This window comes from Gossypium raimondii, chromosome 11 (assembly GCF_025698545.1).
Source record: "Gossypium raimondii isolate GPD5lz chromosome 11, ASM2569854v1, whole genome shotgun sequence".
Taxonomy (NCBI): domain Eukaryota; kingdom Viridiplantae; phylum Streptophyta; class Magnoliopsida; order Malvales; family Malvaceae; genus Gossypium; species Gossypium raimondii.
The window spans coordinates 62281524-62351579 of NC_068575.1; the positions used below are offsets into that span (position 1 = coordinate 62281524).

Consider the following 70056-nt stretch of genomic DNA (forward strand, 5'->3'; position numbering starts at 1 on the left):
AGTAACGCCTCATGCTCGACTCCGGCCATGGTCTCGGGTAAGAGGTGTTACATACAAAATGTAAGTTAAATTGTATTAAAGTAAGGTATAGCTGAAGAAACTTGTATGTGTGTAAATATGTATTAATTGAATAAGTTTAAAATATTTTGTTATGATTCATTTACCTATTTATTTTTGTAGTGCTTATTAAGCCTTCACTGGCTTAACGTGTTTATTTTTAACGCGTAGTAACAATTAGACTTGAAGAGGTAGAGTCGGGTTAGGAGATTTCTCATCTAATCACATCCTCAAGAGCTTCAAGAGTAGGTATCATATTTTGAATTAAAATGGCATGTACATAGGTAAACTAAATGTGTTCCCATGTGTTAGGGACTAAAATACAAACTCTTGAAACTCTATCTATTTTGGTTTTACTTGAAGTATTTTAATTCTATATGAAATGAATTATTGAAACTATAAGTATGTTTGCAAATCTGGTTTGCTAATATGATGATTATGATTGATTTCAAGTAGTTTTAAGTAATTTTAATATATTTTGAATTGGTCTTAAGTGTTGAGAAGAATATATATATTGCAAGGGGTTTTAGTGAACTTTTAGACTGATTTTTGCCAAATTTTACCAAGGGTCTAGGTATTGATACCTAGGCTATGAAATACAAAATTTCCAAAATAGGATGTGATTTTGGTATCGTTTTTGTCATTGGTATCGATATTTTTTCCCTTATTTTGAGTAGAAATAGTGTTAAAATCATTTCCAAACATAATCTAACGTCCAATAATGATCCCACACGTTTATATTAATAGTTTTTGAGTTAAATAAGTTAAAATCCTATGTATAAATGCTTAAATTAAATAGTGTCTAGCCAAAACCATTTTGACACAAAATGTAATAGTCTTATACGAGTCTGTACGATCAGACCGGGTATATGGGTGTTACAAATAACATCGTTATCAATTTAGATACTAATTTTAAAAGAAATAACAGTTATAATTTTGAATTCCTAACATTATTTCTTCTATGTAAACATTGTTTAGTTGTTTTTTTCATTTTCTTGCACTCTAGAATTTTCACTTGTGAGTTTTAGTACTTTAGTTGAATAGTAAAATATAAATATTGAAAATTATAAAAGTTTGGGTGAGTATTTTCGTTATTAATTATTACTCAATTGAGTTAGTGTTTGATTAATTTATGACATTAAAATTAGTAAAAATTAGTTTTTTATATTTTTATATCCATCTTACAATTTATATTTGAGGTTCGTAGACTCTTTCTAACTATATTCTTTAAATTTCTTTTTTTTCATACCGTTTTTAATACTTAATTTTCATTAATTTATTTATGATATGGTTTATTGATCATGCATAAATTTATATTTGAGAACCTAAAAAATTATTTTATATATTAAATTAGATAAATAGTTGCATAATTAAATACAAATAATTTTTAAATATAATAATGAAAATAATTGTTGACTTTCTGGTTTAATCATGGCATGCTGTCCACATCTAATCACCACACCTTATGAAAAATTGTCATAGCTTCTGAATTTTTCAAAATTTAATTAATAAATGTCATGTCAATCTTAATTTTTATCATCATTTCATTATCGACTATAATTAAATTATCATATTATTTTTTTAAAAAATTAAATTTTCGCCATCACTAAATTATAAAAAATAAAATTTCAAAATTTTTCTTTAATTTTAATTAAAAATGGAATTGTTATGGTTACATGTGTAAAAGAATTAAATAAATTATGAATGTATTCGAATAAGGCCAAATTCCAGTCCATCGTTGTTCCTAAACATTGAATTATTGGCTCCAACCCTTCCATTTAATTACTTGCTTTTCCTGGTTTTTTTCATTAATGGTATTTGGTTTTTCTGAAAAAATTATTAATCAATTTTTAAAAGTTTTATATTTAAGCTAAAATATGAATATTCTCCTACTACGGTACATTTCTTGGTATATAGTAGGGTTGTAACTCGCAACACTAAAACTTACACACTTCGTAAAAATCACAAAAATATATACACCTCATCTATGAATGAATTATCAAATCCATCGTACAATGGTTCGACTTGTTAATTAATATGTAAGGGTTATCGTGTACGTTTTGATTATTTAATTTTAAAAATTATAAAATTATAAAATAATTACTAAATTATTTAGAAATATTAAAGTTATTGGAATATTAAAATCGTTATTAAATGATATTATTTTCTACAATTTAATTTCTTTTACAAAACAGTTTTGAACCTTATAAATTTACTACTCAAAATTTAAACAGTTTTTTTCACTAATTTCCGACACTAACTGTCGAATTGACTTATGATTGTTCTACTTTTTTATGGATACTAACAGTGTCGAATTGACTTAGGATTTTTCTACTTTTTTATGGGTACTAACTCACCAAATCAACTAGAGTTTTTTTAAAAAAAAAAAACTTAATAACCCGATAACTTAAACAAAAAAATTTTAAATAATTCAATAACATTTTATAATTTTTAAAATTACAAAGATGAATTTAACACTATTAATCGAATCCGTATAAATTTAGGAGAAAAAAAAAGTACGTGGTGGCCACGGCCATGAAAATCATACAGGATTCGTCGCAGTTGTATAAGAACCTCTAAAAACTCATGAAACTTAAAACTAGTGATCCAAATCTCTCGTCGAATTGAAGGCGTTCACATGCAGACAAACAATCACCATAACTATTTTAATTTCATCGTAATGCAGCAAGTCTTTGTTCTTTTCTTCGTTTACTTTCTTATAAATGTTTTTAAGATTATAATCTTGCATGATCGAAAGAAAAAAAGAAAAAAAGAAAAAAAAGTTGAAGGTTTAAGACCAGAACAACAATGGCGTTAGCCGCTACATACAAAGTGGTTCTCGGCTCAATAGCCTTTGCAATCTTCTGGGTATTAGCTGTTTTCCCTGCCGTCCCACTTCTACCAATCGGAAGAACCGCCGGGTCTTTACTCGGTGCCATGCTTATGGTTTTATTCAGAGTAATAACCCCAGATGAAGCTTATGCCGCCATTGATCTACCAATCTTGGGTCTTTTATTCGGCACCATGGTCGTTAGTATTTATCTCGAAAGAGCCGATATGTTTAAGTATTTAGGTAAATTGCTTTCATGGAAAAGTAAAGGAGCTAAGGATTTAATCTGTAGAATCTGTTTGGTTTCTGCGATTTCAAGTGCTTTTTCACTAATGATACTTCTTGTGTGATATTAACCGAGTTTGTATTGAAAATTGCAAGGCAACATAATTTGCCTCCTCACCCATTTTGTTAGCACTTGCTTCGAGTGCTAATATAGGTTCTTCGGCTACTCCGATTGGGAATCCACAGAATTTGGTGATTGCTGTTCAAAGTAAGATTTCTTTTGGGGATTTTCTTGTTGGGGTTTTGCCGGCAATGCTGGTTGGTGGGTCGGTGAATGCTTTGATACTTATAATTATGTATTGGAGATTGTTATCTGTTCATAAAGATGAAGAAGATGGGACTGGTGAAATAGTGGGTGAAGATGATGTGAGTTCACATCGGTTTTCGCCGGCCACAATGTCACATATTTCAGCTTCGAATTCAATGGATCATGTTCAGAGCTCTCCTAATAGCATTAATGGAAGTTTAGCAACTCACCTTGACAGCCTTAGGAACCGAGTCAACTCGGGCGATCAACTTGAAATCCAGAGGTCACCTTGTGGTTCGATTGATTCAAATGATATATCATCGCCGGCTCAATTTTCAGAGGAAAAAGAATCAAAAACAGAGCATTGGAAGAACAAGATGTGGAAATTATGTGTTTATTTAGTCACTATTGGGATGTTGGTTGCTTTGCTTATGGGTTTGAATATGTCATGGACAGCCATTACAGCATCATTGGCACTTGTTGTTCTTGATTTTAAGGATGCAAGGCCTTGCTTGGAAAAGGTTTCTGAATTAAGATTACAGAGTGGGATTTTAAGTTTTGATTTTTTTTTTTGAATGATTAAAAAAGGTTTGCTTGTTTTTTTGTATGAACAGGTATCGTATTCGCTTTTGCTTTTCTTCTGTGGAATGTTTATTACGGTGGAAGGGTTCAATAAAACTGGGATTCCAAGTACTCTTTGGAACTTTATGGAACCCCATGCCAATGTCGATCGTGTTTCCGGGATTGCGGTTTTAGCTGCCGTTATTCTTCTCCTCTCCAATGTGGCTTCCAACGTACCAACCGGTAAAATATATTAGAATGGAGAAATATTTGAAGTCTTGTTTATCCGAAATTTGATCGATCCTTTAATGGATCGATATTATCCTCAGGTCAAGTTAATTTCTTGTTTCTGATTTAAAGAGAATCCAAGTGATTGAGATTGTCTAAAGAGGCAGTAAGTTCACAGAGTAGAAACGTCTTGTCAGATTGGACCATGTATGGATTATGGTCATTTATTATAGGTGTTCTCGCTTTGTGAACTTATCGTCTCTTAAAACAACCTCAGGAACTCAAACTCTCCATAGAGTCATGAGATAAAACTTCGGCTTGACCTAGAAATAATACCGATCTGTTAAGAGGTTTATCGACTCTGAATGAACGACATCTCCCCTAAAACACACACACACAATTTCCCCTAAAAAAAACACATATATATATTATTAAATTTTTCAATTCGATTCAATTGAGTCGTACCAATTCTCAAAAAAAAAATTTTATTATTAAATTTATTGCCTACAAGATTACAGATTTTTATATAAATTTGGACAAATTTTGATGTTAGTCCTATATTTTGACAAATTTGAAATTTAATCCCTATACTTCAAAATAAAAACAATTCAATCCTCATACCTTTTTTATTTAATAATTTTAGACCAATCATTGTCTTCGTCAGTAATTTTAATTAAAATTTGCTAATATAACATGTTTACTTCTCGTCAATCATATTCATGTTACATGAAGACAATCAAATCATCATGTCAAATTGACAAATTTTGATAAAAAATACTTATAATTTTAATGATTGAACAAAAAATAGTATGACTTGATGTTTAAGCTTTAAACTACACTAAATCTTAAATTTTATAAACTACATCAACTAACAGCATATTTTATAAAATTTTGTCTAAGTAGAGTAACTAACAGTTTCTCTTGGCACAAATATATATGTATGTTCTTCAGTTCTGTTGCTTGGAGGGAGAGTGGCGGCATCAGCCGCGGCGATATCAGCAAGTGAAGAGAAGAAAGCATGGCTGATATTAGCATGGGTGAGCACGGTAGCCGGAAACCTGTCGTTGTTGGGATCGGCGGCGAACTTGATAGTATGTGAGCAAGCTCGTCGAGTACCACATCTTGGCTACACATTGTCTTTCTGGAATCACCTTAAATTTGGAGTTCCTTCTACGCTTATAGTCACTGCAATTGGTTTGACACTTATTAGATGATTATTACAACATAAACAGAATTAATTATAAATTGTTTAAAATATGTCATAAGCATCCGACCAAATCCTTAAAGCCTAGAAGACATATTCCCCAGGTAAGTACAGCACGATATGGATACTTTGGTTAGTTCAGAGAATTTTGGTTCAACAGACTCTAATATGATGCGATTTTCAATTCTTCTGAGCTCTGAGAGAACATTGGATGCTCCTGATCTCGTCGACGATTTTTACCTGAATTTATTGGAGTGGGGCAGCAGCAATGTACTAGCAATAGCACTCGGGAACACTGTGTATCTGTGGGATGCTTCAGATAGTTCTACTTCAGAACTTGTCACCGTTGATGACGAAAAGGGACCAGTAACAAGTGTGAATTGGGCTCCTGATGGTCGGCATATTGCCATTGGCTTGAACAATTCCGAAGTACTACCATGGGATTCGACTGCCAACCGACAGGTTCCATATTAAAGTCTTTGCCGAACATTTTGCAGCTTCTTCTTATTGTTCCTCCATTTTTAAATTTTTCCCTTTGTTGCTGCAGCTGCGTACTCTGAGAGGTTGTCACAGATCAAGAGTGGGTTCAATGGAATGGAACAATCACATTCCCACAACAGGAGGAATGGATGGTCAGATTGTTAACAACGATGTGAGAATTAGATCCCATGTTGTTGAAACTTACAGAGGCCACCAGCAAGAGGTTTGCGGGCTGAAATGGTCGGCTTCCAGGCAACAACTAGCCAGCGGAGGCAATGATAATGTTGTTCACATATGGGATAGGTCCATGGCATCTTCAAATTCACTAACTCAATGGCTACACAGGTTGGAGGAGCATACCTCAGCTGTCAAAGCCCTTGCCTGGTGCCCTTTCCAGAGCAACTTGCTGGCCACAGGTGGAGGTGGCGGCGATCGCACCATAAAATTTTGGAACACACATACTGGTGCATGCTTGAATTCAGTTGATACCGGCTCCCAGGTTTGCTCATTACTATGGAGCAAGAATGAGAGGGAGCTATTGAGTTCCCATGGGTTTACTCAGAATCAATTAACTCTTTGGAAATATCCATCGATGGTGAAGATGGCAGAGCTAACGGGTCATATATGTAGAGTACTTTACATGGCTCAAAGCCCTGGTGGGTGCACAGTGGCATCAGCAGCAGGGGATGAGACTCTAAGATTCTGGAATGTTTTTGGGGTTCCAGAAGTGGCTAAAACTGCTCCGAAAGTGAACCGTGAGCCATTCTCTCAGTTGAACCGTATCCGGTGATGAAGAAAAAGACTAGGAGTAGTGGCGGTGCCGTTGGATTCTTTGTTTTGTAAAGTTTTTCCTCTGATGGCATGTGTAGAGTAATGTTAGGGATAGTGGGATAAATTGTTCATCCCCGTCTACATTATATTTTCAGCTCCTTATTGAAATTGTTTCCTACTCTTGAATTTTTAATCTGCTCACATATTGAATTGGATAAATGAAAGAAATTCTTAGGTTAAATTCTACTATTATTATATGAGCTTTATGAAAATTATGAATTTTAGTCTCTATATATTTGGTTTATTCTAGTTTTTATAATTTTGGAATTGATCAATTTTGATAATAATATTACGGAGGCTTATGTACTAGATGTTAGATTGTATTTTAACCCTTATATTAAAAATAGACAAATTAATCTATCTACATTAGATCAAAGAACAAATTACCCTTTCTGTTAAAAAATTTATGTTACTTTTACTGTTAAAAGTTAACATGGTTGACAAAAACAACCCAATAGTAGTAAGTAGTATGTGATATGCCATGTATATAAAGACCAAGGGTCCGCTTGTTTGGTGGAAAATGTTTTTCGGAAAACATTTTCCGGATTTTCCGGCATTTGTTTGGTGGAAAATGAATTCCTAAAGGAAAACATTCTCCAAAACACGAGTAAATCAATTCCCAATTTCCGGAAAACGTCTTACCGATTTGGAATCCGTAAGACATTTTCCATTCCCTTCTCTTCACTCTCATCACAGTGGTTCTCCCTTCCTCTCTATCCATCAGCCTCCGCCGTTCCTCCTCATCTCTGTTCGTTGGCCTTGTCATCTCTGTCGGTCGACCATCGTCAAGTCTGTATTTTGAAGAAACCTTAAAAAATTAGCAGCCACAGGTATATCACTATCTTCTTTCTTATTTATGCTCATGCTGGTTCTCTTCTAATGGCAGATTTGTAATGCATGTTGGTTCACCTCTTCTCGTTAGGTTGCTAAAAAATTACAGCTTGAATCGTCACCGCTTCTCGCGATTCATCGAAGGTAGATTTCTACTCACATTCTTGTTTGCAAGCTCTAGGATTTAATTGTTAGGGGTTTCTGCATATTTGTATTAGTATTTTATTTTTTATTTTGTTCGATTGCTGAGGTTCGACAAATGAAGTAGGATTGAGATGTAAACTTGAGGAATTAAAAATTGGTAATTTTTTAGCTTCAACTGGCTTTAGTGTGTTAAATAAAGCATTTTATTTGATGAAACTAGATTTTGTTGATTAGTCAGGGATTTTGTTCATTTCAATCTTGGCTTGGATTTAAATTGGGGAATATTTTGAAAGGGCAGCATACATTACATACATACATACATTCACATATATGTTTTTCAGTTTTTTATTACAGTAATAACATGAGCCATGTATATACATGTATATACTGTTGGGAGTTGGGACATATGTTCCAAATATAATAGACATGTGATCTCAAACAAATATTTAGTTTTTCTTGTAATAAATTGTATTTCTCCGTGCATTCTCCTTCTATACATTTCATTTAATGGATTATTGGGTACTTTTTCTAATTATGGGTTTCACCCTGCTTGCTTCTCCTTATGGTTCTTGGTTGAATTACTTGCATTAATTGTAATCATTATTTCGTTTAGAATAGTTAATTGGATCATGAATTTATTATTTTAAATGTAGATATATTATGCCTCTCCTTGTTTTATTTTAAGAACAGTAAACCTCAAATGCATTAACCTGGTGTACAATCGGGAAATGAGAGTCCTTGCAACTCAACAAAGCTAGTTCAAGTTGTCGATGTACAATCTCAATGAGATTGATATTTAATTGATATATATTTTTAGTTTGTTGCTCAGCTGGAGGTATAGTAAAATAAATGGCAGTGTTCTTCTGCTCGAGTTTGGTTATTTTGCTGAAATTTATTTGTTGGGCTAATTTTTTTGAATTATGATTCTATCTTAAGTCATAATGTGTTAATGATATGGTTGTAAAAGGTTTTTCCACACATAAACCCTGATTATGTTTTAAGCTTTATCAATCTCTGATTCATGATTTTGATTCTGATTCTAATATGTTTGTTTTATTAAATTTGTGCCCAGAGATGGGCAAACAGCCTTGGTAGCAATTTTTGTTTTGATGCATGAGAGGTGATTTACATAAAGGAGTTACACAGTTTAGAAACTTATTTAAATAAAAGGTAAATTGAATTGGTGGTTCAATCATGATTTAACATTCATTTGGGTTTTACTGGAAAGTGCCTTAAGTAAACTATTATAGTGCTATTACGTAAATATCTAATTGATCTTAATTCTCTGTAGCTTTTGATTATTGAGTTAGTGAAGTTATTGTGTGATTCAGAGCATTGGGTATTGCTTAGAATTTCTAGTTGATTGTAAACATGTGCCACTTGCTACCCGTTATAAAGTCAGGATAAATTTTAGGATCACTAATCTATAAAGTTAGGATTGAAAATCATTTATTGCAATCTGTAAGACACTTATGAATATAACATAAAAAATTGATCCTCATATATGAGGGGAAGAGATGAATATATTTGTTGATGAATTTGTCTTGCTGCATGCAGTAATTCTGTAGCTAGGGAGCGAAAAGGTGCTCTAATAAGTTCTGTGATGGTTTATACATATAAATGCCAGTTAGTTGAAGATTGAAAAGTTACTTGGAAGAAAAAATGAACCTATCTGTTGGACGTTAGAGGTTAAACAATCGAAAAATTGACTATTCAATGTTTTGAAAAGAATCTAACCATGCCTCATGAATATCCATAAGCTCCAGTGACGTTGCATAGGGGTTATTTTTATTGATGAATATTTATCTGAAATGTTTTGTTGGATGTTTATCTAGTAGGAAAATATATTTATTGATGAATTTTAGACTATGAAATATGAAGAAAGATTAATTTTATGGAGGGACCAAAATTGAGTTATAAAATTTTGCAAACATTATAATATAATTTTATTATTGTACTATTTTTATAGCTTTCAATTTTTATAAATTAAAGAATAATTATTTTTTCTATTTGTGAGGGAGGCAAAAATACTTGACATCCTCTGTCGCCACATCTGTTTTTATGTATCTAACTTTTAATAAAAAATTTATACTTTACAATCAGTTCCATTGGGTTCCATTTTGATAGCAAAGTTTATATGCCCAAGAATATGCAATGTTTAATTAAAATATATTTTGATTACGTGATACCGAAAATAATTAAAATAATATATTTAAAACTAATACTGATATGATTAATATTTTAACGAACTAACCATTGAATTCATTAATATACTTGTACTTGTCATGCATGTAAAATTATAAATTGATCTAAAATATTGTATATATTAATATTTATTGAAGTATTGGTACAAAGAAAGTAGCTTATAATTTCTCAAAAATTATTAAAATTACAAAGAAAGTAGCTTAATTTCTCAAAAATTATTAATGCAATTATAATTAGCTTGATATGTATGTATGCACTTTAGTCATGGTAACTTTTAGTCATATATGTGATCTTATGAAAATCTTGCATCTTTTTGTAGTGATCAAATATTTATTTATAAATAAATCATTGCAATATATGTAAAATAATTTAAAATATAAATTTATTAATATGTATATAAATTTATTAATATATGTAAAAACAGCTTTTCCGGAAAATATTTTCAGGAAATCTGCCAAACAACAGGAAATATTTTACACAGATTCATCCAAACACCAGAAAAGTAAATCATTTTTCGAAAAATATTTTACTTGCAAACAAACGGAGCCTAATTTGGAAATGACTTTTATAAAGATTGGAATTTTGAAATTTAAAAAATATAACGACTAAAATTGACCAAATTTTAGAGAGGCTAAATCAATATTTTGCAAAATATAGGCACTTAATAATAAAATTTAACCAAAATATTATTAGTTGAGATTTATATGTATTAAAAATAACACCATTATCAATTTAGATACTAAATCTTATTTTAAAAGAAATAACAGTTATAATTTTGAATTCCTAACATTATTTCTTCTATGTAAACATTGTTTAGTTAATTTTTCATATTTCTTGCACTCTAGAATTTTCAGTTGTGGGTTTTAGTAATTTGGTTGAATAGTAAAATATAAATATCGAAAATTATAAAAATTTGGGTGATTATTTTTGTTATTATTTATTACTCAATTGAGTTAGTACTCGATTAATTCATGACACTAAAATCAGTGAAAAATTTAATTTTTATATTATTTATAACCATTTTATAATTCATATTTAGGGTTAGTCGATATATATCGTTTCCAAAATTATCACATTGTACCAAAATCTTTTAAATATTTGTTATATTAATGAAATGATTTTAAACATGAATTATGATTAATTGATACGTAAGAAGACAGCATTTTGCTTATAAATATTTGACGAGTTGTTAATTCATTTAACCAAATATAATATTTTGCAATTCTTTATTAATGGCGGTCCAATTCCAAAATAGAAAATGGAAATAAAAAAGAAAATAGTTTTAGAGTTTGTAAAAATATACACATTTTAGTAAATAAAAAATAACAAATTTTGATTTTAAATTTAATACTTAGTTTTTCATTAATTTATTTATGATATGGTATATTGAGGGCAAATGACCAAAAAAAGCCATTTCTTTTTAAATTACCGTAATGGGCTAATTAGCTAATTATTTACCGGAATGGTCCATTTTTCGCGAAATCGCGTCCACGTCAGCGCGATGTCAGGGTACGCGCCAGGAAATCGCGTCCACGTCAGCGCGATTTGCTTACGTGGCATTAACAGTTTATGTTTTTTAGCTCGGAAAACTTTGAAAGGCCATAACTTTTCGCTCGGTTGTCCGATTGAGACGATTTTTTTTATTTCGAATAAATTTTCGAGATCTACGCGCTGACAAACTGCCCGCACTTTTCATCAAAAAAGATCATTTTTTACCCCTAAATTTTGATTTTTTCGGTTCAAAATTGAATTTTGTACTTGATGTTATTGATGTAATATTGAAGAGTTGATTGATTCAAAAGATTCAAAAGATTCAAAATTGTTACTAACAAGATTTGAACCAAGGTACTAAGGGAAAAGAGCAAGCATCTTAACCAACTAAGCTAAACTAATTAATTAATATATTATAAAAATACTGTTATTATCTTAATTATATTACTTACGTTCTAACGATTTATCAGACCTATTCCATACATGTGTCAAATCAGAAGAAATAATACAACAATTCTGTAAAAAAAATCCGGTGTTTACTCCGAATAAATAAGAAAAATAATGATTTGAATGTTTCAAAATTCAATTTTGAACCGAAAAAATCGAAATTTAGGGGCAAAAAGGATCTTTTTTGACGAAACGTAGATCTCGAAAAGTTATTCGAAATAAAAAAAATCGTCTCAATCGGACAACCGAGCGAAAAGTTATGGCCTTTCAAAGTTTTCCAAGCTCAACAAATAAACTGTTCATGCCACGTCAGCAAATCGCGTCCTAGAGGGAGCTATTTGTGTCCACGTCAGTAAATCGCGCTGACGTGGACGCGATTTCGCGAAAAATGGACCATTCAGGTAAATAATTAGCTAATTGGCCCATTTTAGTAATTTAAAAAAAAAAGGCTTTTTTTGGTCATTTGCCTGTATATTGATCATGCATAAATTTATATTTGAGAACCTTAAAAAAATTAATTTATATATTAAATTAGATAAATAGTTGCATAATTAAATACAAATAATTTTTAAAATATAATAATGAAAACATAGTTGTTGACTTTCTGGATTAATTATAGCATGCTGTCCACGTCAAAACACCACACCTTATGAAAAAATTGTCATAGCTATTAGGGTCGGTTTCTCTGAATTTTCAAAATTTAATAAACAAATGTCAATTTTTATTATCATTTCATTATCGACTATAATTAAATACAATGATAACTATTATTACAAGTAAACGTAACATGTTTAGTCTAACAAATAGAAATACTTAAAACCATTTAATTATCAAATTATTATTTTATTAGAAAAATTAAATTTTCGCCAACACTAAATTATAGAAAAATAAAATTTCAAAAATTTTCGTTAATTTTAATTAAAAAAGGAATTATTATGATTGCATGTTTAAAAGAATTAAATAAATTATGAATGTTTTCGAATAAGGCCAAATATAGTAATAAGAATACCAAAACTGGTCGCTGTTTTGGTCCCAAGAGTTAGGTCTTGGCTGTATGGAAAATGTAAGATGGTCCCAGTCCATCGTTGTTCCTAAACATTGAATTATTGGCTCCAACCCTTCCTGGTTTTTTCATTAATGGTATTTGTCTTTTTTGAAAAATTTATTAATCAATTTTTAAAAGTTTTATATTTAATCTAAAATATTAATATTTTCCTACTACGGTACATTTGTTAGTATATGGTAGGGTTGTAACTTGCATCATCAAAACCTACACACTTCATAAAAACCACAAAAATATATACACCTCATCTATGCATGAATTATCAATTACATTATATAATGATTCGTTTATATTTTGATTATTTAATTTTAAAAATTATAAAATAATAAAATAACAATTTTCTTCATTTTGGAATTCTTCTACTCTTTGATGATCACTAGCCTATCGTATTTATTGTCACTTAAAGTTTCTTAACCAGATGTTTTTAAAAAAATAAATTTAATAACCTAATAACTTAAATAAAAAATTTTCAAATAATTCAATAAATTACACACACGGCCACGGCCATGAAAAATGAAATCATACAGGATTCGTCGCAGTTGTATAAGAACCTCTAAAAACTCGAGAAACTTAAAACTACTGACCCAAATCTCTCATCGAATTAAAGGCGTTCACATGCAAACAAACAATGACCATAACTATTTTAATTTAATTGTAAAGCGGCAAGTCTTTGTTCTTTTCTTCGTTTACTTTCTTATAAATGTTTTTAAGATTATAATCCTGCATGATCGAAAGAAAAAAAAAAGAAAAAAAAGTCGAAGGTTTAAGACCAGAACAACAATGGCGTTAGCCGCTACATACAAAGTGGTTCTCGGCTCAATAGCCTTTGCAATCTTCTGGGTATTAGCTGTTTTCCCTGCCGTCCCACTTCTACCAATCGGAAGAACCGCCGGGTCTTTACTCGGTGCCATGCTTATGGTTTTATTCAGAGTAATAACCCCAGATGAAGCTTATGCCGCCATTGATCTACCCATCTTGGGTCTTTTATTCGGCACCATGGTCGTTAGTATTTATCTCGAAAGAGCCGATATGTTTAAGTATTTAGGTAAATTGCTTTCATGGAAAAGTAAAGGAGCTAAGGATTTAATCTGTAGAATCTGTTTGGTTTCTGCGATTTCAAGTGCTTTTTTCACTAATGATACTTCTTGTGTGATATTAACCGAGTTTGTATTGAAAATTGCAAGGCAACATAATTTGCCTCCTCACCCATTTTTGTTAGCACTTGCTTCGAGTGCTAATATAGGTTCTTCGGCTACTCCGATTGGGAATCCACAGAATTTGGTGATTGCTGTTCAAAGTAAGATTTCTTTTGGGGATTTTCTTGTTGGGGTTTTGCCGGCAATGCTGGTTGGTGTGTCGGTGAATGCTTTGATACTTATAATTATGTATTGGAGATTGTTATCTGTTCATAAAGATGAAGAAGATGGGACTGGTGAAATCGTGGGTGAAGATGATGTGAGTTCACATCGGTTTTCGCCGGCCACAATGTCACATATTTCAGCTTCGAATTCAATGGATCATGTTCAGAGCTCTCCTAATAACATTAATGGAAGTTTAGCAACTCACCTTGACAGCCTTAGGAACCGAGTCAACTCGGGCGATCAACTTGAAATCCAGAGGTCACCTTGTGGTTCGATTGATTCAAATGATATATCATCGCCGGCTCAATTTTCAGAGGAAAAAGAATCAAAAACAGAGCATTGGAAGAACAAGATGTGGAAATTATGTGTTTATTTAGTCACTATTGGGATGTTGGTTGCTTTGCTTATGGGTTTGAATATGTCATGGACAGCCATTACAGCATCATTGGCACTTGTTGTTCTTGATTTTAAGGATGCAAGGCCTTGCTTGGAAAAGGTTTCTGAATTAAGATTGCAGAGTGGGATTTTAAGTTTTGATTTTTTTTTTTTTGAATGATTAAAAAAGGTTTGCTTGTTTTTTTGTATGAGCAGGTATCGTATTCGCTTTTGCTTTTCTTCTGTGGAATGTTTATTACGGTGGAAGGGTTCAATAAAACTGGGATTCCAAGTACTCTTTGGAACTTTATGGAACCCCATGCCAAGGTCGATCGTGTTTCCGGGATTGCAGTTTTAGCTGTCGTTATTCTTCTCCTCTCCAATGTGGCTTCCAACGTACCAACCGGTAAAATATATTCTAACTTTTTTTTAGAATGGAGAAATATTTGGAGTCTCGTTTATCCGGAATTTGATCGATTCCTTAATGGATTGATATTGTCCTCAGGTTAAGTTAAGGTCTTGTCTTTGATTTGAAGAGAGTTCAAGTGATTGAGATTGTCTGAAGAGACAATAGGTTCATAGAGTAGAAATGTCTTGTTAGATTGGAACTTGCGTGGTTTATGGTCACTTATCATAAGTATTCTTGTGAACTTATCATCTCTTGAAACAACCTCAAGAACTCAAACTTTCCATAGAGTCATGAGATAAAACTTCGGCTTGACCTAAGAATAATACCGACCTGTTAAGAGGTTCATCGACTCTGAATGAACGACATTTTCGAGGACTTCTTAGGAAAGAATCAATCTCCCCTAAAAAACACATATATATATATATATTATTAAATTTATTGCCTACAAGATTACAGATTTTTTATATAAATTTGGACAAATTTTGATGTTAGTCATATATTCAGACAAAATTTGAGATTTAATCCCTATACTTAAAAGTAAAAACAATTCAATCCTTGTACCTTTTTTTTTATTTAATAATTTTAGACCAATCATTGTATTCTCTAGTAATTTTAATCAAAATTTACTAACATAACATGTTTATTTCTCGTCAATCATATTCATATTACATGAAAGCAGTCAAATCATCATGTCAATCGACAAATTTTAATAAAAAATACTTATAATTTTAATGATTGATAAAATAGTAAGACTTAATGTTTAAGTTTTAAAGTACACACTAAATCTTAAATTTTATAAACTACATCAACTAACAGCATATTTTATAAAATGTTGTCAAAGTACAGTAACTAACAGCTAATATATATGTATGTTCTTTAGTTCTGTTGCTTGGAGGGAGAGTGGCGGCATCAGCCGCTGCGATATCAGCAAGTGAAGAGAAGAAAGCATGGTTGATATTAGCATGGGTGAGCACGGTAGCCGGAAACCTGTCGTTGTTGGGATCGGCGGCGAACTTGATAGTATGTGAGCAAGCTCGTCGAGCACCACATCTTGGCTACACATTGTCTTTCTGGAATCACCTTAAATTTGGAGTTCCTTCTACGCTTATAGTCACTGCAATTGGTTTGACACTTATTAGATGATTATTACAACATAAACAGAATTAATTATAAATTGGTTAAAATATGTCATAACATCTGTACTCTTTTGTAAATTTAAAATTTAGTCCTTGTACTTTATTTTTAGGAATTTAATTTAAAATTTAGGTATAACTCATAACACTGTTAAAATTATTTTATTAAATTCAAGTTATTACAATGTCATTTTTGAGTTATATTGCTGACAAATGATATTTTTAAAATTTTCAAAATGTCACACTAACTAATTTAATAAAAACTAAATTCGAAAATGAAAAATACAATGACTAAATTTTAAATTTATGAAAAGAAAACATATTTTAACCATTATAAATTAGATTTGGACACAACTTACTATGTAGATAGAATTTTTTTCTCATCAATTTTATAAAAGCAATACGTAAAAAATTAAATGTAGCTTTAGATGAAATGATAAAATTAAGATAATAAAGTTGTTGATTTTATATAAAATATAAAAAGATAAGAATATAATTAAAATAATAAATTATTAGTAATTTTACAATTGAATTGAAACTCAACTAAGGAAGAGACTAATTTGAGAATCCATGACATTCACTTAATCAAGAACGGTGAGGTTTTTTATTATTAAAAAAAATATTTTAGGATCTTAAACTCAAAGTTAATCCAATAATTTCAATATAAGTTTAATATTCAAATCTCAATATTTACTGTAACACCCCTTACCCGTATTCCTTACCGGAACAGAGTATGAGGTATTACTAAATTTTTAAAAAATTTCGACAGCATTCCTACTTATTTTTGCTTAAACCTCCTGCAAATTTAGAACACATTCCAATATACCAACCAATTTTATTTGTATAAACACACATATAGTTTAACTATTAATAAACACTACATTTAAAAGGGAATCATAACATATATTTACATGATGATCCCACATTACATAAATTGTCTATACATGCCATAAAATTTCGGAACACTAGTAGTAAAATACCCCAAATGTGAAGGATAGTGTAGATGATTGTCTGACTTCGTTCCAATTTCCGAGTTGTTGGAAGTCACTATAACCAAGAGAAAAATAAAATCGAGTAAGCATATAGCTTAGTAAGTAAACACATGATAAATAAGTAATTACTCCCATAACTACACCAAAATATAAACTTATTCATGAATAACTTTATTGTTTAGGCAATTTCCAGCAAGCTGTTTTTCTGCGTCATAGTCGCTAATTTATTTTTATCTGGAGCTACAGGGCTCCAAATTGAGTTCCGTAAATTTTCCCTGAAACTAGACTCATATACCATTTCACCATAAAAATTTCAGAATTTTTCACCCAGCCAATTAGTACAGTTTATTCATTAAACCTTCCCCTGTTTCACTGCCCAACGGTTCTGACCCTTACTCACTAAAATTCACTTAACTCTCTGTACAAAATTTTAAAATGGTTTCGCTTGTTTCTAATAAAATAGACTCAATAAGGATTCCAGGGATATAAATTTCATGCCATAATTATTTTTTTCAATTTTGGTAATTTTCCAAAGTTAGAACAGGGATCTCGAAATCAATCCAGCCCTGTTTCAGTAAAATTCAGATATCTCCAAAATACAACTCCTTTGCTTATTCTATTTCTTTCATATGAGAATAGATACATTCAACTTCAATTTCATATATTATTCAGCTTCTCATTCATTTTCCACCATTTATGGTGATTTTTCAAAGTTACCCAATTGCTGTTGTTCAACACAGTTTATAATTAAATCGTTCCTTTTATGCTTTTTGATATTTTCTCCCATCTCATACATGGGTCGATTTAGTATTCAACTCAATATTTACCCCATAAAATTTTCCACCATATGGCAATATTCATCTTCCACACTTTTCGTTGAACACTGAATGTTAGCCGTTATTGGTGGATCCCGACTTAGCACCACCAATCGAATCGGGAATCAAGACTTAGCAACCCCTGGGAATCAAAGACATAGCAACCCCTTTTATTTCAAAGATATGGTGGATATCGCACTTAGCACCACCAATGAATCGGGAATCAGCACTTAGCAACCCCTCGGGGGAATCAGCACATAGCAACCCCCTTTCATTTTAAAGATATGGTGGATATCGACTTAGCACCACCAATGAAATCGGGAATCAAGACTTAGCAACCCCTGGGAATCAAGACATAGCAACCCCTTTCACATTTCAAAGATATGGTGGATCACGCACATAGCACCACCCATAAATCGGGAATCAGCACACAGCAACCCTTTTATATACAACATACTCCGCTTATTCCGAGTGTTCAACCCATAACCCATATATTGCAACCCTTTATCACCTTTCCGATTTAACAACATTTTTAGGATATTGCCAAAATTTATTTTAATTCCAAATAAATCTCAACATATATCAAATAATATCAAAATAATACATTAAGTCACGTGTTTACTTACCTCGTGCAAAATATCGTAATTTTGCACTTTACTCCACTATCTTTTCTTTTCCCGCTTGATATACTCTTCACGTCTTTCTTGATCTATAATAGCAAATTTAACTCGTTTATTATTCACATTTATTAAAATAATCCACCACCCAACTTTTGAAAATTACAATTTTTCCCCAAACTTTTGCATAATTACACTTTTGTCCCCAAGCTCGAAATTAAACTTCATCACTTATTCTTAAGTTTTATAACATGCTGAACATTTTTCCCTTCTATGGCAACATCAAATTCCCACTCCAACACATACTTTTGAATATTAATTATTTTTACCGATTATGTCTATTTACCCGTTTTCGCTTAAAATTGCTTAGCAAAAGTTGTTTAACATAATCTCTAGCTTCATATTCCACCATAAAACAGCAAAATAAACACATTTCACCTATGGATATTTTTCCAAATATGAACCCTAACACGAATTAATGGTAGAATAAGCTAAACCAAGTTACGGACTCCAAAATACGAAGAATATTAAAACGGGCTTAGAATCACTTACTATGGAGCTTGAAAGCTTAAAAACCCTAAATATGGCTTCCCCCTTGCTGATTTCGTTCACCATGAAGAAGATGAGCATATTTTGCCATCTTTTTCCCATTTAATTCTATTTAATAACCAAATGACTAAAATGCCCCCATTTAAAAAAAAATCTATTTCACCCATTTCTTATGTCTATTTTTGTCCATCAACTAACTAATGGTCTAATTACCACATAAATACCTCCAATTTAAAATTTCATAACAATTAGACACCCCTAAGATGTAGAACTCAACTTTTGCACTATTTACAATTTAGTCCTTTTGACTAAATTGAGTGCCCAAACGTCGAAATTTTCGAACGAAATTTTTACGAAAATTTTCCGTGAAATTTTAGACCATAAAAATATAATAATAACCATATTTTCCCTCGTCGGATTTGTGGTCCCGAAACCACTATTCCGACTAGGCCCAGAATTGGGCTGTTACATTTACGATAATTTTAATTATCTATTAAATCTTTATTTGAAACTTTGATTTTGTTTGTGCATGTATAACCATGTGCATACACCTAGTAATAACTAACAAGAAATGAATCGATAAAAGCATAATGGAGGTCTCTATATTAAGAGTTGTATTGTATTTTATTCTTTCAACTCAAAAAATGAGCAAATTAGTCCCTATATATTAGATCAAATAGTAAATTAATTCTTGTGTTAAAAATTTCTTCCATTTCTACTGTTTAAAACTATGCCTTGTACAAATGGATGAAAATTTTAATTTGCTTTTGATTTAACATACAAAAATTAATTTACCTATTTTTTGAGTAGAGAAGACAAAATATAACCAAACTCTTAGTACATAGGTCGCTATTATTAACAGAATTTTATATTGTTTTCCTTTTAGCAGTATTTATTTATTTATTGGATGGTTAGAATCTTCATTCATTAAGGTCCATCCAAATAGTTTAATATCTCTATTAGTAAGTTTCCAATAAAATTATATTAAGTTTCCCAGTTGCTTATTAAAGTCCAAATCTGATCTGTGCCATGAATAATTGCACTCATGACGTGAGTAGAATACCCATTAAATTAGTGAAATGAGATTGTCACATTTCAAACCCTTATTAATTAAAACCATAAACAGAGGCGATTATGGAAATTTGCTATTTAGACCTTCTAAATCTTTTAAAATTTTAACCCTTAAAATTATAAAGATTTAATTTAATACTTTAAAATTATAAAATATAGACTATAAAAATTAAAATTTCATTCGCCCCTAAAAATTATTCGACTTCGCCTCGATCATAAACATGATTACAAAAATATAATACCATAAATATGGGTAAAAAATCATAAAAGTCCTTTATTAGGAGTTATATTATACTTTGCCCTTTTTCTAAAAAATATGTAAATCAGTTTTATACATTAGATCAAAAAGTAAACTGGTCATTTTCATTAAAATTTCATTCATTTTACAGTTAAAAGTTGACATAGCTACCAATAGAAATTGATGAAATTTTTAATTTATTTTTGATCCAACGATAAAAATTAATTTACATTTTAAAAAAAAAATAAAACAAAATATAATTCAACTCTTAATACATACACTATAATACTTTTATCCAAAATTTTCACATTTGAAACCCTCATACATGGCAGTTGTTAAACCTTCCCTTTCCACATTAATTGGCTTGCAACTTCGAAACCCTTACCAATCCTTGAGAAAATATTTTATTAATTAAATTTTAACAATCACTTAATCGGTAATAATTTTTGTATATTCAACTATGACAAATTACAAAATAACCCTCTTTCTTTTTTACAAAGTGTTTAATATTTATATATTAATTTCTTTAATCTAACCTATAGTAATTAATTTAACTGTTCTTTAAAAAAACAAAATAAAATAAAATCTAACTCTTAATACATGAGCCTCATGATATTTTTATATCAAATTTAAATTATTAATATATGTGAAATAGATATCATCTTTATATACAATTATTGAAAGTAATTTGTATTCCATACTAATATTATCAATTCATTAAAAAAATAACACAAAATCAACGAATAGCTGGATCTTATCCAGGATGGAAAGATGAGAGGCAGGCTAAATTGCTAAAATACATGTGGGATCATATTCTCATTTCTCAGTGTAAAAGCTGAATTCCAGTAAAGGGATTTATAGTTCATGTAGTTTCAATTCAACGGCTTTGTTTAAAGTTGATAAAACCCATCAAATTAAACCTTGCAGTTTCTTTGATTTGGAGATTTCTATGGTTTTTCTCTGATCTTTTTTTAGCTTAAAGATGGCTATGGCAGCTTATGTGAAACTGATTCTAGGTTCAGTTGCCTTTTCAATCTTCTGGGTATTAGCAGTTTTCCCCACTGTTCCATTATTACCTATTGGAAGAGCTGCCGGGTCTTTATTAGGAGGTATTTTAATGGTCATTTTTCAAATCTTAACCGTCGATCAAGCATATCAAGCCATTGATCTTTCAATCCTTGTTCTTCTCTTTGGAACAATGGTGGTAAGTGGATACCTCGAAAGAGCCGATGCGTTTAAGTATTTGGGTAAGTTATTAACATGGAAAAGCAAAGGTGCAAAGGATTTGATTTGTAGGATCTGTTTAATTTCAGCTATTTCAAGTGCTTTGTTCACTAATGATACATCTTGTATGGTATTAACTGAGTTTGTATTGAAAATTGCAAGGCAAAATAATCTCCCACCACAGCCATTTTTGCTTGCACTTGCTTCAAGTGCTAATATTGGATCCACTGCAACACCTATTGGTAACCCTCAAAATTTAGTGATAGCTACTCAAAGTGGGGTTTCTTTTGGTGAATTCTTAATTGGGATTCTCCCTGCTACTGTGTTGGGACTTGTATGTAATGCTTTGTTGCTCATTTTCATGTATGGTGACTTGTTATCTGTTAAGAAAGGTCAACAAGATTCAACTGTAGCATTTAATGGTGATGGTGTTGATCACCAATTTTCACCAGCTACAATGTCACATGTGGAAACCACAAATGTGGACTCAGTTCATCATCATGAAAGTCTTAGAAACCGAGTTAACTCGAAGCAAGCAATGGGCGCGGCCGAGGTTCCTTGGTCTTTAAATGGTGCTTATTGGGACCATAGGAACCAAAAACTATGGAAATCATGTGTTTATATTGTTGTTGTTGGAATGTTGGTGTCTTTGCTTATGGGCTTTAATATGTCAGGGACTGCCATTACTGCAGCCCTTGCTTTAATGATTCTTGATTTCAAAGATGCTGTCCCATGCTTGGAGAAGGTAAAGAAAACAACAGTATTGAGGTAAAAGTACCATGAAGGTCCTGTACTAGAAGTTAAATTGTATTTTAACTCATTTACTTGCAAATCTTTGTATATTAGATAAAAATGTAAACTAATCTTTCCTGTTATTCATTTCTACTATTTCTTGCTAAAAATTCCATCAATTTCTACTCTTAAAAACTGTTAATATGTAGAAACTAATTTGCCCATTTTTAAGTAGAGGGGGCAAAATACAATCTAACTCTTGATACAATAACCTCCATGGTACTTTTACTCAATATTGACACTTATTATTGTTCTTTGTGTTAATTGCTTGTTTGGGGTTTTAATTTCTTCGTTTTTTGTAAACAGGTATCCTACTCTCTTCTAATATTCTTCTGTGGGATGTTTGTGACAGTCCAAGGGTTTAATAAAACTGGAATCCCTAGTGCTTTATGGGAATTAATGGAACCTTATGCAAAGATTGATGAAATCAGTGGAATAGCAGTTCTTGCACTTGTTATTCTTGTACTGTCAAATTTGGTCTCAAATGTGCCTACTGGTATGTTGATTTTTTCTCTTTTATGTGCTCGGCCTTCTTTTAGGTAAAAGTATTATAGAGGCTTTTGTACTAGGAATTTATTGCATTTTGGCCCCTCTACTTAAAAAATGGGAGAAATTATTCCTTATCTATTAGACCAAAAAGCAAATTTGTCATTTCTATTACAATTTTTATCTATTTGTATTATTAAAAACCAGTATGCTTAACGAAATAACTAGACAGTGAAACATGACATGCCACGCTGACACAATGATCAGTTTTTAATAGTAGAAATGAATGAAATTTTTAACAGAAAAACCAATTTTCTCTTTGATCTAATAATATACATGGACTAATTTGCCTATTTTTTTAGTAGAGGGAACAAACATGATTCTTTTACCCCTTATTTAATGTGAGTTTTTGAGCATTAGAAATGTATCATATTTGGAACATATGGGAACTCTTTACTCATTAGCCTTTCAAGGATTTGTCTTTTGGTTCAAACCAAGGATCACTAACTCAAGCTACCTAGTCCAATCGGTGCTTGTGTTGTCAGTCATCGGCTCGAACTAAGAAAGGCATACTTGCGGGTGACAAACCCTTCAAGGAGCTCAAAGAAAACAATATGATGTGATGAACTTTTTGTTTGTTTCGAATCATTATTTGAAGCATGTTTCTCCTGTGTCAGTTCTGTTGCTTGGGGCAAGAATGGCGGCATCTGCAGCATTGATATCAACAGCCTACGAGAAGAAAGCATGGCTGATTTTGGCTTGGGTGAGCACAGTGGCTGGGAACCTGTCGTTGTTGGGATCGGCAGCCAACTTGATAGTGTGTGAACAAGCTAGCCGTGTTCCGGATCTGGGTTACACTCTAACCTTTTGGAACCATCTCAAATTTGGAGTCCCCTCCACCCTTTTAGTCACTGCCATTGGCTTGTTGCTCTTAAAATCATAGTACACAGCATTTAAAATTTGATCATTGAATTTGTTAAATATCACCTTACTAGGAGTGTTGTATGTATCAATTGAACTAAGTCCAAGTTTGGATATTAATATTCTTTATTTATATATATTTGTCATTGATATTCATGTCAAATGAACCTATCTCAATTTCATAAGAGTTACAATTGACAACATAATAGCTTGAAGAAACAATTGATCAATTGATGTCCAAAACCCCTAAAAAAATGTACAAAATCCATTGTTGCCTTCCATAGTGGCGATTGCTCCAGATGAAGTAAATCTCCATCATCTGCTCAAAATAAAGACATATATTACTTGGACTCGGGTGTAAGTTGGAGAAGTGAAAAGTTAGAGCAACTGATTACCTTTTGGATAACTTGAAGCTGGTTTAGAAGGAACTACAACTGGACCATCTATGGTAGAGTTAGGGACTACAGGGACAGCATCAGGCACCATCTCCTAGTATCACCGGATACGGTTCAAATGAGAGAATGGCTCACGGTTCACTTTCGGAGCAGTTTTAGCCACTTCTGGGACCCCAAAAACATTCCAGAATCTTAGTGTCTCATCCCCTGCAGCTGATGCCACGGTGCACCCATCAGGGCTTTGAGCCATGTAAAGTACTCTAGACGTGTGGCCAGTTAGCTCTGCCATCTTCACCATCGATGGATATTTCCAAAGAGTTAATTGGTTCTGAGTAAATCCATGAGAACTCAATAGCTCCCTCTCATTCTTGCTCCACAGCAATGAGCAAACCTGAGAGCCGGTGTCAACTGAATTCAAGCATGCACCAGTGTGTGTGTTCCAAAACTTGATGGTTCGATCTCCGCCACCTCCACCTGTGGCCAGCAAATTGCTCTGGAAAGGGCACCAGGTAAGGGCTTTGACAGCTGAGGTATGCTCCTCCAACCTGTGTAGCCATTGAGTTGGTGAATTTGAAGATGCCATGGACCTATCCCATATGTGAACAACATTATCATTGCCTCCACTGGCTAGTTGTTGCCCGGAAGCCGACCATTTCAGCCCACAAACCTCTTGCTGATGTCCTCTGTAAGTTTCGACAACATGGGATCTAATTCTCACATCGTTGTTAACAATCTGACCATCCATTCCTCCTGTCGTGAGGATGTGATTGTTCCATGCCATTGAACCCACTCTTGATCTATGACATTCTCTCAGAGTACGCAGCTGCAGCAACAAACAGAAAGATTAGTATCAGAGTAAACGTTGGAAGAACAAAACGGACAGGCTGCAAATAAGTCTACAAAACCTGTCGGTTGGAAGCTGAATCCCATAGTTGTACTTCAGAATTGTTTAAGCCGATGGCAATATGCCGACCATCAGGAGCCCAACTCACACTTGTTACTGGTCCATTTTCATCATCAACAGTGACAAGTTCTGAAGTAGAACTATCTGAAGCATCCCACAGATACACAGTGTTTCCGAGTGCTATAGCTAGTACATTGCTGCTGCCCCAATCCAATAAGTTCAGGTAAAAATCGTCAACGAGATCAGGAGCGTCCAATGTTCTCTCAGAGCTCTGAAGAATTGAAAATCGCATCATATTAGAGTCGGTTGAACCAGAATTTCTGAACTAACCAAAATATCCATATAGTGCTCTACTTACCTGGGGAATGTGTCTTCTCGGCTTTGCGGATTTGGTCGGATGAACTGAAGTGGTTGAGTGCTCGGAAGGGAAGAGTTCGACAGGTGCCGGTGGCTTGTTCTTGAAAGCCAAGATTCGGGTACGGTTCATGTTCAAAGTCTCAGCCAGCTGCTTCCTGTAGGCCTCCCTGGCAGGTGAACAGACTGTTTGGTTCTCTTTTATCTTCCTTCCATCGGTCAGCATGTAATGTGCATAATCAAAGTCCATTGCTGAACGGTTTGGTATGAATCTATCCATCTAAACAATAACAATAAAAGCACATTCAATTTCAATGTCTTTACAAACTCTAATTTATCAATTAATTCAAAGCTGTTCTTTTGTGATGAATCAAAAACAAAGAAACTCCAGATTTGCAATCATTAAAATTTAATAAAATAAGAAGAAATATTTACATTTTCTTTAGAATTCTTTCTGAAGAGAAGCTGTTCTTGAAGTGGGCATCTAGATTGACCCTTCAAGTTTGAAAAAGAATTCAAAGATCCTGCATCCATAATATCAAAGTATCCAAATATATATATAATAAAAGAGAAAGAAACAGAAAGCAATAAAACTATTTAAGATCCTGCAAAAAATAGTTAAGCAAAATCCAATATATATAATAATAACCCAGAACCTGCAAAATTCAATCTCAAAATTTCAAAGAAAAAACAATAAACAAAATCAAAATCAAATGGAAAATGTTATAGACAGAGAAAAAAAAAGATTAAAGAGATGCGATGCGAGAGGAGATGGAGACGTTGGGGCGAGAATTAATTGAAGATTAATGGAGGAATCGATGGAGTTTATATAGTGAACGCCGATAATAAGCAGAGGTCTTTGTATTTCGAGTACTTTTCTAATCTAGGTTTTCTTATGGAAGGCGCAACGGCTATTTCTTGAAATATTTAGGGTTTATTTTGGAAGGGAAACGGCTATTTTTTATCTTTTAAACAGGTATTTTTTTTTCTCAAATATAGTTTTTTTAAAATTTTGTTATTTTTTAAAATATTATGTTTTTTTCCTGGAATTTAGACCTCGACATCTTTAGAATATAATGAGTTGACACTATGTTAACTTCGATATCGACTAATGTTGATATTGGTCTTTTTTTTTCAAAAATTCTTATAGAAATTTTGTACTTGCACTGATACAAATTTAACTTGGATAGATTAGCCTTGACATCTTTGGGGCCGAAGCTAAAAATGAAAGTTTATAGGAAAATCATTACTAGAAATACAAATAAGATAACTCGTCTAAAATATAAGTGATAGGAGTTTACGAAAGGATGTGTTCAGTTTGTTGAAATCACATTAAATTATAATGTTATCGAGGTCATGGTATATAGACACTAATAAATTAACAATTTCTTAATCAATATATATGCAGAGGTTGAAGATGTTGACTATGGATACGAAATTTATGATTGTCTACTTATAGTAAGGCTTCCAAATTTATAATATCAAGTGTCTACTCATAGTAAGGCTTCCAAAGTGGAGATTTCCAAATTTTAATATTTTTCTATTCAAGAGTTGGTGATAACTAAAATGTAAGAGATGATGCCTTTAATTGAACTGAACCAATCTTATAGCCTACTACACCAATGGTAATAGACATTTAAAGGTTAGAATGATGTAATATTGTAATTCAAAAGTCACTTTAGCATGGTTTCTAATAAACACTTTTGGGACAAAAAATATTTTTAAGATAAAACCATTACTAAACAAGATACTTTTGAGTTTTTCAAAAATACTTTTGGGACAAAAAAAAGTTTTACAAAGACACTTTATGTTAACAAAAGCAAAAATTTTTAATTTTTACTTAAAAATGCTTTTTGACCCAAAAGCACTTTTGAGAAATAATGTTAAACTAAGTCGAATCTCACTTTTCCAGACCCCAACATTTTGGCGATGACTTCAAAGAAATGGAAGGATTTGAAGCCAAAGTCGAAGTTGGTGTTAAAGTGGATAAAGCTCCGAAATTCCTACAGATCAAGCACCATCTTTCATGCAAATTGAGGGCATAACTTTTGAAAATATGACCATCCATTCAATATACAATTGCAAACTCCGCCTGGGCCAAATATTTCCATTAAAAAGATGCTGTAGTTAGAGCCATCAAAGGGATTAAATCTACACGCCAACGTACGAGGTATCTTGAAACCTGCAAATGAAAAAATCTAGACAACATTTATGAAGAAGAAATAATGTTAGATAATTAAAAAATAAACGGTTTGTTGGAGATTGTGATCATTTAATAAGTTGTATAAATGGCGGTCCAAGAATTCGTCCATGATTCATCATCTATTCCAACCATTCAAAACCATGTATAAATTTACGGCAACATGCTTTCGGGGACTATACAGAGATAGCCATAAGATTTGCAGTACGGTGTGAAATTTATGCGTGCTGAGATTATTGAAGGCTGCTGAAAATGTTATTTTTGAAATAAGATTTAGTAACTAAATTGATATTATTTTTAACATATTTAATCTCAACTTCTAATATTTTCTTGGAATTAACCAATTCATTTTGTTAGCAGAATAAATTCAAGAGTAGGGAACAATTTCACTAAGAAGTTGAAAATATAATGTACATATAAACATGGGGATGAACAATTTTATCCCACAATCCCTAACTCTGCACACAAAACAAAGAACCCACCACCATGTTATCACCGGATACGGTTCAATTGAGAGAATGGCTCACGGTTCACTTTTGGAGCAGTTTTAGCCACTTCTGGGACCCCAAAAACATTCCAGAACCTTAGTGTCTCATCCCCTGCAGCTGATGCCACGGTGCACCCATCAGGGCTTTGAGCCATGTAAAGTACTCTAGACGTGTGGCCGGTTAGCTCTGCCATCTTCACCATCGATGGATATTTCCAAAGAGTTAATTGGTTCTGAGTAAATCCATGAGAACTCAATAGCTCCCTCTCATTCTTGCTCCACAGCAATGAGCAAACCTGAGAGCCGGTGTCAACTGAATTCAAGCATGCACCAGTGTGTGTGTTCCAAAACTTAATGGTTCGATCGCCGCCACCTCCACCTGTGGCCAGCAAATTGCTCTGGAAAGGGCACCAGGCAAGGGCTTTGACAGCTGAGGTATGCTCCTCCAACCTGTGTAGCCATTGAGTTGGTGAATTTGAAGATGCCATGGACCTATCCCATATGTGAACAACATTATCATTGCCTCCACTGGCTAGTTGTTGCCCGGAAGCCGACCATTTCAGCCCACAAACCTCTTGCTCATGCCCTCTGTAAGTTTCGACAATATGGGATCTAATTCTCACATCGTTGTTAACAATCTGACCATCCATTCCTCCTGTCGTGAGGATGTGATTGTTCCATGCCATTGAACCCACTCTTGATCTATGACATCCTCTCAGAGTACGCAGCTGGAGCAACCAAGGGGAAGGTTAGTGTCAGACTAAACGTTGAAAAAGGGATAGCTGCAAATAAGTCTATAACATCGAACCTGTCGGTTGGAAGCTGAATCCCATAGTTGTACTTCAGAATTGTTCAAGCCGATGGCTATATGCCGACCATCGGGAGCCCAACTCACACTTGTTACGGGTCCATTTTCGTCATCAACAGTGACAAGTTCTGAAGTAGAACTATCTGAAGCATCCCACAGATACACAGTGTTTCCGAGTGCTATTGCTAGTACATTGCTGCTGCCCCAATCCAATAAATTCAGGTAAAAATCGTCAACGAGATCAGGAGCATCCAATGTTCTCTCAGAGCTCTGAAGAATCAAAATAATAATTATGATCAGTCTGTTGAACCAAAAGTTTCTGAACTAATCAAATTATGCATAACAAGCTCTATTTACCTGCGGAATGTGTCTCCTGGGCTTTGCGGATTTGGTCGGATGTGCGGAAGCAGTTGAGTGCTCGGTAGGGAATAGTTCAACTGGTGCCGGTGGCTTGTTCTTGAAAGCCAAGATTCGGGTGCGGTTCATGTTCAAGGTCTCAGCAAGCTGCTTCCTGTAGGCCTCCCTGGCAGGTGAGCATACTGTTTGGTTCTCTTTAATCTTCCTTCCATCGGTCAGCATGTAATGCGCATAATCAAAGTCCATTGCTGAACGGTTTGGTATGAATCTATCCATCTAAACAATAACAATAAAAGCACATTCAATTTCAATGTCATCACAAACCCAAATTTATCAACTAATTCAAAGCTGGTTTTCTAAAATCAATTTAAGACACCAAAGATTCGATCATCTAGAATCCTTTGTGTCAAATTGAAACCCATAAATCAAGAACAAGAAAAACTCAGATTTGCAATCATTAAAAATTCAATAAAATACTAAATAATAAGTTGAAATATTTACATTTTCTTTAGAATTCTTTCTCTGGAGAAGCTGTTCTTGAAGTGGGCATCTAGATTGACCCTTCAAGTTTGAATAAGAATTCAAAGATCCTGCATCCATAATATCAAAGTGTCCAAAAAATCCAAATATATATAATAATAAAAGATAAACAGAAAGCAATAAACTATTTAAGATCCTGCAAGAAATAGTTAAGTAAAATCCAAAAATATATGTATACAATATACTAACTCAGAACCTGCAAAATTCAAATCAAAATTAAAAAAGAAAAATCGATAAACGAAAAAAGGATCAAATGAGAAACGTTAGCCAGAAAAAATTATTAAAGAGATGCTATGCTAGAGAAGCTGGAGATATTCGACAGAGAATTGATTGAAGATTAATGGAGGAATCGATGTAGTTTATATAATGAATGCCTAAAAGATAACAAGCGGAAGGTTTCGTAGTTCGAGTAATTTTTTAATCCGAGTTGAAGGACATATCTAGGATTTATTATGGAGAGCAGCAACGGCTAGTATGGTATGCGGCAACGGCTAATTTTTCTTTTAACTGGTATCGTGTTCCTTATTTGGTTGTTTTTTTTTTTTTCCTCTCTTTATTTTAGTTAATAAAATATAATATTTAATGGATATTTATTAAATAATATGAAAATAAAATTATAATTTTTTATTTTTATACAAATGAATTTTAATATCTATTACTATATATATATATATATAAAAGACACATTTGTGCACCGTAAAAATCTGGCCCTAAGCATCTGACACGTGTACTTTTTTTAAATATATTTCTCAGCTAAAGGCTAGGAATTTGTGGTTGTGTGAAAGCAGCAGGCTTGGAGGCTTTTTCTCCCCTCAACTAGGGACGTTTGGTAAAAGGAAAACGGTAAATGGAAAAGGAGAGAATGAGAAAGGAAAATAATTTTTGTTTTTATTTTTATATTTTTATTATTTAAAAATATTGTTATAATTGTCGTATTATATTGTGTTTATATCATTTTAATTACTTTCCAAATATTGTATATATATCATATATTACTTCACTTATTATTTTGTATAAATTATTCACGAATTTTATGTTAATATTCGTGATCTATATTGATAAGTTTTTAAATTATTTTAATAATGTTATAATGACGTTGAAAAAATAAATCTTAATTTATGACCTATTGGTTCGGTGTTAACATTTCCTAGAGATAATCTAACAATGGGGTCTAGAACCAATTTATGGCTTAGAACCCTACATATAATAGTGCATCATGGGCCTAGGGCAATTATACCAAAGCCACATTAGCAAAAACTCAAAGTTTAAATCTGTAAAACACTGTTACATTTCGATCACATAACATCAAAAGGATGAATTTACAACCAAAAAGGATCCCAGTAACTTGATGTGGCCTAATGCCTCAGACTTCTAATTATCTAGCCTTGTCATTGAGATTTGGCCCCTGTAATAGACCTTTCTAACAATTAGATACTTGGAAGATATAAAAAAAAATCACAATTATGAAGTCAAAGTTTAAATCAGTCAAACATCTTAACTCATAAGCTAATGGCAGGCTGGCATGTTCCGGTAAGCCGAAAAAAGTTTGATACATTTCGATAACAGAACATCAAAAAGGAATATACAAACAAAAGGCTCCGATTAACCTGACATCGGCCTAGTGGTCGTATCGCATAAAGAAATGGTTCGGACTTCTATTTGTTTTAGCCTAGTCATTGAGATTTGGGATCACAAATCTATTTGTCTAGCCTTGTCATTGAGATTTGGCATGGTTCCTTCCCATAATTCAGCTAGATCCTTCCTTAACCATGAGATAAAAAATATAGGTCCCAGCGTTGAAGGTACCTGTGTAAAATTACAGGATTGAGGATATAATGCCACAGAAGAACCCGGGGAAAACAATTAAATATTATTACCCGTTGAATGTAAACCGCATTGGATATTGATAAAGTAGTTTGATAAGAGTGATAATAAAGTACCAGGTAAAGAAGAGCAGGTTGAGGTGAGTGAGTCAAAATGCCAGCTGCGAGGGCGGTCACCAATCCGATAGCATACCCAGGAAGAGCATACCATATATACTTGTTCCCCTTCAAGGAATGCAAATCTAAAAGATTTACGGTGTCCCTACTATTTCGATGATCAAAACAAAGGACTAATGCTAGAAGCATGGCGGGAATGGCCTACATGAACATAAAATGAAATTAATCAGAACCTTTAATGATAAGGAAAAAGACGGAAACTAACCGGCAAAATAGTGTAGAACTGGCAAACAGTGCTAGAATGTTATTCACAATATGTCACATGCATAAGTTGGGAGTGCTTGTCGTTACAAAAGCATGAATTGCAAATTGTTTATGGTTGGTCCACAAGTACACAGCACTGGTATTCCTTGTGCAAGTATCATCTGCACACTAAGATTTGATTGAGAGGACATGTTTGTTCATCTAATGGCAATCATGCCGGGAAAAGGGGCAGTAAGTAATAACAACAAACTTTTCAAAGCTCGAAACTAGACCTCACAATATCAGACATGATACAGGAAAAAAAGAACTACAAAAAACTTATAAAACATGACATGAATGCATGAACATGGCAAAATCTATATAACCACAAATTATTAACATGTCAAAATTTATATAAATAAAAACATTTTAAACATAAATATAACACAAGAAAATACATGAACACGAATACTCGAATTACCAGGTTTAATTGAAATGCACCTTAAAATAGATACTAATAAATGTTTGCCCAGTAACAAAGAACAACACAGACATGCAAATATGCAAGGCACCGCATGATATGTGACATGGGAAAATAAAGAGAATAATGAATTGAATACATTAACTCTAAACAAAAAAAAGTCTCACTGTAGGGAATTCAATAGTATTGCACCAGTAAAGTTGCCCGTAATTACTGCTGAAGCAGCATAGCAGACAGATATCTGAATTATTCTACATATTCATTCATGAAAAATTGGGCTCAAAATAATGAGATGCAACGATGACGGCTAATTTCATCAAGTAAGACACCTTCAAAAGGTAACAAAAACTACTTTGAAGATACAGAAGATAATGCTTTCATACCATATCACCTAGACCGAGTATCATGAAGTCTGCTGTATTCCCAGCAGGGGATGCACCACCCCACAAATTCCTTGGAAATACAATCTTTACAGGCAACTCAAGCTTTTTTGTTATAAATTGCAAGCCAGGAAGACTCAAACTATTAGCAACTGTGTGAACCGGGTTTGATGCTTGCTTTGTTGCCACTGATACCATGACATTAGCGCCGAAAAATCTTTCAGAGAAGAAAACCCAGAATATGTCATACACAAACAAACATACAAGAAGCATCGCACATATTTTAATGTTCGGAAGGCGGACATGACTCACAAATGCAACACAGAGAGAGATCCCTAACAAATTGTTCAAAATCCAATGACCTGAAACAAGCCAAGTGGCAACTATAAAGATGCATGCCAACAACAATAACCCCTGTATTCTTGTAAATGACTTCGAACAGCATTGAGACAGAAATGGGTCAGCCAAACCGAATTGCGATTTCAAGTAAGCAACATGAGGAGATAGCCAGAAGAAAAGGGATGAAACAGAAGCGATAGCCGTGAATGCAGTCAAGAGTTGTGAGACAGACGAGAAAAGGTAAAACATCAATAGCAAGCTGCAGGAGCTCATTACCGGGATCATTAGAGCTTGGGACCTATCTAAAGTAATTGATGCCTCCAACAAGTCACGGTTCCGCTCCATTTCTTTCCCATGATTCAGAGCACGAAATGCAGATCCAAATGTTACAGCCATCGCCGTAACTATAAGAGTCATAGGAGCAGGTTCAAGTAAATATAAAAGCTTCCATAAAGATTCCATAACTAATCATGTATGCTCTTTAAGCACATAAACCAAATACAACACACGATGAGCTCAAAGTTGCACAACCTCCCTAATGAACACTATAAGCAGAGAAATCCATGCAACCTGCAAAACAATGCCAATTCAATAACTATTAAAACACTTAAAAACAGATCGGTAGCTAAATCAAATAAAATTGATGCAGCCCTAGCCACTACTAATATATCATGTTTTACAGGTAAAAGAATAACAATTTAAGATAAAATGGAAAAAAAAAAAAAATCAATTTCACTGCAGAAGCCATACTTTCAAAATAAAAAAACGAACAAAGGTCATCTATAAAATTGCAACCTTAGCATCCCATTCCCCATTCTGTTTAATCCTTTTTGAGGCAACATTCATTCCTCTGATTTTGCATATAAAATCTCAAAAGCCAAACAGAGACATGAAGGAAAATATGCTCCAAACAACCACCTAAAATCCAAAAAATTTAACTGCATACACGTCTTAAAGATGTAAAACTAAAAAAACTTAATTACAATTCAAACAAATTTTCTTTAATCACACGAAGCCCCAAATCCACATTAGACCTAATTCAATTGCTTAGCTTAGCTGCATTCAACTACGACTACCATTCTCGTCGAGAAACAATTAAACGTACATTTTCGTTTCTGTTTTACGTCGATGTATATAAAATCACCTCAGAAACTTAAATTCCATACAAATCAACATGCAGAAAGTTTAAGATGAAACGCACTGATAATTACTCAAGATATGTGCAGACAATCTAAGGCTTACAAATTTTTATGAAAAGAAAATAATAAATAAAATAAATTCTTACATATAAGCATATTCTAACCCCCAAAAAAATGTACAACAAAAATTTGATCTTCGACGATGAGTAAAAGGACAAGGGAAAGAAACATAAATTAGGATTAAGAAAAATAATGTGGTAAGATTATGGAGAAGATATTTTCGTTAAAGACTAACCTTGGACTTGGTTTATTCACTTCGACAAATTTTTGGCAAGTGCTTTTACTTTTTTAATTTAAGATGATTTTTACAAAGCAATATTTAGTTGTTGATTTTTTTTAATTTGTTTCTTGAATTTTTCTGGATTTAATTAGTTTTGGAATTTCACAGTTTTTTTCAATTTAATCATTGAATATATATTCTATATTTGTTCAATGATGAAGTATTATATGATTGTACCATATCATTTATCTTTATAATTTGAAAATTTTAAATTTTTAAATTAAAAATTTAGATGTTGCCGTGAAAGGTCATCATGCCGGAATTTAAATTAAAAAATTATCAAATTCTGAAATTATTGTAGATAAAAAATTAAAATCTAAGTTAAAATTTACCAAATTTAAATACTAAAGTAATTTAAATTTTTATATATATTTTTAGTTTAATTTCACATAACAAATATTCCACGTAATGAATACTACCCTTAGTCAAACAATATAAATCTTAAACCGTACAAATAAAGATAGCTATGGTTATATCTAAAAAAAATACATATTAACCAGTAGTCAAGGGTTTGATCCTCGACCTGGGTATGGAGTAATTTTAAAACTCGTGACAACATCTACCTCTTAATGGGCTTATAAAATGCGAAAAACTAGTTACTGGGTTCGCTTCAATAGATACCTTGATAAATAAAAAATCATGTAAAATTTTAAAATTCACCGTTAAACATTAAAAATGCATATTTTGTAAAAATTCTAAATCGAGTGAAAAACTAACTCTTGTTGAAATATCTATACTATAATAAATTTATTAACCGAGTTGGTATATAAAATTATATATTAAATTAAAATTCATGTATAATTTTAAAATTTATCTTTAAATATTAAAATGTATCATTTTATGAAAATTCTAAATTGACATGAGAAACCTTTTCTTGAAATATCTATACTATTAATAGAACTCATGATTGAGTTGGTATAAAATTACATATTAAATTAAAATTAATATATAACTTTAAAACTTGTCCTTAAATATTAAAAAATGTATTATTTTGTAAAAGTTGAAAATCAAAGTGAGAAACTAATTCCTATCAAAATATCTACTATTAATAAAAATCACGAGTTAGTGTCACAAAGTTAATTGGGTATCAACTCTATTATTAATAAAATTACTATCTTAGTTGGTGTCACGAGTTAACAATATCTATATTATTAATAAAAATTCTAAGTTAGTGCCACGGACAGTTAGAAAATGTTTAATATACCATTTCATTAAATGATTATTATTTTGATGTTTTTTTAAATTTGTTTCATACTTTTATATAGTTTTAAAATAAAATAATTAAAAATAACATTTTAAGAATTTGAACTCGTATTTGATGGATTTATAAACAAATATTTTACCATTATATCAATAATATTTTTAATAAACTTTAAAATTAACTTTTAACCTCTCAACAAAATTGGAGTGTATAATGACTAATTATATGTTTATTATATGTTATTCTTAAACATAGATCTGTATTTTAAATTTATGATTTTCATAAGCATACCTAATAAAATTTTTAATTTTAATAAGGAGGAAAAACGGCTTTTTAATTTTTAATAAAGAAAGTTTGAAAATAACATTTATTAATGTAAGTTTAATTTACCTACTTTTGTTTCTATGCATTTATTTTTATTAATGTTTATTTGAAACTTGCTTCAATACCGTATTATATATTGTGAACTTATTTTGGTTGTTGAGCATTCCACTTTTAACGATAATTTCTTTTTACATTTAAAAATATTCTTAATTTTAATTTTAGTACATATTTAGTATATAAGTTAGTAATAAATTAATTTAATTAGTAATGTTTAGTCTCATTCATAAATTAATTTTAGTAAAGAGAATAAAAATTTTAGTTTATTTTGAAGATGTATTATTTTTTACAAGAGTTATTACTTATCTTTCTAATTTAAGTTTAAATTTATACTAATTATTTTTATTTCATGCTTAACTATTATAATACATATATAATAAATATTTTTTTATGTTATTACAAACAAAGTGTGTTTTTCTTTAAGCTTTTATTTTTTATAAAGAGCAATATTTGTCGCTCACATAGAGAGAAAAGAGCCAAAACAATTGAAGCACTTGAGAGCTAGAATGCTATAACTTATCCCTCCCATGAGAAAGAAAATGCATTTAGATATCCATTGTAGCTATCGCAACAAGGACCAAGGATGGAGACGCGTTAAAACACAAATAAGAGGTGCTCAATCACTCATTCCAAGACAAGTGCATTGATTCCCAACAATAACTGCACTCTCCACGTTAACAACTATCAACTCTGCAAGACAAATCACAAAGAAGACAAAAGGTGAGGTGAGAACTAGAGTTAATCTCAAGCTTAGTAAAAGGCCCACACCTCCAAATGGAGGCAAGAACAACAGCCTAATCGCCCAAAACCATTTACTTCGACAAGTCAAATATAGTGGTAGAGAAACAATGCTGAATGAGTGAAAAAAAGAAGAAGCAAACTCTAGCCAAACTCTCCCTTAAAGAGATGAAAGAATCCAACGAATGAATAACGAAAATATGATGAAAAAGTCGAAATAAACCCATTAGTTCATTGAAAGAGGAAAGCAACGAACCAATCGCACAAGCAATGCCAACAAGGCAATGTGTTGCTATTAAAGATAGAGGAGGTTTTAGAGAGAGTATCAGCTACGGATCCAAATTATTCACTATTATTTTTTATACAAAGCTTATTTGTACCCATAATTCCTCCTTTAAAAATAGAAAAAATCATACTTAAATAAAATAATAATGTCAAATAAAATAGTGATAAATCCACTGCTACTAAGTTTTTAATTCAACCCGAATTCTCATTTGATACCATACAAATATAAAATATAAAGAGATTATTGGATAAAATATAAAATAAATTTTTTTATGTGTACAAAGAAATAAATAAATCACTACACGCCTAGGAAGAGCTAGCTGGATAAAATAAAATAATACTTCACGTGTTTAGTATTAAGAAAATAATGTAAATGAACTAATAATACGAATAAACATTTTGTTTCATTTTTCATACATGACAAACAGACACGCCATTTCGTTGCAATGTAAGGACAAAATGGGTAATTTAACTACATGCCATGCCCGCCCCGCACTTTTACCAAATCAAAACCCACTTATCCAACTGACACTCTGACTCATAAACATGTGGCATTCTACCATAACGCACCGCAGCAAGCCACTGGAATTCCCAAAACACCCTTAATCCCAAGAGCAAAAGATTTTTGATATTTAAGGGACTACTGAACCACCCATTGACCTTAATATCTCCGCCATTTTACACTCTTCCGCCTGTACTTATCACTGTAACCAAAAGGGGAAAAAAAAAATCACTGGACCCAACAGAAAGCTAAAACTTATTACTAATAATTTCAAAGAAAAAGGAGCGTATCATCGAAGCGGAAGCGGGATTCGCGGTGGTAACTATACTGCGATGCCTTGTTCTTCGATCGAGACTAGCAATAATTTTTGTGGTGGCGGTGACGGAGGTGATGTGAATGGGCGTATTCACAATTTCAAGCTGAACGAGCACACTTTCTTAGCTTCTCTGATGCCGAAGAAGGAGATTGGCGCCGATCGCTTCATTGAAGCTCATCCTCATTACGACGGTCGCGGCGCCGTCATCGCAATCTTTGGTACCTTCTTTTGACTGTTAATAAAAAAAAAAAGAATCTGTAAATGAAGAGAAAAGAAAGCAAGTGTTTGATTCTTGATCTTTTTTTTTTTAAAATTTGATTAAAATTGTTGTTTTCAGATTCTGGTGTTGACCCTGCTGCTTCTGGCTTGCAACTGACATCAGATGGGAAGCCAAAGATCTTAGATGTTATTGACTGGTACTTCTTTTTTTCAGCTTGCTGTACTATCTGTTTGTTGAACTTGTTATTTACTTATTATATTTTAAAGTTACTTGAGAATTTATTTATTTATTTATTTATTTAGTACTGGGAGTGGAGATGTTGATACCTCAAAAGTGGTGAAGGCTGATAAAGATGGTCGAATTCAAGGAGCTTCAGGTTGTATTATTGCTGACATATTTGATGAACTTGTGATTATGGAAATGTGCAGTAGATTAATTTTGAATAAAGTGATTTTACGTTTTTAATTTTAATTTATTAAATATAAACCAATCATTGTTCAACTTGCTGAATATAATTGAAATATATTTACTTATTTTGATAATTCAAATATTATAATATCTATAATACTAATTAAGTGCGAATTAATCTACAATTATAGTTCGTTGCTTATCGAGCAAAGGGAATAATTAAAATCATAGTGAAAGTGCGATTCAACATAGAAAAGAAGTGTAATTCGACTTGACATGGGGATATATAATTTTGTAAATCTTCTAATAAGTAATATGCTAAAATAAAATATTATTCTAATGTCAATTTAGTAATATAATAAGAGTATTTTTGTTAGTTCAAAAGATTATTCACATTTGTAATTATATATATTATTATAGCAAAAGATGGGAGTTCCTTTTCTTGTTCCTCGAGGTTTACTTGGTTCTGCATTGGAGTGGTTGCTAAAACTTACTGAATTAAATGCTAAATGATAGGTTATTCATGTAGTTTGTCTTCCGATTGATCAATAGGGTCTATTTTCATGTAATTCTTGGATAGTTTCTCCTTCACTTCATCTTTGTTAATAAAATGTGTGAATCTTCAAATGTTCAGAGCATGGTGGATTATTCTCTTGTACTTGTGTGACAGTATTTAGCTTCTTGGCAATGTTCTGTGCTATTGTCTTTTTGTATATATCCTTGTAGCATAATCATGATTCTGACTTGACTTTCTATTTTCTGATCCCATGTTCTGTATTTTGATAAAAAATGATATATAGGGGCTTCATTGGTTGTCAATTCTTCTTGGAAAAACCCTTCTGGTGAGTGGCATGTGGGCTATAAATTGATTTATGAGCTCTTTACTGACACTTTGACTTCACGTATAAAGGTAAGAACTATTTTCTGTTTAATTCATGAGAATTTTTGAATTTTTGCTATTGACCATGATAAATTAACTGATGAATGACTGTCTTCTTATTATTCCCTTCATTATTCATGTTGCAGAAAGAAAGAAAGAGAAAATGGGATGAAAAGAACCAGGAGGAGATTGCAAAGGCTGTATTGCATCTTGATGAATTTGATCAGGTTATTGAAAATTCCACTTGCTAATCTCTTTCTGTATGATAATAGACATAGATATTCATATTTCAAATAGATTTTTCTTTAGTTTGAATAAACCTGGTATAATTGCATGCAAATTGTCAAATATATATTCCATATATATTTGCATGCATAACTAGTTCTTCAGATTTATTTATTTCTTGTGCTGTGACAGTGCTGTGTAGCTAATGCCTTAATTATATCTTCACTAATTTGGCAAGATTGACTTCAATTTGAAATATATGAGCATTGAGGGATGAGTTCGCTCTTTCTTTGGTTAGCAACAAAAAGATTACATGCTTTCTGTACTCAGTATCATTCATTTTGGTGATAAGTGATTATTTTAACCTTCTTATAATTCAAGTTCATTAATCGCTCATATGCTTCAAAATATGTTTGATTTCTTCCATGGTAATGAAGGTTCTCTAGGGGTAAGTAGAAAAGTCTTCCATGATAAAGATGGTGGGTAAATTTCTATCATCATACTTGTGCTGCATGCATTTGTTACTATTAAAAGTGGAGGATCTAAAATTGAAAATTTCTATGTCCATGTATACAGAAATATACAAAAGTGGAGGATCTAAAATTGAAAAGGGCTCGTGAAGATCTCCAGAATAGAATAGACCTCTTAAAAAAGCAGGGCGATGTGAGTACCAAGGATTTATTAATTTCTTTTATTTAACTAAATTTACATTGTTCTGAGCTTTTCTCACGTTAATGTGCTAGAGCTATGATGATAAAGGACCTGTTATAGATGCTGTCGTATGGCATGATGGAGAATTATGGAGGGTTGCTCTTGACACTCAGAGTCTTCATGATGATCGTAAATGTGGGAAACTGGCCGATTTTGTGCCCCTAACTAATTACAGGTCTGTGTCTGTCATTTATCTTATCACCTGGCTGACTACTATTTCTTTGGCAGAAATTTATACAAAGGCAATGAAGTGGTTTTTTAATGATGGAGAATGTTAATATTAATGAAGCTCCTTGCTAGATTTTTGCTTGGCTGGTTGCACGTGGCATTCTATTTGCATATTGTTTCATATTGTTAACCACTTGTCTTAAAAAATTTTAAGTGCCCCTCTTTGATATTGTGCTTCGTTTTTTCTGAAACAAACATAATATAATTATTATCTAACTCTACTGAAATAATCCTTGCAGGATTGAACAGAAATATGGCATATTTAGTGAATTAGATGCTTGTACATTTGTTGTTAATGTATATGACGAGGGAAACATCTTAAGTATTGTTACAGACTGCTCCCCTCATGCTACTCATGTTGCTGGTATTGCTACTGCTTTCCACCCACAGGTACTGTATGCTTAACTGATGGTTTATGGCATTTTCTTTTCAGAGTTCTCATAAAAAATGTCTTCTGATTTGCATGATGGTTTAGGAGCCCTTGTTAAATGGTGTTGCACCTGGAGCCCAGATAATTTCATGTAAAATTGGAGATGCACGCTTAGGTTCGATGGAGACTGGAACAGGCTTGACACGGGCACTAATAGCTGCTGTGGAGGTGGTTAAAAGTGCATTTTTCTGATGATTTATTCACCTTTGTGTTGTTATGGCCCTTGAGGCATTTATTATCTTGATTATTTTTAACCATCTGGCATATCTGCAGTCTATTCATTCCTTTAATATGAGCATAGAACATATATTCATATTTTCTTTTGATGTTTGTATTCATTTTGTGTTGGTGGTTAGCTATTTTAGCATATTGTCTCTGGTACTGCAAATGGTACTTGGGTGTCCCTTTGTGTCAATGTGTCATATCACTGACTTCAATCTGGTACATTTTAATTGTAACCATTTGGCTGTTTTACCTCCTTTTTATTTCACAGCATAAATGTGATCTGATCAACATGAGCTACGGAGAACCTACATTATTACCTGACTATGGACGCTTTGTTGATCTTGTTAACGAAGTAAGAACTCCAAATTTTCCTTATAGGCATAATTGTTTCGTGTAGTTTACCTTCATTTTCCTCTCTCTCTAAGATGTTATGGGTGTCATCTTTGGGTCTAATTTAGGTCGTGAATAAATATCGTTTGATATTTGTGAGTAGTGCTGGTAATAGTGGGCCAGCATTGAGCACAGTTGGTGCTCCAGGTGGTACCTCTTCAAGCATCATAGGAGTTGGTGCATATGTCTCTCCTGCAATGGCTGCAGGTGCTCATTCTGTAGTTGAACCTCCACCCGAAGGGCTTGAGTACACTTGGTAAGATAATTTCAGTTCTTCCATGTTTGGCCTTCAAACATATAGTCTCACTTTTTCCAGCTCTCAATCCTTGTCCTTGTTCATCTTTAACTCGTTGAAATTGGTTGCAATGGATGCAGGTCCAGCCGAGGACCAACAGCTGATGGAGATCTTGGAGTTTGTATAAGTGCTCCTGGAGGGGCTGTTGCCCCTGTTCCTACTTGGACTCTCCAAGGGCGCATGCTCATGAATGGAACATCAATGGCGTCTCCATCTGCTTGTGGGGGAATCGCACTGCTTATTAGTGCTATGAAGGTTTTTCTTTGGATTATTTGAGTTCCTTTATTTGAGTTTTTGATTGTTTGTTTCCCCTCTCCATTTTTTCCCTCTTGTTGTGGTGTCTAAAGGAAAATTATCTAATGTTGTCTGTAGGCTGAGGGAATTCCTGTGAGCCCATATAGTGTAAGGATAGCTCTTGAGAATACATCCATTCCTGTAGGTGGTTTGCCCGAAGATAAGCTAACCGCTGGTCAAGGGCTTATGCAAGTTGACAAGTAGGAAATTTGGCCATAGCCTTTGCTTCTTTATATATTATTTCTTAGTTCTGAACTTCTTTGATTCTTATGTTTGGCAGAGCATATGAATATATACAGAAGTCTCAAGATCTTTCATGTGTTTGTTATCAAATAAAGGTTAATCAATCTGGAAAATCAAGTAAGTTTAGATTGATGTGCTGAAAAATGCTATCCAGTGTTCAATGTGTTCAGTACTATTATACTTACGATCCAAAAATTTGTGGATGTTCATTAAATATCAGAGGCAAGCCTCAAATCATTAATAGAAGAGTTTTTTGTTTTAAATTGATAAACTCTACCTAGTGCCAAGAGCAATAATGATAAACTTTTTATGTTTTATCTAACTTCTTAAGGACTTGCTTTGATATTGGGAGTCAGCTTTTTTCTGATTTTTATTTAATATCCTGTTTGTTATGAGCATCCATTTCGCAAATGAGAACGTTTAGAAGCTTGAGTTCTTTCAATGGATTCTGGATTTACTTCTGCTATGGAACTTAACTATCTTTTGCGCTAGTTTGACATGGGGAAGTGGTGATTTAGTGGCAGTAGGTGGGAAAGTTGCTTTGTTACCTATTCCATTAGGAACTGCTTGTCCTTTGGTCCATCTCATTCATGCATTTACAATCCATTTTACTGTGTATTTCACTTGCAGCTCCTATATCACGAGGCATCTACCTAAGAGAGGCTACTGCTTGCCGACAGTCTACTGAGGTGTGCTGATTTATATACTTTATAACTTTTTTGTCCATGGCTACTTTTTTGCTCTTTGCTTTTCATTTATTACTAAATAATTATGTGGTGTTCCCTTCATTAAGTGTTCATTTTCAAAAGGAAAAAAAAAATGATTATTTTAGTTTCTGATATTCAATCCCCACCTGCCTTACAACTTCATGTTTTCTGCTTATCCTTGATTTTTAAAGCTGCTAAACTTACATCTTAAATAGTGGGCAGTGCATGTTGAACCAAGGTTTCATGATGATGCAAGTAAATTAGAACAATTGGTTCCCTTTGAGGAGTGTATTGAGCTGCGCTCTAGTAATAATGCAGTTGTGAGAGCACCTGAGTATCTTCTCCTCACTCATAATGGGCGCACCTTCAAGTTAGTAAACATACTTCACTACCCATATGAAAGTTCTTATTTCTAATAAATTGTGTGCAGTTTGTCTATCAACTCCAATTTTTTTATTCATTTTGTGAACTTCATTTTACTAAAATTTTTTTATTTTGCCATCCTCTTTTGAGTTGTAAGGTAGATGAATCAAAATTTCTGTAATTTCCATATTTGATGTGTTAAGTAATGTTATCCCACTTTGTTAAGTATTGGGTTTTATATGGTTGTATGTTAAAGTTGGGCCTCTCCACCTCTTGCTAATGGGTTTATGGTTGGATGATTGAGATGTTTGAGTCTGGGTTTTGTTATGTTGTTCTTCCAGTAAAGTTGTCCATGTGTAGGTCCTAACAGCTACACAAAAGAGGAGTATTAAGTAGTGTTATCTCATATCTGTTATGCATCGGGTTTCTAGTGGTTTTATTGGGCCCTCCATCTCTTACCAATTGGTTTTGGGTTGGATGCTTAGATTTGTGATCTTGGAAGATTGCTTGTTTGATAATGGTGCATTATTTTCGTTTCTTTTCAGTGTAGTTGTTGATCCCTCCAATCTGGCTGATGGGCTGCACTATTATGAAGTATATGGAATTGATTGCAAAGCCCCATGGCGTGGTCCTTTGTTCAGAATTCCAATTACTATAACAAAGCCCAAGGCTGTATTGAATCGGCCACCACTGGTCTCATTCTCAAAGATGTCATTCCTTCCAGGTTATTTTGTCATAGAATTCGTCCCAACTTATATTTTCTGTACCCTTTATGCATTAAAAATTCTTTCATGCTATGATTGTTCCATGAGTTGATTCCCTTTTTCTCCTTTGTGGTTGTCTAGGCCACATAGAACGAAGGTATATAGAAGTACCGCTTGGTGCTAGTTGGGTTGAGGCTACCATGAGGACATCTGGGTTTGATACTAGTAGACGATTTTTTGTTGACACCGTTCAGGTATAGCATGCACTTTGAACCCATACCAGATTGACCTAAGTCTTGACTTGTTTTAAAATGTGCAGCTCTGTCCATTGAGAAGGCCTATCAAGTGGGAGAGTGTTGTAACATTTTCTTCTCCTACTGCCAAAAGCTTTGACTTTCCTGTTGTAGGTGGTCAAACAATGGAATTAGCAATAGCTCAGTTTTGGTCAAGTGGCATGGGAAGTCACGAGACGACTATTGTAGATTTTGAGGTAATTTTCTGTCAAAAAATCTAGAAACTTTCTTCTGCTAATAACTTTTCTACTGATTATTTGATCGGTTCATTTTATTTTTATTTTATCTCCTACTATCACTACTGCTTCTATAATTGCTCAGTTAGTGAATATTTGCCACCCTAGACCATTTTGTTGAAGTTGCACTTGGATGGTCTACTTTTCTTTTTCAATTTTCTTGATTTTCTGCTTTCTTCTCTAGATGTGTTTCCCCAACCTGGGGCCATGCCTATGTCAAAGATGCTTTATCCTGCATAAGTTTTGTTTTAGTTTTGGCTTGTGAGAACCTTACCAAGTATCTTTTACTTATTTACTGTTGCATGCTCTGTAAGTTGTGGTATCTCAATGAAGCGAACATGGGAATACTGTTTTAAATTATCTTGCATTTGAGAGTCTTATGTTTGGGTTCTTTTTTATGAATGGTTTAGATCGTCTTTCATGGAATTGGAGTCAACAGAACTGAAGTAGTCCTTGATGGAAGTGAAGCACCCATCAGAATTGAGGCTGAAGCACTATTGGCCTCTGAAAGACTTGCCCCTACTGCTACTTTAAACAAGGTAATGAAGTCTATCCTGTACAGTGCCATGTAGGCCATTTAGGCTTTCTCTTCCTTTGGGCTTTTTGCTTTCCTTTTGATGTTCTTGCTTGGATTTAATAAGACGTTCTTTTTTAATTTTCTGATTTTTTTATATGTTCAATATGCAGATAAGAGTTCCATATCGACCTACTGAGGCAAAACTTTGTACTCTTCCAACTAATCGTGACAAATTACCATCAGGGAAACAGATACTGGCATTGACACTAACGTGTGTATTTTTTCAGTCGCTTATGGAAGAATGTCCTTTATATGTGCATATGTAATCGATCACTTCAATTACTGTTTGTGCGCTTTACTTTTTTTGCTTCTACAGTTACCACTTTAAATTGGAAGATGGAGCAGAAGTGAAACCGCATATTCCATTGCTCAATAATCGTATATATGACACAAAATTTGAGTCCCAATTTTACATGATTTCTGACACAAACAAGGTACATTTTTATTTGTACTGTCAAATCATTTTGAAAAGAATCAGTAGCAACAAATCTGGACAAATATGCTTTATTCCATATCATGTAGAATCCACATTTTACATCTCCAGTGCTTTATTCTGTTCTACCATAATGGGTTTCTAATTTGCTCCTACTTCCTTCTTGTGCCACAATTTTGCTGACCTGTTAAAATCCTTTTGCTCTCATCAATTATAGCGTGTATATGCAATGGGTGATTGTTATCCAGCCTCTTCACAACTTCCAAAGGGTGAATACTCACTGCGACTGTACTTAAGGTACTTATAGATGTGCTTTATACTAGACATTCATGCCTCGTTTGGTTATTTAGTATATTAAATCAAGGAAAAGCAAGCTTAACCATACATAAGTGTTAAAATAATTAGTACTAATTCGAACTCAAAATTAGAAGGATGAGTAAAACTCTAGTACAAAAAAGACCTCTTGAAAATAAATAAAAAATTTTCCTTCCATTTGCTGAAACCAAGTCATGTGTGTGGCTAAAAATTATCAAATGAAATTAGTTTATTTTGGATACTGGTGTGGCTTTTCTCCTCCCTAGCCCCCAAACAACTCCTTTATAGGCCCTCTGTTCTGGTTTTAGCTAATTAAAGGAATTCCTGAATATCACGATTATCTTGTAACTTTGAGATTGTCTGTTCTTATATTCCATTTTCTTTCTTGTTTTTGAAGGTTTAGGAAATTGGTTTTGTAGTAGGATAGCTGCAAACAGGAATTCTCATCCTATCAATCTCTTCTAATGAGATGCTTCAATCCAAGCTTGCTTTCACTTACATTGACTTATCATGTTTCAGGCATGACAATGTCCAGTACTTAGAAAAAATGAAGCAATTAGTTCTGTTTCTGGAAAGGAATTTGGAGGAAAAGGTAATATCGTGTCTTTGTTTGTTTGTTTTCTTTATTCACGTTAGAAATGGCTCTATATTAAAAGCACTGCTTCTAAATTATAAGGCATGCATGCAGAAAATGGTTTAACCATTGCCTCTTAGGTCTTGTATTTTTTCTATTGGCATAATAGTAGATGTATTGTCAAATTGCTTTAAATTAGTATTGATTTCTCTAGCTATTTTCATCTTCCATGGTTGTTTGGAAAGGTTTATGAGGTATGCTCATTACTATCCCTGTGGTTATTTTGAAATCAGGACGTTATTCCATTGAACTTTTTCTCTGAACCAGATGGCCCTGTGATGGGGAATGGTACCTTTAAATATTCTATTTTGGTTCCAGGGTATGTCTGATTTCGAATATATGTAATTCATCTAGGCTATTCACAGCAATCCTGTCCAATTTGTTTTCTTATTTTTACTCTCTAATTAACTTGAAGCATTATTTTTCAGGATAAAGGAATCATTTTATTTAAGTCCACCAAACAAAGATAAGCTTCCAAAGGTAGTACATTTTTTGATGTCTCTTTTACTTAAGTAAACAGCACAGAAGATGTAACAATTGAATTGTTCCTGCAGTGTTCCTCACAAGGATCTGTATTGCTGGGAGCAATATCACACGGGAAGCTATCATATGCTGGAGAGGGAAAAAATCCACAGAAGAATCCTGTATCATATCAGATATCTTATGTGGTGCCACCCAGCAAGGTTGTGATACTTTTGCCTTTACCCATGTAATATTTACATTTTTCTATTACACCTTGTATGGTACTTATGGGAAGGCCTAATAATGCTTCTATGGTTAAGTGATGCACTCTGGAGCTTTACTTCCATGTTTTGCATTCTTCTTTCTTCTGCCATGACTCATGGCATTTTATTGACAGATTGATGAAGACAAAGGCAAAGGTTCTTCTTCAGCTAGCACTAAACCTATGGCCGAACGTTTACAAGAAGAGGTACTTGCACAAATGTTTATGCTAACCTTGATATTTGGTAATCAAATAGTTGCAAAGTTTTTTTCTCATACTTTTTAAATGTTGTCAAACTATAATAATCTCTTATATTAACTTAATGATTTTTTTGCCCATATATTCATATAATCACTTTGGTGTTTTTTGCTTTGAATAGTTCATTTATTTTGAAAATTTTTTACTATTGTATGGTATCGATTAAGATAACCGGAACAAATTTCATCAAGATCAACTAGCTTTTTAAAACATTTGTTTTCTCTGGTGTTAACATATGGAGTAATGCTTGTTCAATTCCTCAATCAGGTTCGAGAGGCAAAAATAAAGGTTTTTGGAAGCCTGAAGCAAGATAGTGATGAAGATCGCTCAGAATGGAAAAAATTAGCTCAATCTCTCAAGGTTAGAACTCTCTGTCGTCCTTTCTTTAGTTTAGGTGTACTCTATGCGAAGAGTTGAAGAAGGATATATTTCTTTATGAGGAGTCATCCTCTCTCCCTAAGCGTTACTTTCTCCACTTTCTGTCAAAGGGTCTCTTGGTTAGTGAATGCTACATTGCAAGTCTAGTATATATCAGGTTGAGTGTTCTGTTTTTTTCTTTTCAAATTGCGGTATGCTTGTAGCAATATTATAGCTAGGAATAAGTGGTATGTAAAATTTACGTACAAGTTATACCTGAAAAATAATTTGCAGCACCTAAGTTTATTAGTTCTTTAAGTACAAGCTGATTATTGTCTTATAACTGTCTAAATGGCTGTCAAATGGCAGAGAAGGTTTAGCGGCCTCCATTTTCAGTCCGGTTAATTTTTTAGTGGGAGAAGTGTGCTATTGTAGCTTGTTGCAGTCAATTGTGTTTTAGTTGCCATATAATTCCTGAAACTAGATGAAAACATGTCTAAATCTGGAAGTGGATGTTTTTGGAGCTGCTTGTCTTAGGCAGTCAATAGTGTGCTGTACCTATTTTAATATGTAACATGTGTTCTTTGGCAGTCTGAGTACCCTAAGTACACTCCATTGCTTGTAAAGATCTTGGAAAGTTTGCTTTCACGAAGCAATATTGGGGACAAAATCCACTATTATGAAAAGGTGAGTCGTATTGAAAGCATATTTTGGTATGAAAATGCTGATGGCTCTCTTGAGTTTGCTTTGTAAAGTGTCTTGTTGAGGTTTTTCCCTTCATTTTGTTTTGTGCTTTGCTGCCATGTAACTCTTCTCAGTTGCTCAATGTTGCTAATCTGAACTACCTTCAGAGATATAATGTGGTAAATCAATGACTCACTTGAGAGTGGATGTTACTTATTTAACTCGTAAAGATGACATATATGCATGCCTAAAAGTTGTTTTTTCATTTTTTGGTATCAAGTGGAAAGTATCCTTATAGGTTGCTAGCTTTCATATTCTTTTTTTATTTATTTTTAAGCATAACGATATTTAAGTGAGCCCCATGAAGGCCTAAAATTTGAACCCTCTCTTGGTTCTAGCGGGGGACTTGTTGAAAGTTCATAACCTGCATCTACTGGAGATGCTTGAAGTTTATGTATTTAGCAAAAAATACTGGCCAGAATATATGAAAATACCAAACATAAGAAGTAGCTAAGAGACTGATATTAAGGTTGTCAGTTTATCTTTTACAGTACTCAAAACTGAAATGGAAAATCTGAAATAAATGCTTTCCTTAACTAATATAGTTGAACTTTTCAGATTATAAGTGCGGCAGATGAGGTGATTGATAGTATCGATGCAGATGAACTGGCAAAACTCTTTTCACTTAAAGCTGATCCTGAGGATGAGGATTCAGAGGTTCAGTTTTAAATTGTCAATTCGCTCTTCCCTCTACCCTTTCCATCATTTTGCTCATACTATGCTGGACATCCTCTTAGTAAATTCAGCCAAGTATATTATCAGAATTGAAGTTGCTAAACGTATTTTTTGTTCTTGACTTTTATTTTTCAATGGTTATGATTGTCTCCAAGGTGTTTCCTGTGCTGCAATTTCATTTATGCTTTAGTGCATCATTAGGGGTTTAGTGTTTGCGGTTTATACACAAAATGTATGAGAACCCCCCTTCCCTTTTTAATTTCTTCAGAAAAATAAGAAGAAGATGGAGACAACTCGTGATCAATTAGCAGAAGCACTGTACCAAAAAGGACTTGCACTGGCTGAGATTGAATCTATAAAGGTATTGTTTGGTATATGTATCACCTGGTTATTTTCCAATTTAAATAAGCTTATTATCTAACTGATATTGGTTATTTTCTAATCTTTTCTTCAAAGTGGAAAGAAACATTGACATACATATTCACAAAGAAAAGTGAACTTTATAAGTCCATTACTGAGACGAGGATATGAAGCAATGGCACAAAAATAAAACCCATGGCCGTTATACAAAACCTATTATTTTGGTAGAGCTGAGGGAATTTAATGTCTTGAACTAATCTCCATTCTGCATTACATTTTTCTTGCTAGTTCGTTGGTGAATTTGATACGTCTCATTACTAGTTTTAGCCCAGGTTCTGTTACGTTTTTCAGCATGTCTACCCCATTGATGTTGACGACTTCTAGTGAGATTGTCCACTTGTAGGATTTGTGAGCTACACGTGAGGGAAGTGTTAAGTGATTTTATCCTACATATGTTAAATATTGGGTTTTCTGTGGTGTTATATCGGGCATCTCCACCTATTTCTAATTGGTTTTATGGTGCTGAGATTGTTTATATCAGCATGTTTATGGTGGTTTATCATCTTCATTGGAATTAATCATTTTCTTCATCACCATTATAGGGTGAGAAACCTTCAGCCTTGGCTGCAAGTGAAGCTGTCAGCTCTGATCTCCGGTCAGACTTATTTGAGGAAAACTTTAAAGAACTGACAAAATGGGTAGATGTGAAGTCCTCTAAATATGGCACCCTCTATGTACTGCGGGAGAGGCGATTTGGGAGGCTTGGAACTGCACTGAAGGTATTTTCTCTTCTTACAATCCTAGTAAGCACTAAAAAGAAGTTACCTGATGAAAATTTCAATTGATGAGTTGAATGGTATTTTGTTTAAAATGCATTTGAAACTATGACAATAATAATATAGGAAACTATCTACATAAACCGGTATAAAACTAGAGTGATCTTACACCCTTTTTTGTCTTTTTGTTCGATTAATATTTTAATGGTTTTGTCATTTTCATATTTTGTTTATATAGATCATGCATATTAAATTTTCAATTATTTATTTTATTTAAAAACTTTCAACTATTCAATAAATATTAATATATACAATATTTTAGATCTATCATATTGAATCGGTTCGAAAAATTGCATGTATGATAAGTACAATTATATCGATAAATTCAACAGTTGGGTTGTTAAAATATTAATCATTCAAAAGATATTAAATGATATAGAACTACTTTAGTTTTACACAGGTGTAAATGGATCCCTTAAGAATATTGATGCATTTATTATTATTTCAATTCAAGTCTCTTCCCTCTTTCAATACAAACCACTAATTTCATAATAGGAATAAAGAATTGGAAGTGAAAGAACGAGGACTGTAAGAAACTTGGATTGTCAATGCTTTATATCACTTGTCAGCCTGGAAAAAAAATGTTTGAATACTATGTGGAATGATTCTCTATCCCTTGATATGTTTTTAGGCTTATGCTAGTTACTGCCTTAGGCTGTTCACAAGCTATTTTCCGATACAACCCATTAGTTGACTTCAAATGTGGTTAGTTTCCCCTGTACTGGAACTTGAGCTCAAGTATCTGCTATTGTCGCAGGTACTAAATGACATGATTCAGGATGATGGAGAGCCACCAAAGAAGAAATTGTACGAAATGAAGCTGTCATTGCTGGATGAGATTGGATGGAATCATTTATCAACGTATGAAAGACAATGGATGCATGTGCGGTTCCCACCAAGCTTGCCCCTGTTCTAAGGTTAGTAAATTTTATGAGACCCAATTTCAATCTGATGAAAAACATTGAACATTTTAAGGAATTGATGATAGCTTGTCATAATAATAAACCAAGGAGATGATTGTACTTTCACCCTTATCTGTCGTACTAGAAAAACACCATGACGTGTTTTTCATTACTAGAGTGGGGGATTTGTTTGAGGTCAGTGTTGGTCGTGCAATTATGGATGAACGTTATCACTGTTTAATTTTATCTTTGTATGCTTTGTATTAGAATAAGCTAAAATTTTAAAAAAAAATCAATGTCATAATTTTCAGTAATTTAAATGTTCTCTGTCATGGTTAAAAGAAAGGCAGGTGGAAGATCCAATCATCGGAGCTTGGTTTTTTTTTTTTTTTGGTTTAAAACTGATTCAATCGATTAGGTTGGTTAATTTGATTTCATAATTTAATCAATTTTTTTAAAAGAATCATTTTTGGGTATTTGTAAAGAAGGGGATGGGAAAGGATTGTTAAGGAGTTTTTTAGGAGTTTACCGGTAAAACTTACGGTTATATGTATAATATATGACCTATAGAATAGAATTTAATTAACGTTAAACTAACACTAAGAATTGAAATATAATTGGGCAAAGTTTACATATGGCAATTGTTCATCAACTTAAATCTTAGTATTGAATTTGGTGTTAAAGAATTGAAACAAACATAAGTTTGTTACTAGGTCATAGTTGGAACTAGATTGATTAGATCGTGAATTTTTTGAACTGGAATGGAAAATCGGTTGAGCTTGGTTGAATTAATCATTATTTAGTTGAAATTGGATTGAGAATCACAACCATAGATTCGGTGATCATGAATTATAATGGAATAAAGTTCTTTTATTATTATTGTTGGAATAGAATAGTGAATGAGTATCATAATAGACTAATAAATAAAATAGAATCGAGTATCATGATGGAATTAATAATGTAATCGTATTCCTATAGTTTAAGAGAATAGATATAAGAAAAAGCCACGAATGATTAATAATTCTGCATTTAATTATATAGATAAGTGGGCAGACCAATTTTTACAGAAATAAGAAATCGAACAAAGCCTACTTTGATGGAGAGTAAGAGGAGAGATTTGCTACCAAGAGCTTAAAAGAATCAGAAATCACAATAAATCATTAACACCAAAAATCAAATGAATTAAGATGGGGGTTAGAGTGAAAAGACAAAAAAGAAATTATATATTTAAGGAAATATCAAATCAAATGGAGTATAATCTAAGCACAGAGAGATTGAGACATACCTTGTGACGGAGTGTTATACTGAAACGAATAACATCATTGTAGCGTTGCCTTTCAATGAAGAGATTTCTTGGTTCACTGAAATTGAATGAGCTAGGTGGTTTATGGCTTGATTAGGTGAGGAAGATGAATGTGAATAGGTATCTGGAGGATTTTTTTTTTTCTCTACACCAAACAACAATTCAGATGTAGGGTTGCTAAATTGTATTCAATCCCTGAATTGTAATGGGAACTTAAACAGCCCATTAAACCTAACCTTTTGTTTGGTTGTAGATTTGAGAATTAAGCCTAAACAAGTGTTGAAATGCATAGTCTATTACAACCAATCAAATATAGTTTTAATGTTTTTTAACTATAAAGATTTTACCACATTTGAGAAAGATTATATCTTGACGGCCAAACATTTTTCTTCCTCTATACGATCAAAGGAGGACTCAAAACCATCAATAAAACAACCTTACCTTCCAATCCTATCCATAATACAACACATACTGTGTTAACAAAATTGCACCTTGTACTTTTAACGAATACAAAAACATGATTCAAATGATTACGTATCGATTTTCATTCTACAAACTGAATTTCCTATTTTTACTAGGAATCTTGTTCTAAGGGATAGAAAACATGTGTGATCACCTAACGGAAATAAATTACAAAATTATCATTTAATTGTTTAATTTTAGCTTTATCAGTTTACTAACTTAAAATAAAATAACTAAAAATCCAAAAATAGTTTTTATTATAGAGCTTTTAAGGCCCTAGAACTCAAAGAAATTCATCAACTACAATAAAAAGGATAAATCTACATTTAGTATTCGAACTTGTCAATCTTTTCCATCTTAGTTCTTGAAAATTTTTGTCATTAGTCTTAAAAACATGATAATTTTTTTAATTTGATCTTTGAATTTAAATTTTACTAATGTGTGATGATGTGACACAAATGAGTTTTTTTATCAAAATTATATAAAAAATTTAATTACAAAATGGTATAGGATGTAGATTATCTACAAAAATAGGACTTTTCTACATGCCATTAGAAATTAACTTTATCAATTCAAATTTGACTTTTGAAGTAAAAAAATTAAATTAAATTCTAGAATAAAAATAAGTATTGTTGATATTCAATTTTGATCTCTAACAAATCTTTTTCTCCGTTGTTTTGTTTGAGACCCATAAACAATCGAAACTTGTTTTTTTCAGCCAGGAAGGGGGGTTTAAATAGGGGTTTACACTGTTAGATGACACTCTTTAAAACATTACATTTTTTTTCTTTTCAATTTTTTTTTAACAAAAGTTATTTTTAAAAAAATTTCAAACGGTGTTGCTTGGCACATTGGCGGCACCACCTTAAAAACATTATCTTTTTTTTTTCTTTTGCCAATATTATTAAAAAAATTTAAATTGGTGTCACCAATATCTCAGGCAGTACCACAAAAAAAATATCGTATTTGTATATTATTTGTACTTTATTTAGAAAAAAACATATTGGCAGTACCACTTAAAAACATTTGTTTTGAACGATATGATTGGCTTGGGGGAAAGCTTAGAGTGTCAACTGACAGGGTAGTGACGCTTAATAGCATTGTAAAAAATATTTTATTTTCGTAAATAATCTACATTCTATACCATTTTCGCATTTCATTTTTTATATAATTTTGATAAATAAAAAAAACCTAACACGTTGGGAAAAAGTTTCAAATTTTAAAAACTAACACGCATGAAAAATTAGAGACGAAATTAAAAAAATTTATCTAAGTTTAGAGACTATCCCTTAAACTATTTCATCATCTTCTTAGAAGCTTGTGTTGCCCAAAGTGAATCAAACAAAAATTGAATGAGTTCACTCCCGTTTGAATTCAAATAAAATAAAATAAATTTTAAATTTAATTATAAAAATATATAAATGTTAATATAAAAATATTTTTTAAAATTTATTATTATTCAAAATGGTAAAACAGGTTGGGCATGGGTTGAGAGTAGAGGTGTTCATGGGCCAGGCGGCCCGGCCCGGCCTGACGGCCCGCCCAAAATATGGGAGGGTTCGGGTAAAAATATAGGCCCGAAATATGAGTTTGGGTAAAAAAAGAGGCCCGTTTAAAAAACGGGCCGGGCCTCGGGCACAACTTTTTTGGCCCGGCCCGGTCCGACCCGGCCCGAATATATAATAAAAAATATTTTTTTAATATTTTTAAAAAATTGGTGTTTATTTTTTAAAAAAATGGGCCGGGCTGGGCTCGGGCCTGGACAAAATTTTAGGCCCATATTTTGGGCCGGGCCCGAGCCTAGCATGCGGGCTAAAATTTTTTATGGCCCGGCCTGGCCCATGAACACCTAGTTGAGAGGCAAAAAGCCCCCCTAGCTTAATGGATATAAACGTGAAGATGATGTAAGGCAGAGTTAGGTTATGTGCTGAAATTTATTATTATTTTTTTTATCATTATTATTTTGGAAAGTCAACGAATCTAAAATATTTTGAACTCCACTTAAGGATCATTTAATGATATGGTACATGCTATTTGGCTTGTATATACTTCTTAAATCATTATTTAACTGAAAAACACAAATTTAATTTCGTTGATTTACATAATCAATTAAAAGATAAAATTACATCGAAAAAATACAAACACGAAGAAAAATATCAACTAATTAAAACTTTGAAGCCTTATTTATGAGGTGTTCTCTCTCTCTCTCTTTTTGGCTACTAATTAAGTTATAGAAATGATTCTCCCTTGAAAAATTTCGCCATGTAAAATATGCGCTTATATGTACAGTACATTATTGTTTATTTCATTACCAAGAAATTCTTCTTCTGAAATCTGGGTTTCGAACTTGAATTCTGAGCTAAACATTTCGTCATTCACCAATGCATAGCTCAGCCCATCTTGAAAATCATTGTCAAATGATCCTAAATATGCACTCAAGAAAGGGTCTTGGAAATTTGAACTCGAACCATGGTTAAATCCATTTAAGGAAGCCGAATTCGCGACACTTTCACCTTCTTGATCGATTGATAACCACTCTGCAAACAAAAGCCTTGGCATCAGGCTGCCGTGAGGCTCGTTAGAGATGTTTAATTGCCTTGCAACGGTTTGATCGGTACTTATCGATGGCTTTTCGATGTGATGGAAGGATTCAAAGCTCGGGATTCGCATGTCGGCAAAGTTTCGAGGAGACAAAGCGGAATCAGTGTTTTCCGAGCTAGATGTGGTGTATGGAGTCCTGGTTTGAGGTTCCAATTCTTCAGCTTTTGCAACTCTTTTCTTCAGATGTGAATGCCAATAGTTCTTAATCTCATTATCAGTTCTTCCAGGCAAATTTTGTGCAATTTGGGACCACCTAGTCAATTAAAGAACAAAACATGGCATCCTAGTTAGTTCATTGCAAAAACCATTGTTGACTTCAGCAATAATGCTACCAACTACATTATTAATTTGAGTTCATATTTGTCTCCGGAACAATCGGATTTTTTAAACACATATTCGGATATAAATGTCGGATACGAAATATTTACCTGTTGCCTAACAAATGGTGAAGGGTTAAGATAGTGTCTTCCTCTTGAGGCGAAAACATCCCTCGTTTTAAACCCGGTCTCAAGTAATTAATCCACCTTAATCTGCAACTTTTCCCATTCCTTTGTAAACCTGTGTATTGTTAACTTGTAAGCTACGGTATCCCCATTCTTAAAAAAATATGTTCGTGTTTGATAATCGTGTCTATTGCAGAAATTACTGCCCAAATCAAAGAAAACCTGGTGCATTTCAATAATCAGCAGCACTTGCAATGCACTTGAATACAAATAAAATGCCAGAATATTTGCAGAGGACCCAGTGTCATTTTTGTTTAAATGCAATTTGGTCCATTGGAACCCTACAAATACATTAAATGGTATGTGTGTATACATATAGACTGACCTGCATTGATGGCAACAGAGGTCCAGCAGCCATGGCCGTGTTTGAGGACATAGTTTCTAAGCTTAAGGTCTTCTTCAGGTGACCATAACCCCTTTCTGTGCTTAGCTCTTGGCTTCTGATCTGATGATTTAGAACCCATTTTTGCTTGCTTGAAACTCAAAGAGATTAGCTTTAAAAACTTACACAAAAAGATAACTAAAAGCAATGAGGTTGAACGGGCAAGCTACAGGAACAGTACCAAAAGCAATAAATAGGCAACCCCAAAAAGATCATAAAATAAAGCTGAAATTAGTTGTAAGTTCAATCATTTTAAAAATGGAACAGTTGTGGAATAAACAATTAACAATGTGGGCTTTTCTTTAATTTTGTTTTCTGTTATTGAATTTTATTTTATTTTATAAGGGTAAGGCCCGGGTTGTTTGAAAATCGAATCAGATTTTAGTGTCAATTGAAAACTTATTTGTGAGACTCGAACTCTGGTATTAACTAGAATGTTAATGAATACTCATTCAACCCATGTTTTCCATTGCATTTATTTTTAAGCTGATATGATTAAGGTGTTGCTCATGTTCATTTCAAGAACCATGAAAAATAATATTTTTAGAGTTTATACATGTCTCTTCTAACAATGTCAATTTTAAAGTTCGAACTTAAATTGTCTCTTTGAATGTACGATATGGTCTATTGTTGCACTCAACAATAGAAATGTAATCAAGTTGAGTTGAGCCCGAATAATGAAAAGCTTGAGCTTGATTATAAATTTGAGGCTCAATACTTGATTTAAGCATCAAATTTTAAGCTAAAGCTTAATTATATTAAGCTCTTTCTAATAATAACAGTAATAATATAATTTCATAATATAAAAATATATTAAAAAAGAAAACCTCAATAAGACCCGAGAGTCGTTCAAATAAAGTATTATAGTGTTAGAATTCGACTTGACCAATAACTTGAGTGGATCAAACTCAAATTCAACTCAATTATTATCAAACTGAGTTTGATTTTTTTTTTAATAAAATTTAAATAGCTTACAAGTATCTCATTTACACCGTAATCAACACTTGAAGTACAATAATATCTTTTACATTATTATCGACTTCATCATTATACCTAACCATAAGTTCTTGTTGGACCAAAAATAAAAGAACAAAACCTTCCACTAGTAAGATTAAGGTTTTTTTTTAAATTCTAAACCACTTACTGGTGGAATTAGTTACAAAATTCGATGTTAATACTTATTTTATATATTGCAATTATCTCCAATAATATAAGTTTAAACTTTTTTTTTTTTACTTCTTAGTACGCAGGGATATTTTTTAATTCTTTGGTATCTTCCAAGTAAGCATAATTTCTTTATATTTTCGTTGAAATTGCTTCTTGTTCTTTAGTTGACTTTATACAAATATGTGTATATGCTGTAATAAAACTACCTTTCAATGCCAAATTCATAAACACTTTATCCAAACATTCGATTAATATTTGAATTTATTTTTATTTGATACCGAGTTTATTTTAATGTTTAATTTGGTATTCAAATCAAACGTCATCATATGACTCAATGAATATTTCACACGTCACGTATGCTTAGTACTGGATTGGGAGAAAAAAATCAGTATTAAATTCGAGAAACTCATATACTAATTTAAATATTAAAACTAAATTTAGGTACCAATTAATGGATTAATCTTATCAAATAACTCGATGTTTTAATAAAGGTAATTACAAATAAATAACAATACATAATTAACTTTTTTACAAAATTTCATTAAACTCTTCAAAATTTTGAAATTTACATATTCACTCCAGAACTTAAACCAATCAACATGAAGACCATAATTAACAAAATTTTCCACATTTTAATTAGGGCACATAAAGCTATTGTTTTAAAATATTAACAAGTTAGGTGAGGTGATTAGTATTTGAATAATTTATTGCTTAAAAATAAAACAAAAATGTGAACTCGTTTTGGTATTTTACGATGTTACCGACAGTTTGATGCTTTTGTCCTCAGCAATCATTTTAATTCCTATTTTAAATTAATGCTGAAATTCAATTAATTGGTGCATAAATTTGACCATCCAATTATTTATAGATTATATGTTATTTTTTAATATATTAATTAATGTATTTGTTATTTAATAAAACGCGTGTTATATAATCATATGATTTTTATTTTAGAAAATCTGGTTGTCGGGATTATGACCTAATCATTTAATTATTATTTTATTTCTTTCAATTATATGCTAATCATTTATCAATTAAGCTATCTTTTTTTAAATATATGAGTTATTATTTAATTTATTTAAATGGTTACATTTTGCTTAGTTTCATTTAATTTTATTTAGGTTTAGAAGATTATAAGAACCTTCGTTAATAAAACGATAAAATTTAAGGGGTTTAAAAATATTTTTATTAAAATATATCTTATGTCAATTATGACTCATTCTTCAAATTAGATTACGAGCCATTTGACAAATTGTGTCTAAGTTTTTTTTTTATAATTGGAATAAATAATATTTAAATGAATAAGAAAAAGTGTTATGGCCTATGGATTAAGTTTTAATATAAAATAGGTATAATAATAAATTTAACCCTTAATGTTTATATTTTCTCAATTTAATCATTATTTTTAGCTAAATTTGGCTCTAAAACTTTCAAAAAGAAAAGAAGTTGGATCGTTTTAAATAGAAATGGCGACTAAAAATTAATTTTATTAATGTTGGTGTGACAACCCGTGAGATAGTTTATGTGTAATTCATGTTGATATGATATCAAGTCAACAAATAATTTAGAAATTATAAACAATTAAAAAAATTAAAAGTTTATAAAAAATTATCATGAAGTGCACATAGATTGCCATACAGATTGTCATGTTTAAAAATTCATTTTAGTAAGTATTTCCATTAAGAAAACAATAATTTGATTCTTTTTTAAATGTTGATGGTTAAATTCGATTCTTTTAAAACGTTAAGAGCTAAATTTTGTTTAAGAAAAAAAAGAGAATACAAGTTAAATTGATAAAAAAATGTAAACACTAAGAGCTAAATTTATTATTATGTCAATTAAATAACTAGGTATTATTAATTTACTTAATACTTTGTATATACAATTTACATAAATGGAACATAAAATATAACTCATGATAGATAGACAAAAATCTACCTATCCTTAGTTGGCATTGTTGCCAACAGCGAAGCCAGTGGAGGCTGGCAAAGGTTTATAAAATTTTAAATTAGTAATGTTAAAATTGCACTTTGGCTCCTCAAACATGATAAAATTTTGATTCAATCATTTAAAAATTATAAAGATATAGACTATTATTATCATGAAAATAAATAATTTAATTCTACCCAATTTTTTTGACTCTCACCTTTGTATGGTTGCCACCATAATTACGAAATGTTACCAACCTAGGGATAAGCACGGGCTTCGAGGGTAAAATTATGTTTGATCCCTTTGAAATTTGTGAAATTTTAAATTAATCTAATGAAATTTTTATTTGTTTTAACCTCTAAAACTTTTCCGACTCTCCAAAAATAATAAATCTACCCATAACTTCTCAATAATAAAATCACATTTTAAGATTTAATTCTAACCCCTTGATTTCGTGATGCTTACACAATATGCTTATGTCAGTTCTTTTTCATACCAACCTCCATTAAAAGATCTCAAAATGAGTAATGACGCGGCCTCACACAATTTCAACCTCCACCTACCTCCCCCATTTTTGTTTCTCTTTTAATTTGATATATAAAGTCAAATTAGGGCTTCCAAAATAGTAATAACATGAATATGCTAATCCAAAATATTATTATTTTTCACTATAGTCTTAATGGTTATTTTTGTACATAAAATAAAAAAATAAATATTTTTAATTTCTTTAATATTTGAATACAAATATATATATATATTACATATTTTCAATTATTTGTTGAATAAAAAATAGTTCCATTATTTAATCTCCAACTTATAAATTAATGGTGCTCCAATTAAATTGATTATATTATAAATGGATAGAAGAGACGTTGATTAATGTGTTCAATTGGAGCATGAAATGTGTTCCAAAATTATTGGATTAAACTCTATATTTTACTGAATATTGACATAATTATATACACATATGGGTAGTTAGCAAGTGACTTAGAACAAATTATACAAGTCATTTATTGAGATTAAAAAATCGTATCTTAAGAATACGAAGGAGACTTGTTACTTTGCCATATGTATATATACGCGTCCATCAAACATCATCACCAAACCAGGGAGCCAACAAGGGAGCTTGGAATGTAAAACGGCAATATTTATATATATAGTTGCCATAAAAGTCAGCAAGAGACACAGTTTATGATAGAAAATGAATGAGACAGTGGAGCAGTACTTCCCCACCGTATCTCTGTCTGTCAATATACATAAAGCCTTACAGTCAATACTTAATTAAGCTACCTACGTGTACAGAGACATCTCTAAGCTAACACGCTCCATGTATATGTATACACACACTTGTCGATTAACAGATGTCGACCCTAATGCCCTGGATCCCTTCTTCTCACCATGACAGCTGAGCTCACTCACCAATATGTAACATCAATAATCCACTTTTTGTCATTAATATATACTATACGGGTTTTTTTATTAAAATATTATAAAAAAATATCAAAATAATATACAAAAAAATTTATTTATCAAAATAATACAAAAAAAAAGGCTGAATGGAGGGCCTGGCACAGGCAGCACCAACGGTGCCTGTGGCAGAGGCGGCACCAACATGTTCCTATTTCAGCCCTTTGTTCGTATTTTTTTCCCCGATTTTATTACTTAAAAAAATACTATTTTCTATTTTTATTATTTTACATTATTTTAGTACATTATGTTTAAATGTATTCATTTAGTGTGTTTTTTATTGAAATTAAAAAAAAAACCCTCATTTCAGCCCTTTATTCGTATTTTTTCCCCGAATTTTATTACTTTTAAAAAATATTATATTTTCTAGTTTTATTATTTTACATTATTTTAATACATTATGTTTGAAATGTATTCATTTAGTGTGTTTTTTATTGAAATTAAAAAACCCTTATTTCGCAAATTGTTCGTATTTTTCCCGGATTTTATTACTTTAAAAAATATCATTTTCTAGTTTTATTATTTTACATTATTTTAGTACATTATGTTTGAAATGTATTCGTTTAGTGTGTTTTTTATTGAAATTAAAAAACCATTATTTCGCCCTTTGTTCGTATTTTTTTGGATTTTATTACTTTCAATAAAAATATATTATTTTTGTATTTTATTATTTTACATTATTTTAGTACATTATGTTTGAAATGCATTAATTTATTGTGTTTTTAAATAAATTTAAAAATCCTTATTTCGCTCTTTATTCGTATTTTTTCTAAATTTTATTACTTTAAAAATATACTATTTTCTAATTTTATTATTTATATTATTTTAATACATTATATTTGAAATGTATTAATTTACTGTGTTTTTAAATAAATTTTAAAAACTATTATTTCGCCATTTATTCGTATTTTTCCCCAAATTTTATTACTTTTAAAAATATAATATTTTCTAATCTTATTATTTTACATTATTTTAATACATTATATTTAAAATATTTTCATTTAGTGTGCTTAAATAAATTTTAAAAAACCCTTATTTCAACTATTTTTTGTATTTTTACTGAATTTTATTACTTCCAATAAAAACACACTAACTAAATACATTTCAAATATAATATATTAAAATAATGTAAAATAATATATTTTTTAAAATAATAAAATCGAAAAAAAAATACGAACAAAGAGCTAAATTACGTACATGTAGGTGCCGCCTCTGTCACAGGCATAATTGGTGCCACGACAGACTCTCCATTCAACCGTTTTTTTTTTGTATTATTTTAGTAAATAATTTTTTTTATGTATTATTTTGGTTTTTTTTATAATATTTTAGTAAAAAAACCCCATAGACTTTGAGTCCTAGGCTAGATACGATATAGTGATTTTTTTTCCTCAAATACTTCATTAACATATACAATTAAAATGTTACTAATTAATCATATAAAGATTATAAAAAATAATTTAAATTTGACACTAGGCTAAAGTAACTTACCAGAAAATATTTTTGTTGTTTAATATTTTTTGAATATTAAAATTTGAATTAGACAGAGGGCGAAATGAAAATGGATCAACTCGCTTGACTTGCTTATGTGCTATGTTCGGTAAAAGAGGTTGAGTTGAAGCCCAATTGAAGCTTATAAGAACTCTCCAAACAACACAACACATGGTGCTATAACAAAAATTGCTGAATTAGCATTTAGTTAGATTTTATATTAAATTTGAATATAATTTTGTTTCCATTATTTTAGAATTAAGCTGTCATCACTTGTTCCTAATTTTTATAAAAACATAAATGATATTTTTTAAGTTCAATTACACAATAAACTTTTAAAAAATTAAAAATCGAACTCGACCAATACCAAACGGTACGTAAATAGGCTTCAACGAAGCCGTGAAAACGCCTTAAGGGGTGATGTTAGCCCTTAGTATTGTGCGTCGCGTGTGTTTTCGGAGGGATGTTTTTGGGGTCTGAAAGCTAAGAGTTGGGCTAGATAACTTAAATTCGGCTTCTTCTTTCTCAAGAGACTTACAGGAAACCAAATAAAAATTGATGCCGAGTACTTTCTAAGATGGTTACAATCGATAGGCTATAAAGATGCATTATCAAATCAACGAAAGAAAATGTGGGTATGCCACATTATCGACATAGGCATGTTTTATTTTTCTTTTACAGATACCTTGCAAGAGATAATTAACTTTGATTAGTTAAGCACAAAGCTACAATAGCTAACATATTTAAGAACTACATTAAAAACCCACGAGCATAATGGGGTCGTCCGAGGATCACCATTAGCTCAGCGAGATCACCGAGGAGGATCTCAATCAATATAATGGATCGTAATGCAAGCCGCTATGTCATTATCACATCATGCCATCTTATCAGAATGGGTTTGAAGACCTATGAAAATCTGAGATTTTATTATATAATTTCTTTCTTTCCCTTAAAAGCTGCTTAGCTGGTTTGTCTTAATTAACCATTTTCACTTTCATTAAGGTCGAATTTTTGAGGATTGTTGCAGAAGATACAATCTTTGAGACTAAGATTAAATTTCTTTCAAGCTTCGGTTGAAAATTAAAATATTATATAAAAAACAGACAAACAAAACAAAAAAACCTCAAATTCAAAGTAAAAACAGACTAAATTTACAATCTTAAAAAGTAGAAAAAAAACAGCTGCAGCTCACAAGTAAATAAAAATGTAATCGAAGCAAAAGTGCTAAACTTTAACATAATCATTGCTGCATTTACTACAAAACAATACTTCAAAACCAAACCTTAACTGAAAGACACAAACTCGGTGAAAAAAAAAAACACCATAGACAGCAGCTCATAAGAGATTTAAATGTAATCAATGCAAAGACGAGACTTCGCTCGTTAACCGTAAACCTTATTTTAATCATCGCTGCGATTACTACAAGACAACACTCAAAAACAGAACAATTGTTTGAAAACCTTGAACTTCCAATTGGAAGAACGCCGTAAAAAGACTTTACGGCACCTAATTAGCGAATATATTGTAAACATAGCTTAGGCACAAACTTCGATCGTTATAACCCTACACCTTAATTTACTTTAATCATCGCTGCAATTACCACAAAACAACACTCAAAAACCAAACATTTGTTTAAAAATTTTGAACATTCGGTCGGAAAAACGTTGTAAAAAAGATACGGCAGCTCATTAGAGATTATATTGTAATCATAGCTTAGGCAAAACCTTGGCTCATTACAACCCTAAACCTCATTTTAATCATCGCTGCAACTACTACAAAACAACACTCGAAAACCAAACATTTATTTATAAATCTTGAACATTCAGCCGGAAAAACGTCGTTAGAAAGATAAAAGAAGCTCATTAAAGATTATATTGTAATCATAGCTAAGGCAAAGCCTTGCCTCATTAACCCTAAACCTCATTTTAATCATCGCTGCACTTACTACAAAACAACACTCATAATCCAAACCTTTGCTGGAAGAACTAAGCTTTACCCGGAAAAAAGTCATAAAACAGATAATAGCATAAAAGCAGCTCATTAGAGATTATACTGTAATCATAGCTAAGGCAAAGCCTTGCCTCGTTAACCCTAAACCTCATTTTAATCATCGCTGCACTTACTACAAAACAACACTCATAATCCAAACTTTTGCTGGAAGAACTCAGCTTTACCCGGAAAAAAGTCGTAAAACAGATAATAGCATAAAAGCAACTCATTAGAGATTATATTGTAATCATAGCTAAGGCAAAGCCTTGCCTCATTAACCCTAAACCTCATTTTAATCATCGCTGCACTTACTACAAAACAACATTCATAATCCAAACCATTGCTGGAAGAACTCAGCTTTACCCGGTAAAAAGTCGTAAAACAGATAATAGCAGCTTGAAAAACAACCCTCAAAAACTAAAGCTTTAAAACATTATGATCATTTTTCTTTATAAATTCACCATTTTAGACACAGGAGAAATTTGGCTATAAGTTTAATTTTAAAATATCAAAGCGAAAAAAGATAAAGGATGCTACATTGGAAGCTTCTTGTATTCTATAATGGGGAAAGTCGTGATGAGAAGAGTGGTTTGAAAATGATCACCTCAGCTTTCTTTTATAGGCGAAATGAGGGTTACGGGTAGTTTTGTTTGAATCTTTACCCTCAATGTTTATCAAATTTACTTAAACAGTCATTTGGTTCGGTTCATACCCTGCTTTGATAAATTTTTAGATTGTAACTAGACCATTCAATTTTAAGTTGTCCGAAAATTATGTCATTATTACAATGACGTGGCGTCATTCTTTTGTAACTGGTTTAATGAGTAAATTAAACTAAATTATATTTTATGATTAGTACGTTGGACTCCTGTGTGTTAGTATGATAGTTAGGATGTTTATCATCTTATGTGTGACTTAAATTTAAGTTATGTTAGAGTTTTGTCCTCTTCTTAATTTACTAAAAATAAAATTATTAGTATGTTTAAATTTTGAAGATTTAATTTTAAAAGTTAAAAATAATTATTGAATTATTGAAAGTCATTGTTAAAACCGTTGTTTCATGATTGTTTTGTTCGTACCACCTACACTAATCAAAAGTTTTCATTTCTCTTCTTTTTATGTTTTTTTGTGAAACAACTTTAAATGTTACAATTTACAAGTTAAAATCCAAACAATTTTTTATTCAATCTCCAATATTGATTGTCAAATTAACTTGGATCTAGAATATGTTCTACTCGTCAATGTAGGTACTAATCCATCACACAAATTGTCAAATTATTGCTTAGAGCTTGCTAGCTAAATTTTTAAGAAAAAACTTAACAATTTAATGACTTAAATGAAAATTTTAAACAGCCTAATAATTATTTTATAACTTTTAAAGTCAAATGATCAAAAACATAAATTACCCTAAAATTAAATACTTAGTCATAAGCAATTATGACTTCAATGCATAAGAAAGTCTATGTTCTAAAGAACATTCTATCATCAATTCTATAGGATGCAATTCCAGAAGCCATCAACGTGTATCGGGTGCTTCATTACTTGTGACGAGGTGATGTCTGATTGAAAATTTTCCGGAAATTTCGGTTTGTGACCAAATTTTTATGTTATATGACTTCTTAGTTTCATATTAAAAGTTTATACCATCCTAATTATATACATTAAAAGTGTACACATCGTTATTATTATTATAAGGACCAGATAAATATAAATTTGATCATATTTAAGTGTGTTATCGTTTGATTTAAAAGTATGGAAAAATTATGAATAAGAATAATAATTACGTAAAAAAGTTAGATGAATATTACTAATTTTATTTTAAAATAAATCTTCCAGGTATAAACATTAAATCTTAAAATATAAACTATAAATGAGTTTATATATAATGTGGTTAGTGTGTATTTTTAAGTTCACTACTTTTTGGTTATATGTCATATTGTTATTTATTGTGCATGAAACCATGTATCATTAAATTTATATTTTCAATAACTATTTATTTAATAGAGAAAAATTGTATGAAGTACGGATATCTCTTTCTAATAATTTTATCTTAAATTTTAGATTTTCATTTAGATTTATGAAAATACTGATGTAATATTAAACTATTGAAAAATAATTTCATATATTATTATTATTATTTTATAATACTATTTGAATATGGTTTTATTCTAACCTAAATACACTTTCAATATAACATCACATCACATATTGCATCAAATACAAAATAATTGGGAGAAAGAACTGATAAAACCTACTTACAAATTGTTCCAAAGACTTAAGGTTATTAGTCCAGGGTTCTACCATCACACTATAAATGCCCTGAACTCTTTATTTAGCAATCTGATAAATCTAATTTGTATTGAAACCCTTTTATTTTACTTAATTTTTTCAATGACACATAATTATTTCTTTTTTTCAGCATGTTAATGCAGGGGAGGAATGCTTTGTTCATGCTTGAAAAAGTTCTCAGGATCAATTTTTGTCTTCACTTGCACCAATCGATCAAAGTTGTTTTTGAAATATTTACGACCCCAAACGCTTGCTTGCGTATAGCTTGTGATACCCACATTGTTGGAGCCAATGTCAAGATCTCGATAATTGGCATAAGCCTCTCGGGGAGATTTCGAAACGAATGGAGTCATATAATTATAAACTCTTCTTGACCAATCGATGTATTTTTGCGAGTTGACGTTGTCTTGTTCTTGCCAATTCACGTTGTAATAGATTTTGTACAAATTACCGGCTCGATGCGGGAATGGTGTTGCGTCCTCAGGAATCCGATCCATGATTCCGCCATAAGCCATGAAGATAATGATGGCCGACGAGGCTTCTTCGTCGGAAAGTCTTGAAAATAAACCATTCAATGCAGTTTCGGAGATGGGTTCCTTTACGTAGTCAGATTTGATTTTGTAGTATTGACCGCCAACGGGGTTTCGGAAAGTTCTGTTAAGCAAAATTTCCAAGGGTTGGTTTTGGAGTTGGTTGAAGTAAAGGATCGATTCGATCCAACTCATTTCGGAGCAATCTTGTCTTGATAATCCGAGCTCGGGGAATCTTTGTTGCATAATTGGGAGAAGCTCGTCAATGGTGCCGAGGAACAATGAACTGAACGAAGCAATAATTGTTTTCCTCCCGTCTTGAGTTGAATTAACGCTGAACATGGAAACGTCAGGGTTCATTTCGTCGGGAAGTTGATGAGCGATCTCTTGCCATCGAAGGATGAGTTGGGTAGCGTTTTGTTCGAGTGTTCGGCTGACGGAAAATACCGTCACAGTTGCAGGAACTGGAACGAGTTTTAGTTTCCAGGCAAGTACGATCCCAAAGCTACCACCACCACCACCTCGAATCGCCCAAAACAAATCTTCCCCCATAGATTTCCTATCAAGAATTCTTCCATTTACGTCGATGAATTGAGCGTCAATCACGTTATCACCGCCAGTACCGTATTTTCTGAACAATAACCCGAAACCTCCGCCGCTAATAAAACCGCCAACTCCAATTGAATGAAAAACGCCACCCGCAAAGGATAGTGTTCTACTTTTTTCTGCAATTCTATAATAAACTTCACCGAGAATCGCACCAGCTTGAACCCATGCAACTCTGTTTTCAACGTCGACATCCACCGATCGGAAATTAACCAAGTCGACGACAACAAAGGGGACTTTGGCGACATACGAAAGACCTTCGTAATCATGGCCGCCACTTCGGGTCCTAATTTGGAGCCCATGTTTCCTCGAACAGTAAATCGTTGCTTGAAAATGGGATGTTCGCGACGGTGTTACAATGACCAAAGGCTTTGGGGTATTAGTCGAATTGAACCGAAGATTTCGTATTGTAGATTCCAAAACAGTCGAATAAGAAGGATTATTTCGTGTGTAAATCACACTGGAAATAGTAGAAGAATCATTTGAACGAAGGGAAAGGCATTGAAGAAAATCTTCATGAGGCAAAGCCCCCATTGAAAACGACAAAAGAGCAGCCAAAACAAGAGAAAGCAGTAACATTGAGAGCTGGAGGGACTTCATTTTTTATGCTACAAATTAATATGGCTGTGGATATGATGAAGATGAATTCAGAGGCTCCATATTTATAGTATTCGTTTGCAGAGAAGAAGAAGAAGAAGAAGAAGAATTCGAGTTTATCAAAATATTGGAAAACGTCCATGTTTATCATTATATCCTTGACCATGATTAGTTGTCTTCATACATGGCGGTCCAGTTTATCCTTGACCATGAGGTTTTGCTGTAGTTGAGAATGTTGAAATCAAACTTGAATTTCTAATGGGACGGTAAATGGGAACGAAATATGTATAGAAGAAAAAAAACTCCATCAGGCCATCGATATGTAGTTCGTGAAGGCCACATTTGCTTGAATTTAAAATTTCCCAGAAATTTCAATGTATTACCGAATTTAATGTGTATAGTATATTTAAGAGTTTGAAGAAATTATGAATAATAATATTTACTTAAAAAATATTTAATAAATTATAAGAGGAAGGCAAAATCTTAACAGCAACATAATTAGTATAACTCGAACTCAGGTCATTTTGAATTCCAAAATCCGTGATTATAGACTAAATTATAAATGAAGTCCCTTTCTTTCAGCCAAGAATTTTAATTGTAGTGTTGATCTAAATGTATGTGGTAACTAGACAGATTTTACGCGGGGGCGAGGGGGGAATAAGTTGGTTATTTTTAATTATGATTTGCAATCACAATGTTATTTTATAAGTTCTAACATAACGTGATTATTATAAATAATATATTAATTAGAAGTAAGAGCGAGTGTGAATTTGATTTATATTCAATTTTAGAAAATATTCAAGGTGAGAGGGAGTCGCCAATCTAGCACTCTCTACCGATATTTTATTTTGTCTATCGA

The 70056-nt window shown here is 32.2% G+C and overlaps 10 protein-coding genes across 13 annotated transcripts; 5 read left to right on the forward strand and 5 right to left on the reverse strand.

Annotated features, from left to right (window-relative positions):
- Nucleotides 1-2677: 2677 nt before the first annotated feature.
- On the forward strand, nt 2678-5422 carry LOC105801790 (silicon efflux transporter LSI2). Its single transcript, XM_012633082.2, is given in 5 exon segments — nt 2678-3208; nt 3211-3294; nt 3297-3940; nt 4034-4223; nt 5160-5422. Coding segments are annotated over 5 exon segments (1524 nt in total). The 5' UTR covers nt 2678-2865.
- A 110-nt stretch (nt 5423-5532) lies between these two features.
- LOC105800879 (cell division cycle 20.2, cofactor of APC complex-like) lies at nt 5533-6904 on the forward strand. The gene is made up of 2 exons (XM_012632250.2): nt 5533-5874; nt 5960-6904. The coding sequence occupies exons 1-2, from the start codon at nt 5533-5535 to the stop codon at nt 6680-6682; spliced, it is 1065 nt and encodes a 354-aa protein (XP_012487704.2). The 3' UTR covers nt 6683-6904.
- Nucleotides 6905-13495: 6591 nt separating this feature from the next.
- LOC105801789 (silicon efflux transporter LSI2) lies at nt 13496-16372 on the forward strand. Its single transcript, XM_012633080.2, has 3 exons — nt 13496-14761; nt 14857-15046; nt 15930-16372. The coding sequence occupies exons 1-3, from the start codon at nt 13520-13522 to the stop codon at nt 16190-16192; spliced, it is 1695 nt and encodes a 564-aa protein (XP_012488534.1). The 5' UTR covers nt 13496-13519; the 3' UTR covers nt 16193-16372.
- Nucleotides 16373-21179: 4807 nt separating this feature from the next.
- LOC105801786 (silicon efflux transporter LSI2) lies at nt 21180-24050 on the forward strand. Its single transcript, XM_012633077.2, has 3 exons — nt 21180-22433; nt 22787-22976; nt 23644-24050. The coding sequence occupies exons 1-3, from the start codon at nt 21447-21449 to the stop codon at nt 23907-23909; spliced, it is 1443 nt and encodes a 480-aa protein (XP_012488531.1). The 5' UTR covers nt 21180-21446; the 3' UTR covers nt 23910-24050.
- LOC105785102 (cell division cycle 20.2, cofactor of APC complex) lies at nt 23996-26472 on the reverse strand. Its single transcript, XM_052623723.1, has 5 exons — nt 25976-26472; nt 25545-25820; nt 25188-25457; nt 24283-25105; nt 23996-24206 (listed from the first exon to the last, which is right to left on the reverse strand). The coding sequence occupies exons 1-4, from the start codon at nt 26072-26074 to the stop codon at nt 24383-24385; spliced, it is 1368 nt and encodes a 455-aa protein (XP_052479683.1). The 5' UTR covers nt 26075-26472; the 3' UTR covers nt 23996-24206; nt 24283-24382.
- Nucleotides 26473-28106: 1634 nt separating this feature from the next.
- Nucleotides 28107-30355, reverse strand: LOC105801788 (cell division cycle 20.2, cofactor of APC complex). The gene is made up of 4 exons (XM_012633079.2): nt 29894-30355; nt 29393-29668; nt 29036-29305; nt 28107-28955 (listed from the first exon to the last, which is right to left on the reverse strand). Exons 1-4 carry the CDS (start codon nt 29990-29992, stop codon nt 28233-28235), a joined length of 1368 nt encoding a protein of 455 aa, XP_012488533.2. The 5' UTR covers nt 29993-30355; the 3' UTR covers nt 28107-28232.
- A 1022-nt stretch (nt 30356-31377) lies between these two features.
- Nucleotides 31378-34804, reverse strand: LOC105801785 (signal peptide peptidase-like 1). 4 transcript variants are annotated; one of them, XM_012633070.2, is made up of 4 exons: nt 34750-34804; nt 32980-33885; nt 31873-32073; nt 31378-31738 (listed from the first exon to the last, which is right to left on the reverse strand). In XM_012633070.2, exons 2-4 carry the CDS (start codon nt 33775-33777, stop codon nt 31622-31624), a joined length of 1116 nt encoding a protein of 371 aa, XP_012488524.1. In that variant the 5' UTR covers nt 33778-33885; nt 34750-34804; the 3' UTR covers nt 31378-31621. The 4 variants fall into 4 exon arrangements, with proteins under 4 accessions (XP_012488524.1, XP_012488523.1, XP_052480508.1 ...); XM_012633069.2 differs by lacking the exon at nt 34750-34804 and adding an exon at nt 34601-34737; XM_052624548.1 differs by lacking the exon at nt 34750-34804 and adding an exon at nt 34517-34554.
- A 3261-nt stretch (nt 34805-38065) lies between these two features.
- On the forward strand, nt 38066-52198 carry LOC105801784 (tripeptidyl-peptidase 2). The gene is made up of 34 exons (XM_012633065.2): nt 38066-38435; nt 38555-38633; nt 38740-38813; nt 39646-39755; nt 39872-39952; nt 40527-40613; nt 40694-40836; nt 41129-41279; nt 41365-41487; nt 41813-41896; nt 42003-42190; nt 42310-42484; nt 42602-42723; nt 42804-42883; nt 43397-43455; nt 43689-43843; nt 44382-44560; nt 44682-44794; nt 44860-45030; nt 45480-45608; nt 45757-45857; nt 45963-46080; nt 46297-46376; nt 46914-46986; nt 47262-47347; nt 47457-47508; nt 47583-47711; nt 47888-47959; nt 48278-48370; nt 48959-49054; nt 49670-49768; nt 50055-50147; nt 50749-50925; nt 51740-52198. The coding sequence occupies exons 1-34, from the start codon at nt 38234-38236 to the stop codon at nt 51896-51898; spliced, it is 3933 nt and encodes a 1310-aa protein (XP_012488519.2). The 5' UTR covers nt 38066-38233; the 3' UTR covers nt 51899-52198.
- A 3484-nt stretch (nt 52199-55682) lies between these two features.
- Nucleotides 55683-57306, reverse strand: LOC105801413 (transcription factor LAF1). Its single transcript, XM_012632715.2, has 3 exons — nt 57079-57306; nt 56679-56808; nt 55683-56503 (listed from the first exon to the last, which is right to left on the reverse strand). The coding sequence occupies exons 1-3, from the start codon at nt 57215-57217 to the stop codon at nt 55927-55929; spliced, it is 846 nt and encodes a 281-aa protein (XP_012488169.1). The 5' UTR covers nt 57218-57306; the 3' UTR covers nt 55683-55926.
- A 10112-nt stretch (nt 57307-67418) lies between these two features.
- On the reverse strand, nt 67419-69206 carry LOC105801783 (tetrahydroberberine oxidase). The gene has a single exon (XM_012633064.2). It carries the CDS (start codon nt 69198-69200, stop codon nt 67599-67601), a length of 1602 nt encoding a protein of 533 aa, XP_012488518.1. The 5' UTR covers nt 69201-69206; the 3' UTR covers nt 67419-67598.
- Between the last annotated feature and the right edge of the window lie 850 nt (nt 69207-70056).

Excerpts from the sequence above, each read along its gene's own strand:
- LOC105800879 (XM_012632250.2), top strand. The coding sequence starts at position 5,533 with ATGGATACTTTGGTTAGTTCAGAGAATTTTGGTTCAACAGACTCTAAT. Across the intron at positions 5,875-5,959 it reads ATTCGACTGCCAACCGACAG|CTGCGTACTCTGAGAGGTTG; the intron begins GTTCCATATTAA and ends TTGTTGCTGCAG.
- LOC105801789 (XM_012633080.2), top strand. The coding sequence starts at position 13,520 with ATGCAAACAAACAATGACCATAACTATTTTAATTTAATTGTAAAGCGG. Across the intron at positions 14,762-14,856 it reads CAAGGCCTTGCTTGGAAAAG|GTATCGTATTCGCTTTTGCT; the intron begins GTTTCTGAATTA and ends TTGTATGAGCAG. Across the intron at positions 15,047-15,929 it reads GGCTTCCAACGTACCAACCG|TTCTGTTGCTTGGAGGGAGA; the intron begins GTAAAATATATT and ends TATGTTCTTTAG.
- LOC105801786 (XM_012633077.2), top strand. The coding sequence starts at position 21,447 with ATGGCTATGGCAGCTTATGTGAAACTGATTCTAGGTTCAGTTGCCTTT. Across the intron at positions 22,434-22,786 it reads CTGTCCCATGCTTGGAGAAG|GTATCCTACTCTCTTCTAAT; the intron begins GTAAAGAAAACA and ends TTTTGTAAACAG. Across the intron at positions 22,977-23,643 it reads GGTCTCAAATGTGCCTACTG|TTCTGTTGCTTGGGGCAAGA; the intron begins GTATGTTGATTT and ends CTCCTGTGTCAG.
- LOC105785102 (XM_052623723.1), bottom strand. The coding sequence starts at position 26,074 with ATGGATGCAGGATCTTTGAATTCTTTTTCAAACTTGAAGGGTCAATCT. Across the intron at positions 25,821-25,975 it reads GAAAGAATTCTAAAGAAAAT|ATGGATAGATTCATACCAAA; the intron begins GTAAATATTTCT and ends GTTATTGTTTAG. Across the intron at positions 25,458-25,544 it reads CGAGAAGACACATTCCCCAG|AGCTCTGAGAGAACATTGGA; the intron begins GTAAGTAGAGCA and ends TCAATTCTTCAG.
- LOC105801788 (XM_012633079.2), bottom strand. The coding sequence starts at position 29,992 with ATGGATGCAGGATCTTTGAATTCTTATTCAAACTTGAAGGGTCAATCT. Across the intron at positions 29,669-29,893 it reads GAAAGAATTCTAAAGAAAAT|ATGGATAGATTCATACCAAA; the intron begins GTAAATATTTCA and ends GTTATTGTTTAG. Across the intron at positions 28,956-29,035 it reads ATTCAGCTTCCAACCGACAG|CTGCGTACTCTGAGAGGATG; the intron begins GTTCGATGTTAT and ends TGGTTGCTCCAG.
- LOC105801785 (XM_012633070.2), bottom strand. The coding sequence starts at position 33,777 with ATGGAATCTTTATGGAAGCTTTTATATTTACTTGAACCTGCTCCTATG. Across the intron at positions 32,074-32,979 it reads TACTCGGTCTAGGTGATATG|GCCATTCCCGCCATGCTTCT; the intron begins GTATGAAAGCAT and ends ATGTTCATGTAG. Across the intron at positions 31,739-31,872 it reads AACCTGCTCTTCTTTACCTG|GTACCTTCAACGCTGGGACC; the intron begins GTACTTTATTAT and ends AATTTTACACAG.
- LOC105801784 (XM_012633065.2), top strand. The coding sequence starts at position 38,234 with ATGCCTTGTTCTTCGATCGAGACTAGCAATAATTTTTGTGGTGGCGGT. Across the intron at positions 38,814-39,645 it reads TCGAATTCAAGGAGCTTCAG|GGGCTTCATTGGTTGTCAAT; the intron begins GTTGTATTATTG and ends AATGATATATAG. Across the intron at positions 50,926-51,739 it reads GGCTTGGAACTGCACTGAAG|GTACTAAATGACATGATTCA; the intron begins GTATTTTCTCTT and ends CTATTGTCGCAG.
- LOC105801413 (XM_012632715.2), bottom strand. The coding sequence starts at position 57,217 with ATGGGTTCTAAATCATCAGATCAGAAGCCAAGAGCTAAGCACAGAAAG. Across the intron at positions 56,809-57,078 it reads CTCTGTTGCCATCAATGCAG|GTTTACAAAGGAATGGGAAA; the intron begins GTCAGTCTATAT and ends AACAATACACAG. Across the intron at positions 56,504-56,678 it reads CACCATTTGTTAGGCAACAG|GTGGTCCCAAATTGCACAAA; the intron begins GTAAATATTTCG and ends TTAATTGACTAG.
- LOC105801783 (XM_012633064.2), bottom strand. The coding sequence starts at position 69,200 with ATGAAGTCCCTCCAGCTCTCAATGTTACTGCTTTCTCTTGTTTTGGCT.